The sequence below is a fragment of the Malus sylvestris genome, chromosome 9 (assembly GCF_916048215.2).
Source record: "Malus sylvestris chromosome 9, drMalSylv7.2, whole genome shotgun sequence".
Classification (NCBI taxonomy): Eukaryota; Viridiplantae; Streptophyta; class Magnoliopsida; order Rosales; family Rosaceae; genus Malus; species Malus sylvestris.
Genome location: NC_062268.1, coordinates 24,852,480 through 24,924,568, shown reverse-complemented (window position 1 = coordinate 24,924,568; position 72,089 = coordinate 24,852,480). Strand labels below are relative to the sequence as shown.

Sequence of the window (72,089 nt, the reverse complement as noted above, 5' to 3'; positions counted from 1 at the left end):
TTGGGGAATGTCAAATCTGTGGAGAAATGTGGTGAAAACGCCCTAGCCTCGATGATTGGTTCGGATGGTTGAGATAGTCTTAGGCCGAGTTGGGCAGCTTGGGAAGCCGTGAAAGCAAGCTGGGCTGCAGAAGCATGCTGGATCACTGGAGCAGGCTACTCAGTGCGTAGTGCATGCGAATGCGAGGCTTGGGCTTGGGTCCATGCAAACTTGGATGGCACGGGGCCATGGTGGAACCTCTTGGTGGTGGTGCCACTCTTTTTACGATCGTATTTTGCCTTGTGGACCTCTGCAATCCCATTTCTTGAGTATTCGAATTTTCACTTGTAGTATTTTCTAAATTTCTAGCCATTATATTTTTCTTATACGTTTTATCAAAGAACCTTTGCAAGTAAAAAATTCTAATAATAAGAACGTATGAAAAATATTCAAATGGACTAGAAAATAGAGAAAAAAAAAAACCTTTTTGCGCGAGAGTCTTCTACAAGTATGGATTTCAACTCTCAATGAAAGCACCAATTTGTGGATGCAAATTTTCTCCTCCTTGATCTTGGACGATTTTGCACCTACAAAACAACTAGCACCTTAGGTTAAGGCCAAAAGCCTCACGCGCCCATGATGAATGGGGGGCTTTGGCCGGAAAACCTCTGATGCCAAAGTTAGAATTTTTAGAGAGAAATAGTGTTTAGAGTATTTGGGATTTTTTGTAAGAGAATTGGAATTAGTGTTTGGTGAAAATGGAACCAATATATAGGAGAGGAAGGGTGTGGCCGGCCATTAGGCCAAGGATGATTTATTTTGGGGGGTTATGGAGATAATGGGCTAGTTATTTTTGGGAGTTATGGAAATAATGGGCTAGTTAATTAGCAAATAATAATAACCTAATTAACTAGCTATTTGAATGTCATCAAAAGGGGAAGAAAATGGTAGCAAAAAGCAAAAAATAAAAGGCATGGCCGGCCCTAGTGGGTAACCGGCCTTTGGTATGTTTTTTTGTTATAATTTGGTGGTTTAATTGATGATTAAGGGATTGATTAGGTAATTAATCCCTTAATTAATCAATTTTAGGAAATATGAAAGGAATATATTATTTAGCTAATTTATTAGCTAAATAATGGAATATAAAACATATAGAATAAATTAGATTTTGGGAATTACCTTATAGAAAGGATTTGATAAAATAGGCTTTAAATTGTTACCTATTTTGGGCACTTTTGACTTGGTTGAAAGATGATTGCCAGCTGCTCGCGCGTAGGATTCCCGGTATGCCTCAAGGGTATTTTTGTCCTCTTTTGTCCAAAAGTCCACGTGTCGCCTAGTGAATATTTTTGGCTCCACAGTGATGGCCTAAGAATGGGACTACACTTGGCCAGCCTGATGCCCCTTTGGCTAAATGATAGTTTGTTGGGCTCCATAGAATTATAAGTTAGCCATTGGTTGGAGTCTTGGAGATGATTTTTAGGTAAATTAGGCAATTTTTTGGTTTTTGGACCTTTAGCCCTCTCCAAGAGGGCCAAAGGGCTCGTTTTAGCCTTATGGCCCTCCAAGAAATTAATATTTTAATGAACAGTGCCAAACCATATTTTTTACCATCTCCAATCGAGGGGCCAAAGAGCCATAGGCCAAACATAGCCCTATGACAAAAATCATCTCCAACCAAGGGGGCCAAAAGACAATAGGCCAAACATAATTTATTATTTAAATTTAAAGACTACAACAACTTAAATTTAAAAACTACAACTTAAATTTAAACTCTACAACAACTTAAATTTAAAGTCTATAATGTCACATCCCAGCCTCGACTCCGCCGTAGCACGATATTGTCCACTTTGGGCCCCGACTATGCCCTCATGGTTTTGTTTCCGAGAACTCACACGAGAACTTCCCAGTGGGTCACCCATCCTGGGATTGCTCTCGAGTGAACTCGCTTAACTTCGGAGTTTCGATGGAACCCGAAGCCAATGAGCTCCCAAAAGGCCTCGTGCTATAGGAGGTGAGCATGTACATATAAGGCACATCACCCCCTCTCCATTGGTCGATGTGGGATGTTACATATAATCTTCATCATCCTCATCATCATCTGCCATTGTAAGATTATAGTCGGATGTAAACAACTCCCGTTGGGCCATAATTTCCCTCTTTTTCCTATCAAAATAGGCCTTATTCATTGGAGTGTAATCCAAAGTGTTCCTTTGCATGTTCCTATCATCCATCTTTTCTTGAATTTGTTTTGCCCGTTCTTTGTGCCTACGGTTCCTTTCTTCCACAGCAAAGGCATTTGGCTCTGCCATTAATCATAACGAGGATACCATTTCATGTTGAAAGGCATAATCATCCTTTGCCTTCCCCTGTTCCTTCAATTTTCGGGCCTTGTTTCATCCTATAGCCCTAGGTATGGAACTTTTACCCGAAGACGGATTTTCTAACCTTGTTTCTTGAATGGTAGGAGATCCGTGTTCATCCCCAACAACTGGCGTAGGAGCAACTATTTCTTGAGGTGGATTTTCAAATAACACACACCCTTTACAAATTTCCCAACAACCGTGATGATTAAGGGGTTTCGAGTTGTCCTCCATATACAATTCCTTCGCTTGAAGTACCTGGAAAATATAATTACAAAATTAAAGGAAATTAATTTATGAAATTAAATATTTAAAATAACTTGTGAAAACACTTACTTCGTCATAGTAATTGGCTCCGCTTTCATGTCTGCTTTTGGTCTTTGACACTACTTGATGCCATTTGTTCAAACTTGGATGAAGATGTTTTTTCCATCTTGAAGAACAACTCTCATGGTTTCAAGAATTCAATAGAGTGGTGCATTCGTAGAACTTATAGTACTTCTTGGACGTACGAGTCCAAACACCTTCACTTGTTTGAGAACTCCCCCTCACACTATCTTCGGAGACCCATCTATAAGCATTGCAAAGAGCTTCATCTTCTTTTCGAGTCCAACCCTTACCTTTCAATTCAGATCTGGCCATTTGAAAATTGTTGAAAAAATTGAAGCAAAGATTATTGGAAGAGGTAAGAAATGATGTAGGAGAGAAATGGTGTAAGATAGTATGGAATGATGAAAATAATGTGAGAAATTGTGTAAGAATGACTTAGCTATTTATAGGGAAACAAAAAAGGAATTTTTTAAATATTTTTTTCAAAAAATTTTGTCCCAAAAAAATATTATTCAAATCCAACGGTCACCTAATGTCAACTAGCCGTTGCTAGATGGCGTCACACTGACACCAGGTAGCCATTGGTTTTAAATTGTTGGGTCGGCCCAAGGCTAGTTGGCTGGCTCATTTGGGCCAGCCAGTTAGCCTGATTTGGTATTTTTGGCCCAGTGTGACCCAGAGCCCTTTGGCTTAGTCCTCGGTTGGAGATAGTTTTCATGTCATTTCGAGCTATTTTCAACCCTATGACCCTCTGGCCGGATCTGTTACAGATGGCCTAAATGTCCTTATTGCAGATAATGCTTTATTACAACGGTGAAAATCAATGATGGCTTGGCCCCATGGTGAGGGTTCAATCCCCACCAATTCACCTTCTCTCTAGCAATAAGTATTTAATCTAGTAACTCTATAGTTGTACTAAAAAGAAGCAAAGTCACAAGCCCAAGTGGGAAAGTGAAATTGGACTAGGCGCATGGGTCAAGCCCATAGCATCAAAAACCCAAGGATGTGCAGCATAGGGGTGGGCAAAGAGTCTATAAATACTTTGTGTTTCACTCATACACACAATGCAAAAGTTATTCAGTTTTGTCCCTTAGAGAAAAAATAGAGAAAAACTCTAAGACAAAATGTTACATCCCACGTCGCCCAAGAGAGTGGATTATGTAAGCCTTATATGTATATTCTCATCTCTTCCTAGCACGAGACCTTTTGGGAGCTCACTGGCTTCGGGTTCTATCGGAACTCTGAAGTTAAGCGAGGTCGCACGAGAGCAATCCCAGGATGGATGACCCACTAGGAAGTTCTGCTCGCGTGAGTTCCCAATAACAAAACCGTGAGGACGTGGTCGGGGCCCAAAACGTACAATATCGTGCTACGGCAGAGTCGAGCCTGGGATGTGGTGGGGGCTCGAGCCGGGATGTGACACAAAACACATTGTGTGTTGTCCATTCTATATTGATCTAAGTGAGAGACATTGCTAATGCATCAAATCAATCCCCCCCCCGTCATCCGTCGCTAGATATATTAGTGCGGATACCCTTGGGCTCAACACTTAGGGAGCTTTGTGTGATCAATCGTGAAAATGAAGATTGCACGCATAGGGATGATCCAATCAAGCGGCATGCATGTAGCTAGAGATTCGATGTGTATTTAATTATTTGAATTAAATTTATCCTAATTATGCCTAGAAAACCAACACACAAGCTATACTTTAGCTTTTAATTATTTTGAATCGTGACAAAGTTCTTAAATCATTTCAAGAAAAGACGAATTTTATACATGCACAAGATGTCGTCATGGGAATTTTCCCCATTGGTGTGTAAGTGACCAAAGGGTTCTCAGCACGTCTGATGGCGAGAAGCCTAAGCTTTCATTCCAATTTCGTTCTGTCTTTGTTCGATTTCATTCCGATTTCTTTATCTTTTCTTCTTTTGATTCGACGATCTGGGTTTATGTTTAATTGCACAATGAGGGTCATGATGGTCGCGGGTCTTAAGCGTGAAAATACGAGTTGTGGTCGTGAGTGTCTGAAGCTGACATGGGCTGAAATTTTTGGAGATTTGAGCTTTGAATCTTAGGTAACTGTGGGTTTGAGGCTGCTATTTCTGATGTGCAAATTGCCGAGGCTACGCCATGTTGTTTGCATACTTGAAATGGGCTGACGAAAGGCTGACAATGCGGGTTGTGGCGACGAGCTTGAGGCAAGGTGCGTATGACCTTGGATTTTTAAAGTTTCAGTGGGCTGGAGCTTAGTTTTTGCGAGTTGCAGAAGGAGAACAAGTTTTGGATTATTGAAAGCCATTGCAATTTTTGTTTCAAAGACATGTCGTGGATGCGAGTTACGAACTAAAAGTGGTGGCAACCTTGTGTTGGCTAAAGCTCGATGGTGATTGAGTCGCAAGCTGCATCTCGAGTTTGATGACTGGTATTGGGGATTCTGGCGGCCTGGATCTTGCGAGTTTGTAGGTTGAAAACTGATTCTGTTAAAAACAATACAAATTATTTTACTAAAAAATTTTGTAATTCTACATATAGTTGAAATTGTGAACCGTACTTTAGTCCATTGATTGTATCATACATACTTTAGTACCTCTAATTCTCATCTTATAACGAGAACCGAACTTTAGTCCATTGATCAATTTTCATCTCATGATGATAGGAGGGCATGCAACCTCATATAACATGAATTTAAATATTCAAGCAATTGGGAGCATACTGTTCATTGCAACCAAAGCCAAATGGGTATATGTAAGACTCAGTGGTCCCATCACACGTTGAGTATTTTTTTTTTCTTGACTCTGATAAGATAAATTTGTTTGTGACTAGGAATGAAATTACACATCCTAGATTACAAATTATTGAAATGAACTGAAACCTAAAGTTCATTGATTCTGAATAATTGAGGGCCTACGGTTCCTCGAGTTTTAATTGCATTACTAAACCATACAATATTTTTTTTTTTTATAGTACTTATAATATTGAAATTAGGCATTAAGCACGACTCTGCCACACATCAAAAGTTTGGTGTATTTTTACCAAGTCTTGATTAAAACAGTAAAAAATGGTTAAGACAATTTTTCAATCTCCCATAAGTTTGAACTCAGTGGATATATCCCACTGTGAGGTATAAAACTTCTCCCTACATATGGAAAAATCATTTTATTTCATTTTTAGTGGTTGAGTTTTATCTCCCACCTTGAAACCCGGTAGCTTTTGGCTCTTCATTTAATTTTATTATGTTGATTGATTTTGTTTATTTTAATTTTCTTATGTTGTTATGAATTCGTTAGTTGAATTTATTTCTATCTTGAATTGTATTTCAATTCTATTCAGTTCAATTTTCCCAAAAGAAGCTTCTACCTTCTTTTATGAGTTGTATCGTACAATCATATAAGTAGTGTATGCTTGTCATGAACCAGGATTTCGCTGACCAAATCATATCATGATTATCTTGGTAATTTAACATCAAAATAACGTGTAGGATTTTTTACAAATTTGTATGGACATATTCTGAGGCCCCAAGATAATGCATTGTGTACATCCTTACAATGATTGCTCCCATGAAACAATATTCCCGATGTTAGGGGGAGAAGTGGCAATTTTCAAAGAGCGTCGAAAATTAGTGTTGATACATCCGCATTTGTCTTATCCAAACCGTATATAAGTCACAAGTGACAATGATAGTTCTGTTGCATGTCTAAAGCATGACAAATATGTAGGTTTTAAACTTTGAACTCCCTATGAGTGGAGATTAATAAAGTTCATGCCCTAAGTGAAAATAACACTCCATAGGAGGTTATGATCCAATTCTCTAAGTAATTCATCTTAAGATTTTTGTCCTAGATGTTACAATGGAAGCCCCGGAGAGGCATTGTATCCAAGCAATGAATACTTATGAATTAAGCATATGCATGCGGATGAGAATTGTTGGATCACAAATTGAAGAGGCAAATTCTATTTTTGAGAGTCATTGAAAAACGTGAAATAAGTGAACCTATAGTTTGAACTCCTAAAGTTATTCATGAAGTGAAATAAAATCACTATGACAAGCTTCTTAATAGAGATATAGTCTACTATTTTAATCGTAAACACATCTATAAATACAGTGTCATTTTAAACATGAGGCTCATAGCATGTGCAAATTGCATACTACTTGAGATTATCATTTTTATATCTTTTTTGAAGCAATTTTATAAAGAATAGAGAATTCCATGAAATTCTTATTCAAAGATTTCACTTTAAGAGCCTAGAGCTGCCACTTAGTACTACAGTCTAGTAGTATTCCTCTTCACTTGTAAGTCAGATGTCTTAGGTTTGATTCTCGCCAAAGGCGAATTTGAACAATATTATTATTAGCCCATTATAAGGCTTACCCTCTCCCCCACTCCCTTAGTGTAGTTAATATTGTTTGTTCAAAAAAAAAATTTAGAGCCTAGAGCTCAAAATATGTACTCAATACCTATTCTAGATGAATTTGGTATATATTGCCCCAGTGAGTACTTTTGTTAGTTCAACCTAAATTATGTTGTTGCAACATAGCCTTAAAAGAATTACGAGTTATGATAAAACTCTGGAAGAGCCTACAAGACTATTTGCATATACAGTTTATATTTACATGGAGTTTTATACTTCTCCTAGTGTATCTTATATCCTAGATTTTGTATTTATTTATTCTTTTACAGAAACACAAACGGTTGTTGTCAACTCTCTATAAAGTTCCGCACTTCCCCAAGTCAAGTTCTCTTCAAGCTTAATTTCTTGGAGACGAAATTACATTATAATGTTATAAACAGAAATTGACGTTAAAATGTGAAGTGATAGAGATAGTCTCACTTTAAAAGAGTCCATGTAGCATTCCACTTCCCCTTTTTGGTTACTTAAGAAATTTAATGTTTGTTATTCACATGGGTAAAATGAGCAGTACAAAAAGTCAAAATATCCACCTTAGCAAGGCAGCTAACCAATTTACCAAAATGAGGAAAGTTTGTTGAGATGGAAAAATGGTCAATATGTTTAAATTAAAAATTAAAAAAAAAATTGAGTTTTTTCTTAAATATGCTTACGTAAGTGGGTGTAAATTAAGTTCTTTTATTTTTTTTTATTTAATCTTTATTTTTATAGGATTGGTTACTATATTTACATCTATTTAATATAATTATCATATGACAATAATTAATACAATCATCATCTCATCGTTAAAATAATAATTGCATTAAATATATATATGTTGTAGGCTTATTTGATTGAACGATCTATGGTTTAGAGAGAGAGGGGGCCGGCAATATTGAGGGAGAAGAGAGAGTGATTTAATTGTGAGGTGTTTTTTATTCATCCTATTGTATCTTTATTTATAGTAATAGGATAGATAAAAACCTTACCCTTTAGGATTACAACATTTAATAGGTAATCTGCTCCTAATAAGAATCTAAGATACATTCTCATATCTACTAGGATTTACACAATCATATTCTGTCACAGCCCGTCCGGAGATGTGCATTATTTTATTCTCGAGGACATGAAAGGACGGTTTTATCTTTAGACGTTGAGACTGTAGTGTATGTGTGTGTCATATTGAGACTTAGAGGTTATTTGTGGTTTTGGATTGGTGACCCACGTGGACCACACACACACCACACTCACTCCCTCTCTTCTCTCCCGTACCCTCTCATCTCTCTCAGACTCTCTCTCTCTTTCCTTTTTGAGTACGGACAAGCTTCCAACTCCCCATTTCAGGCACAGATCGAAGCTTTAAAGGTAAGGTTCTTGCTCATTGTAACCTTCTGAGTCTATTGGTACCCATGTTTGGACGTGAATGCTTCGAAAACCCGAGAAACCCTAACCTCGATTTTGTGCACTGTTTATGCACACGTAAAACCTTGTGTTTCAGGGAATTCTAAGGAATAGGAAGCTTAAAAAGGTCCTCACGAGTCTCAGGGTACTTCGTTGGAAGGATTTGGACGTAAAAAGACTAAGATCGACGTGTTTCTAGGTAAGCCAAGCTATCGACCTTTCTCGGGGAAAATCTAGTAGAATTTAAGCCTTGAAACTTGTATAACGTGATTCTACATGTTATTTGATTCATTTTGGTACCAATTTCATGAAAAATGGTGAAGAATCAAAGGAGAGTAGTGGTTTTAAAGTTTTACCTAGAAACCGACGAAGTCGCCGACGACCAGCGACTCATCTGAGAAGAAAGGGGAATATTCCGTCAGTTTTGACGAAATATGCTAACAACGTCAGTTAGGGTTAACGGTTACCGTTGGGTTTTAACAAAATATTCCGGGGAATATTCCTAACGGCAGTTAGGGAATCCGCGCGTGACGGCACGTCTTGCCGTGCACTTGCCGGTGCGTGAGGGGTCCAAAAATTAATCTAAAAATATGGGGATGTTCGTGGAGTTGTGTAGGTCACTGTGGTATATTCATATACCCATTTTGAGCTATGTATGAGAAGTTATTAGCTAATTTTGCCTATGTGCTTTAAAATAACGTTTTTATAGTTAATTCGCATATAGGTGAGACTTATCTCGAGGACGAGCATATCCAAGGGCGACTCGGGGGTTACGACCCGTCGACATACCAGTGAGTGGGCTTTTGGTTTTTAGTATATATTTATATACTTGATATTTTCCCAGAAATATGCATTTAAATGAATGTATGCCTTAAATGCCATGCATATGAATTTATATTTCGTATATGATTTGGTATGTGATGCATTATATATAAATGTGGTGTTGTGGATGCTCAGATAAGCTCAGGTAAGTTATGTTTGGTTATGTGAATTATTAATGATGTGATATGTGATTGAATAACGTTGAGCTCATAAAACTGCACTTAGGGTGATTGTGATTTAGCCATAGATATGGCACAGGCCTGTTTATTATGTCACCTCCCGCACTATATGCTCATATTGTATCCAATTTAGGTACACAGTCTTGTCGTACAGACCTTATTTATGGTTACGACTCGTAGGTGACTAGCGATTTATCGCCCAGCTATTATGTGAGAGTAGTATTAAGCATGATTGTATTACACCCATTATTGTCGTATAGACCTTTTTGTTTGGTTCCAACTCTTGTGCAGTATGCTGCCGTATAGGTCATTGTAGTGACTCTGGCTAGATTGATTTTGAGCTATGAATTCAACTGTACAAATTACTACAGGGATTCCGGCTAACATATTACATTTATATGAAAGTATTCTTACCTGAATTGCTTACTCTATTATATCTTGGCATGGCATACATATGAATATGATTATGTGAAGCATGAATTAAATTGATATAATTTCATATATATATATATATATATATATATATATGTATGTATATGCATATATCTTGATTCTGGGAAAAATTATACATGTTTTACAATGAAGGGTTAGATATGTTGATAAATGAAATGGTTTTGTAAAACATTTGTTTTTGCCCACTCACGTTTTCTGTTTTGCGCCTCTCCAGGTTTTAAGTAAGCTTGCTGTTGGTGGCTTGAGGACATTGGCAGTTCTGACCTATCTAAATAATAGTAGGACATTCCTAGTACTGTATAACTAGTACTTGTCCTACTGGACTGCACCTAGACTTATTATGCTCTGATTATGAGTGTTTACTTTTGTAACTAACTCATATCACTTCCTATTTAGTAGTGCACTCTAGTAATTTGGTTTTTAATATTTCGTATATCTTTATTATCATTATTGTTTCCGCACTATGCACATGGCTACGTCACTCCCACGTGACGACCAGCATGCCTTGATCTCAATCGGGGTGTGTCACATTCCTAGTCTAAATATGAATGCAACACTCCCCCTTGAGTGTGTAAATACTCAACAAACCATCGCATCAGATCTTTAACAGATAAGGTAGAATAATTTATGAAGTCATCGGCACAACGGGTGATCACGAGTGTCAAATTTATTTGAATTATGCATAATGTCTTAAACAAACATCAAACAGGACGAAAGTAGTGAACTCAACAGAATATGATCATCCCAGGACAGGTGCCTCATTAAAACCTCGTTAGGTAGCAAAATCCCAGTGGGAAAAATGCTCCTAATCATAGGAAAAAAAGTACATTAAAATAATGTGAGTATGCTTCTAGATACTCCCCCTAAGCTAGACATAACTTCTAAATGAGAGAACTATAAGCGATTCAAGTCAGATAATTTAAGCATACAAATTCCTTGGATGAGATTCTGAAAAGTAGACTTGGGTAATGACTTGGTGAAAAGATCGGCCAGGTTGTCCTGGGAACGGATTTGTTTGACTTCAATGTTCTGATGCTACTGTTGCTGGTGTGAGTAAAAGAACTTCAGCGCTATGTGCTTGGTGTTGTCTCCCTTGATGTATCCCTTCTTCAACTGCTCGATACATGCTGCATTGTCTTCAAAGATCGTCGTAGGAAGGTCAACGACTGATGTAAGACCACTAGTGTTTCGAATGTGTCTCATAACTTATCTCAACCAAAAGCACTCAAGCAATTCTTCATGCAGGAGAGAATCTCATCATGGCTCAACGAAGTCACAACTAACGTTTGCTTAGTAGACCTCTAAGGTATAGCGATGTCTCCAAAGGTGAAGACATAGCCCGTTTAAGAATATGACATATGTGGGTCAGACAGATATCCAGCATCTGCGTAACCAACAAGGCGAGAATTAATCCGAGGACCATAGGAGGCGGCACCGATCGAATATTCGTGGGTATAGAACAAGCCTAAATCCGTAATACCCTTACGGTAGCAAAAATTTTCTTTAACACCAATCAAGTGCCTGCGTGTGGGCGTATTGTTGTTTCTTGCCAAAAGATTCACAGTGAAGGAGATGTCAGGTCTAGTGCACTGAGCCAAGTATAATAAAGCCCCAATTGCACTTAGGTAAGGAACTTCGGGTTCTAAAATCTCCTCCTCATCTTTATTTGGACGGAAGGGATCTCGTTTAGCATTTAGAGTCCGAATGACCATAGGTGTAATCGAAGGCTTCACTTTATCCTCATTAAAATGACGTAACACCTTTTGGGTGTAGTTCGATTAATGTACTAGGATTCCATATGAACAATGCTCGATCTCCAGGCTGAGACAGTATCGAGTTTTTCCAAGATCCTTCATCTTAAATTCCGATTTCAAGTGTGCAGCAATTTCCTCAAGCTTTACGGGAGTCCCGATGAGGATAAACTGCAACGGTTGCAAATTCAGAATGTGACTTCTTTATGAACACGCATGGGCATAATTCATTGTTCACATAACCCTGACTTGTCAAATATTCACTCATACGATTATACCACATCCGCCCGGATTGTTTTAATCTGTAGAGTGACCTCCTCAACCTGATTGAGAAAGTGTTCTGTGGTATAGAAATATTTAAACCAACCAATGGTAGTCCTTCTGGAACTTTCATGTAAATTTCTGTATCAAAATCCCCATAGAGATACAAAGTTACCACGTCCATAAGTTGCATATTCAGTTTTTCGGAAACTACCAAATTGATTAGATAGCGAAACGTTATAACGTCCATTACGGGGGAATACGTCTCCACATAATCAATCCTAGGATGCTGAGAGAAGCCTTGCACTATGAGGCGTGTTTTGTATCACACTATTTCATTCTTCTCATTACGCTTCCTCACGAAAACCTACTTGTAGTCAACGGGCTTCACGCATGGTGGTGTAGGAACGATAGGTCCAAACACTTTACGTTTCGTGAGTGAATCGAGTTCGACTTGGATTGTTTGTTTCCAGTTTGACCAATTGGTTCTATGTCGGCATTCATCGACAAAACGTGGTTTAATGTCATCGCTAAGCATGATGTCAATAACTACTGAGTACACAAATGCATCGTCAACAATCATCTCATTCCCATTCCAAATCTCATCCAATACTACATAGTAGACTGAAATCTCATAATTCTTGGGAGGCCGACTTGTTTCGTCTGAAGCATCACCGTAATCTAGAATAACCTCATGCGTTGGATTTGATGAGTGAGATGGTCGGTTCAAAAACTAGGGTCACTAGTTGGTGCCATCTTCCTCTTCGGGGGTTGTGAATCCTTTGAACTAAGGGGTCTACCACGCTTCAGGGTCGGAGCAGATGATTGGCTAGCCGCTAATGTACCTTGCCATGTGGAAGGTACGGCTTCCCACCTTCGGGGATGGTTCGGCCTTCCCAGACGAGTTGTGGACATACGTGAGGTACATTTAACCTTGCAGGTGGGTTTGCAGTTGGTATATGTGATCTTGTCACCTTTGCTAGATCATTAAAAGCATCCAGCATGCTTTGAGCAATGCTATGAAGATCTATAATTCGTCGCACGTCAATTTCAGACTGAGCAGTGCAGGGATCTAAATGAGACATAGTGGGAGCATACCACTACAATTCGCGACGTTTTACGGGAATGTTAGCATGCTTATCTCCTATAACAACGAGATGACTGTCTCATCAAAGTGACAATCTGCAAAATGTACTATAAATAGATTTCTTGTCCAGGGTTCTAAGTAGAGAACAATTAATGGCGAATCATAACCAACATAGATTCTCATTTTTCTCTAATGACCCATTTTGGTACGTAGCAGTGGCGCTATTGGCACATAAATGGCGCACCCAAACACTAGTAAATACGAAACATGAGGCTCGTACCCAGTGACCAATTGTAACGATGAATATGGTTAAGTAGCGATGGGCCTCAGGCGAATCAACATAGCTGCATGCAATATTGGATAGCCCTAGGCAAATACCGGTAGTTTGGTTCTCATAACCAAAGTCCGAGCTATCAATTGAAGGAGCTTTATAAAAGCTTCTGCCAGGCCGTTTTGGGTGTGAACATGGGGTACAGGATGTTCCACATCAATCCTTACTGACATGCAATAATCATAAAAAATCTGTGACGTAAACTCTCTAGCGTTATCCAGTCGAATCGACTTTATTGGATAATCAGGGTGGTGAGCCTTAAGCTTAATGATTTGAGCTAGGAGTTTAGCAAACTCGGCGTTGCGTGTGGACAATAGGCAGACATGTGACCATCTTGTCAATGCATCAACCAACACCATAAAGTATCTAAATGGTCTGCAAGTTGGTTGGATAGGTCCACAAATGTCCCCTTGAATCCTCTGAAGAAACTTAGGGGGGTCGTGAATAATCTTTTTATATGATGGTTGAGTATTCAACTTCCCTAAAGAACACGCTTTGCATGGTAGGAGTTTAACATATGGATGTAACTTATGCCCGTGTGAAGATTTGAGGATATGGCACATCATGTCACGTCCAAGAGTATGTCTTAAATGGTCATGCCAAAGCAACAAAGTGTCCTGGAACTCATGCATAGGGCCGGCCACACTGTGGGCTTCTATTATGCGAATAGTTGTGATGTACAACCCACTCGGCAAACGTTCCAACTTCTCGTGAATACGCTTCTGGCCATATTCGTATGAAGTGATACAAAGAAATTCAGAACCATTATCTTCAATGGTTTCAATATGATATTAATTATCTCGAATATCTCTAAAACGCAGCAATGTTCTTCCGGAATGTGGAGAATAAAGTGCTTCCTTAATGGTCAAGATTGTATCATTGGACAACATGATACGTGCCTTTACGTATCCTTCAATCAGGTTGGATGAGCCTAAGAGAGTTGTCAAAGGAGATTTCTTGGGTATTAAGTTAGTAAAATAGTGTCATTTACGCAAGATGGTGTGCGTGGTTGCACTATCTGCCAGACAACTAACTTCCCCACTAGACATACCTAGAAATAAATTGATTGAATTGGTCACATATATAAATATAAGTCCATTCATTCAATTAAGCAATTCAAGAAAATAATATCCATTCAAATAACAATCCATAATTCAAAACAAACCAAAACCAAATAAATTATTCCAAATACCTAGAAAAATTGTTCAAAATTAAACCATAAACCTAGAAAAATAAGGGGGTAGGGCTGACCACTCCTAGTGGGTTCGACACCCACTAGGGGTAAACACCCTAAAAAATGTCTAATTTATTCATCCATAGGAGATGACGCCTCCTGAAAATCTGATATCTCCATTGATGTAGTTGCATCTTCCGGATGATCCACATGTGCAAAGTTAAACTCACAACGAGAATGATACTTGGCAATAGCCTTAGGGGAAACTTGGCATACACATGACTAATGATCCCTTGATCCACATCGATAGCACATGTCCAGTTCAGTAGAAGCAGGTTGTGAAGGAAAAATTTTGTCCTAGCTAAGAACAAGTATGAACATTTGAATACATATGCATACTATTAACTCATTAATATAGGCAAGCATCCAAAAACAATTCAATAAAACCCATGACTTTCAAAGCCTAGTATATGGTGAACCAAAATGAACTCTTTAACAACATTAAAGAAAAAGAAGAATTTAGTGATTCTTTACCCTTGAAGCTCATCCTTGTTTACACAAGGGATTCACCCAAGTGGAGGGCCTTCAAGTCACCTCCAAGCTCCTTGAATCCTTCTTGTGTTTTCTTCCCTTTAGTGCTCCTTTGATGATTTGAGGAAAAAGGATTTGTTCTCCAAAACACCAAAAGCTTGATGTCTCTAAGTCTCTTCACCAAGGTTGTATCTTGTGAAGATGATATGGATGATTAAAAGAAGAAGAGATTGCTAGATGTTTCTTCCTTTAATGGCCGGCCTCTTAGAAGAAATAGAGAGAAAAATGTCTTATCAAATTTCAACTTACCAAACCCTAAAGCTATAAAGTTGAATTTATACTTCATTTCTTTGGTGAGTGGCAAACTTGCAATTAAGCAAACTTTGCCCATCCAACCCTAATGGCCGGCCTCCTTGGTGTTATTGGGCTATTTGCCCATTTTGTTTTAGTTGTCATACAACTTAAACATAATGGGCCTTTTGGACCAAAACGCTTTTGGGCCCCGAAACCCAAAACCAACATATAAGCCCAATACGAACCTTTCGTATAATTAATTAACTAATTAATTAATCTTGACCATTCTTCAATTAAACCATTTAATTGCTTATCCATTTCATTTGATTTCTTCACATACATCCTTACTCGGTGTACGATCCATTAGGTTCTAATTAGCGAGGCAATGGGCGATGTTACTTTTAACTATCGATTATGAATTGAAACCACATTTCAATTCTCCCTTTCATTGATTAGTGTTTGCTAACCATTAGGGCTTCCACAAACCATGGTTGACGCCTAGCAGCATGTCATGGTTACCCAAGCTAAGTAGAATTGGTTGGAGAACCTATCTAGTTACAACTACAATGCAATACGGTCCTTCTCTAATACAATACTCTTAATCACATTGTTTAAGTGATAGTTTGTTTCATGTCTACTATCCAATGTGATTCTTTCTTATATGATTCCCTTGAATATGATTTGGAACAACCTTCCTTTAGTCATATTCATTTGCTTTGCCCAAAGACTTTAGAATCATATCTTAGAGTATTCTCCCTCCACCATGGAAGGTTAGAGATCCCTTGTTGTACATTCATATGCCTACATGACTAGATAGCTTGACCCCAACAATTCCGTGGACACTCCGAGGGAATGTCGTTGACAGGATCAAAGATCAAGGACCTAACCATTAGACATCTATGATGCCTCAGGTCAAAGGACTACTTTGCATATTGCAACCTTAGAGTTCTTACATGACATGTATGTTCAAACTCTGATTTGATCGTAGTTCAGTGTACTCGATTACTATTTCGAGCACCTATGTGTCTGTCTTAGTGTCCAACACCAAATCACTTGAGACTAGTCATACTCACACTTGAGTCAACATAACACATACTAACCTTAGCGGATTGTCAATGCCCAATTGGCAATCCTATGGCTAGGAACGTTTTAGGAATGAACATAAGAGAAAGGTCTCGATAATCTAACTCACTTAGATCACTTATCTCTTAGAACAAATACATTCCTTGGATTCACTTATTGCTTAAACACATGATATAATAAACAGTGATTAACAATAAGATTTGCCCTCCATTAAACATATAAAAGTTTAACATAATAAGTATTCCAAAAAGCTATTACATCAAATGAGTGGCTTTGTGGGCATACTTCCAACAATCTCCCACTTGCACTCAAAGCCACCTTCCCATGTATCTTATACCCATCTTTTCCATATGACGGTCAAGCTGGATTTGAGACATTGGCTTTGTCAGTGGATCTGCTACGTTATCGGCTGAAGCAACTTTGAGGATGTTTATTTTCCCCTCGGCAGCATATCTTCTAATGATATTAAAGCGTCTGTCAATATGCTTGTTCTTTTGATGTGCCCTGGGTTCCTTGGCTTGAGCTATCGCCCCATTATTATCACAGTACAAAGTTACTGGTGATGTAATGGTTGGAACCACTCCAAGTTCAGTAATGAACTTCATCATCCAGAACGCTTCTTTGCCGGCTTCAGCTGCAGCGACATATTCAGCCTCTGTCGTGGAATCAGCAATTACACTTTGCTTCTTGCTTTTCCAACTGACAGCCCCACCATTCAGAGTGAATACATATCCGGAGTTGGAACTTCTATCATCGACGTCAGATTGGAAATCTGCGTCTGTATAGCCTTCCACTCGCAACTCTGATGCTCCTCCATATACGAGGAACATGTCCTTTGTTCTTCTTAAGTACTTAAGGACCGTCTTGACAGCTATCCAGTGTTCTGATCCTGGGTTAGATTGATATCGACTAGTAATGCTCACAGCATATGCGATATCAGGCCTCGTGCATATCATGGCATACATGAGACTCCCTATGGCAGAAGCATAAGGAATATAACTCATTTGCCGTATCTCTTCAGGAGTTTTAGGTTCCATGGATTTAGAAAGGTGAATTCCATGTCCAACAGGAAGAAAACCTTTCTTAGATTGTTCCATTTGGAACCTACTTAGCACCTTATCAATGTACATAGATTGGGATAATCCAATTAATTTTCTGGATCTATCATGATAGAGCTTTATCCCAAGTACATAAGATGCATCTCCCAAATCTTTCATGTGGAAGGTTTTGGACAACCACACTTTTACAGAAGAAAGTACTGCAGTGTCATTCCCGAATAGTAATATGTCATCTACATATAACACTAGGAATACAACTGCATCCCCAACGACCTTTTGATAAACACAATTGTCGTCTTCGTTTTGAGTAAAACCAAACGTTTTGATCTCATTGTCGAAACGAATGTTCCAGCTCCTGGAGGCTTGCTTAAGTCCATAAATGGACCTTTGAAGCTTGCATACCTTAGTCTTTTCAGACTTGGACACGAAACCCTCGGGTTGAGTCATATAGAGCTCTTCCTCTAGGTAGCCGTTCAGAAAGGCTGTCTTCACGTCCATTTGCCATATCTCATAATCATGGTACGCAGCTATCGCAAGCAAAATCCGAATGGACTTAATCATGGCTACAGGAGAGAAAGTTTCTTCATAGTCAATCCCTTCTCTTTGCCTGTAACCCTTGGCTACTAGTCTAGCCTTATAAGTCACCACGTTCCCATCAACGCCTATCTTCCTCTTGAAGACCCATTTGTTTCCAACAGGTACAATACCTTCTGGAGGGTCTACAAGAGTCCAGACCTGATTTTGATACATGGAATCCATCTCGGATTTCATGGCCTCTTGCCATCTCTTTGAATCAATGTCGGACATTGCTTCAGTGTAGTCTCTAGGGTCCTCCTTTGTTTCATTGTCACCTAGAAGGTACAATTCATCAAAGTCATTGTCTAAGCCATACCTCTTAGGTGGCTTACTAACCCGTTCAGATCTACGTGGAGCTTGGGGTTCAGGAACAGGGTTGTCAATATGTCTAGTGCTTGTTTGTGGTTCATTATTAATCTCATTAATTTCCATCTGTTTGCTTATAGTCCCTTTGAGAACGAATTCGTCCTCTAGAAACTTAGCAGTTCTGGCGACAAAGACTTTCTGGTCGTCAGGATGGTAGAACTCATATCCCATAGTTTCTTTAGGATATCCCACAAAATAGCATCTTACTGATCTCGCTTCAAGCTTAGTAGCTTCAAGCTTCTTGACATATGCTTCACAACCCCAAATCTTAATGTGTTTAAGACTTGGCTTTCTTCCATGCCATATCTCATAAGGCGTTTGTGGAACTGACTTGGAACGTACTCTATTAAGCAAGTAAGCTGCTGTATATAGAGCGTATCCCTAGAATGTTACTGGTAGATCAGCAGAACTCATCATAGAACGAACCATGTTCATCAAGGTTCGATTTCTCCTTTCAGAAACTCCATTGAGTTGTGGAGTTCCCGGTGGAGTCCACTGTGATATTATTCCACACTCTTTGAGGTAATCTAGGAACTCGTTATTCAGATATTCACCCCCTCGATCCGATCTTAGGATCTTTATCTGTTTCCCAGTTTGCTTCTTAACTTCATTCTTGAATTCTTTGAACCTTTCAAAGGATTCTGACTTGTACTTCATAAGATACATATAGCCAAACCGAGAGTGATCGTCGGTGAATGTGATATAGTAGGAGAAGCCTCCTCTCGACGTAGTAGACATAGGTCCACATACGTCAGTGTGGATTAACCCTAGAATTTCAGTGGCACGCTCTCCTTTTCCAGTAAATGGAGATTTGGTCATTTTCCCTTTCAAGCAACATTCACAAGTACCCATCCGGTCATTACCTAATGGGTGGATGTATCCGTCTTTCGACATCTTGTGAATCTTTTCAAGGTTCACATGTCCAAGTTTAAGATGCCACATCTTTTCTTGGTTAACTTCTTCTCTAGCCCTTTTGGGTTTTGAGGTATTCCTGCTCGCAATACAGTGCATCCCACTATTCGTCTCTAGGTGAAAAAGTCCCTCTATCATATTACCATGAGAGATAATACGACCGTTCAAGTATAAAGTGCAACTCATTTTGTCAAACAATACTGAGTGCCCATCTCGTAAAAGCTTAGAGATGGAAATCAAATTCTTTATACATGAAGGAAAATATAAACAATTTTTAAGTTCCAGGACTTCCCCAGAGGGTAGGTTAAGCATGTAGGTGCCTATTGCTTTTGCAGAGATTTTAGTGCCGTTCCCAACTCGCACAACCATCTCATTATTGCGCAGTGATTTGCTCCCCACTAGTCCCTGCATCGTATTACAGATATGTTGACTAGCGCCTGAATCAAATATCCAGGAACTGGAGCTCACTGTAAAAGCACTCTCTATGACAGAAATAGTATCTTCAAAAGTTCGTGTCATAAGGCTCGCAATGCGCACCCTGTATTTCTTCTTCCAACGTTCATCCTTTCCACAATGAAAGCATGTTCCTTTGGATTTCTTTGCCTTCTTCTTATGCAACCTTTTCCTTATGTTTGCATTCTCACTCCCACTGTCTATTTTGAAACCTTTTTCAAATTTACAGCACATGTCAATCATCTCTTTCAAAGAATGATCGAATCTATTCACTTTATAGTTTACAATAAACTTAGTGAAATCATCCGAGAGAGATGCAAGGAAAAAATCTTGGGCCATTTTCCCATCGATGGAAGTTCCTAAACTTTTAAGATTTTTAAATATCTTTTCCATCTTTTGTCCATGTTTATGGACCGATGTCCCCATTGCCATTTTGGCATTCATTAGACTACAAACATTTGAGAATCGTACATTACTAGTCTCAATGTCATGCATCTTATGCAAACTTTCAACCATGGCACAAGAAGTGTCCATGTGCTTATGTAGCTTCATAAGCTCCTTACTAAGTGAAGTGAGGATTAAGCATTTGGCTTGTAAGTCATCCTCATAGTGTCTAACATAGTTTTGACACTCCTCCTTTGAAGCTAATTTCGTAGGAGGTACATGAGGAGGGGATTGCTTAAGCACATACAATATGTCTTTCACCTTTGAGACATTCTCAATGTGGCGATACCAAGCAAGGAAACGTTGGCCCTTAAGGCCCCTTTTGTCAAGTATAATGGTGGGTATAATTTTAGGCATGTCGTTCACTACATAACATAACAGAAATCGTATTAGATTGTTTGTTTAAAACTATTTGATTGGGTCTTTGAATCAAATAGTACCACCCACTATTTTTGGCAAATTCCACATCCCTCAATAGAATTTGAGAGTTATATTGAACTCTTAGCGGGTTATAGGAGACTCATCATTACCAAGCCCACCTCACGATGATACGATGTTGGCTAGCAAAAATAATGATGAGAGAATAACGCATTATTCATTTACAACTTTTGTAATTACCCATCCGTTTGGCCTCTAGAGAATGTTGCCTCACGATGATACGATGTCGGCTTCATTGCACTTAGTTAAGTTATTCCCACCATGCTTAGTTTGTATAGGGGTTCAGGAATAGCCTCACGATGATACGATGTCGGCTATCCTCGTTGCCTACATTCACCTCATCATATGTATATGAATTCCTCCTGGATGTAAGCACATGCTTTGTACTTCCCCATGATAGGGTGAAGCCGGTGCATGAGTTACAAACGCTTGGAACCCACCACGGTGGAAGGCCTACGAAGAGATGTTCAAAACATCTCTCGCTTATCAACTTAATATTTGATTTGAGGGAGTAGTTTTGGGCTACATCAAAACATTTTAATCACATTAAAAGAACTTGGGCCTATCACAACTATTGGTCCAAGTCAATATGATTTAGTAGCATATAATACTCCCACTGTTTCGTTGAAACAAGCGAGACTATATGGAACTACTAACGAATGCATTGCATCCTCATATGGACTATATAGTCATATTAGGTTTTAGGATGATTATGAACCGTTTGATTTGATCCAACACGAGCCTTGTGTTGGACCTTGGGTTTAAGGTAGATAGTTGTTGATGTTTAATCCAATTAAACCGTTATTTCCTATTGGGCGTTGGACCCAACTATTCCATTTTGCATACATATAAACAAAAAGGAATACATGAAATAATAATAAGGGCTTATGCCCTTTTACAACACAAATCAAATGATGGACTTATGTCCATTTACAACAAATGAATTAATCAAATTACATTCAAACCTATACTACTAAAACCCAAACATTCATAATGTATATCGGCCAATCACATAGCTCAATTATAGTGGCCTTTGGTTCATAATCACCCTTTTCTTAATCAATCAAATTAACTAAGAAAACAACTTTAAACAATTGGTTTTTGGATCCATAGAATTGATTTAAATGGAACTAAATGAAATGAAAATCCAATTCTCATTTAAAGAGACAAAACAATTTTGTTCTCATCCTTTTGGGCCAAAAGGAAACTATGACCACAACATTTGGGCCACAACGTAAAAACGTAAACTTTTTGGGCTAAAATACAAATACACAAAAGTATCTAAAACTTTATGTAATTGCACAAAGGGCCCCAAAAATAACCCCACTTGGGGTGGCCGGCCATTTGGGAAAAATTTGAAAAAAAATCTAAAAAATTTTGCTAGTGGTTTTTGGTGGGTGAGGAAAAGGATGAAAGTGATGATTTGTTTGAAAAATAAAGTCTATGACTAATTATGACAAATATTAAAATCATTTCATCACATCTCACCAATAACCTCAATCATCAAAATTTAAACCAAAACTTTATGAAAAACATAAAACTTTTGAATCAAAACTTTATGTTCTTGGCAAGAACTTCAAGAACATTGAAGAACACTCATGAAAACTCATAATAGCTCCATGAATGTTTTCACTTACCAAAACTCAAATTTTCACCATTCAAAAGAGGGCTAACATCCTAGGGTACTTAGGGGTTCCAAAAGTCACTTTAAAACCATTTTAACAAGACAAACATGAACCCAAAAAATCACCCTTTGGATTTGGCCGAATTTCCCAAAACACATGGCACCAAATTTTAGTTCCAATATTCATGCTTAAATGAAATACATCTACAACATTTGAGATGCTAAATTTTCTAGCAAAATTTATAAATTCAAAAGCAAGAACAAAGCTTGTAACATTTACAACATTTAAATCACAAAATATGAAAGTCACAAAACCCCAAAAGGATTCACCATAAACTAGGCCTAGGCTCTGATACCACTTGAAGGAAAAATTTTGTCCTAGCTAAGAACAAGTATGAACATTTGAATACATATGCATACTATTAACTCATTAATATAGGCATGCATCCAAAAACAATTCAATAAAACCCATGACTTTCAAAGCCTAGTATATGGTGAACCAAAATGAACTCTTTAACAACATTAAAGAAAAAGAAGAATTTAGTGATTCTTTACCCTTGAAGCTCATCCTTGTTTACACAAGGGATTCACCCAAGTGGAGGGCCTTCAAGTCACCTCCAAGCTCCTTGAATCCTTCTTGTGTTTTCTTCCCTTTAGTGCTCCTTTGATGATTTGAGGAAAAAGGATTTGTTCTCCAAAACACCAAAAGCTTGATGTCTCTAAGTCTCTTCACCAAGGTTGTATCTTGTGAAGATGATATGGATGATTAAAAGAAGAAGAGATTGCTAGATGTTTCTTCCTTTAATGGCCGGCCTCTTAGAAGAAATAGAGAGAAAAATGTCTTATCAAATTTCAACTTACCAAACCCTAAAGCTATAAAGTTGAATTTATACTTCATTTCTTTGGTGAGTGGCAAACTTGCAATTAAGCAAACTTTGCCCATCAAACCCTAATGGCCGGCCTCCTTGGTGTTATTGGGCTATTTGCCCATTTTGTTTTAGTTGTCATACAACTTAAACATAATGGGCCTTTTGGACCAAAACGCTTTTGGGCCTCGAAACCCAAAACCAACATATAAGCCCAATACGAACCTTTCGTATAATTAATTAACTAATTAATTAATCTTGACCATTCTTCAATTAAACCATTTAATTGCTTATCCATTTCATTTGATTTCTTCACATACATCCTTACTCGGTGTACGATCCATTAGGTTCTAATTAGCGAGGCAGTGGGCGATGTTACTTTTAACTATCGATTATGAATTGAAACCACATTTCAATTCTCCCTTTCATTGATTAGTGTTTGCTAACCATTAGGGCTTCCACAAACCATGGTTGACGCCTAGCAGCATGTCATGGTTACCCAAGCTAAGTAGAATTGGTTGGAGAACCTATCTAGTTACAACTACAATGCAATACGGTCATTCTCTAATACAATACTCTTAATCACATTGTTTAAGTGATAGTTTGTTTCATGTCTACTATCCAATGTGATTCTTTCTTATATGATTCCCTTGAATATGATTTGGAACAACCTTCCTTTAGTCATATTCATTTGCTTTGCCCAAAGACTTTAGAATCATATCTTAGAGTATTCTCCCTCCACCATGGAAGGTTAGAGATCCCTTGTTGTACATTCATATGCCTACATGACTAGATAGCTTGACCCCAACAATGCCGTGGACACTCCGAGGGAATGCCGTTGACAGGATCAAAGATCAAGGACCTAACCATTAGACATCTATGATGCCTCAGGTCAAAGGACTACTTTGCATATTGCAACCTTAGAGTTCTTACATGACATGTATGTTCAAACTCTGATTTGATCGTAGTTCAGTGTACTCGATTACTATTTCGAGCACCTATGTGTCTGTCTTAGTGTCCAACACCAAATCACTTGAGACTAGTCATACTCACACTTGAGTCAACATAACACATACTAACCTTAGCGGATTGTCAATGCCCAATTGGCAATCCTATGGCTAGGAACGTTTTAGGAATGAACATAAGAGAAAGGTCTCGATAATCTAACTCACTTAGATCACTTATCTCTTAGAACAAATACATTCCTTGGATTCACTTATTGCTTAAACACATGATATAATAAACAGTGATTAACAATAAGATTTGCCCTCCATTAAACATATAAAAGTTTAACATAATAAGTATTCCAAAAAGCTATTACATCAAATGAGTGGCTTTGTGGGCATACTTCCAACAGGTTGAACAAGAGCTTTGCCATTATTCTTGAAGTTTGGCGCCTTAGGGGCGAGTAGTGGACGCTGTTAGGTCAAATTTCTTCCCTTAGGTGCGGCACTCTGTTGACGTTGGGCCCGTGGTGAGGCTTGCCACCCATTTCCACGGCTACGACAATTTTTTCGTCATTTATGGCTGCTAGAATTAATCGTATGTGCTTTAGGCGTGGCGTTCGAGCCAATTGGTCAAGCTTAATGATTCTTCATCAAAAACTGGTTTTGCTTTTCAGTGAGGAGTAAATCAGAGATCAAATCTGAAAACTTGGTGAATTTCTATGCCCTATATTATTGTTGTAGGACAATATTGGTAGCATGAAAAGTCGAATAGGTCTTCTTCAGGATATATGATTTGGTTAGTTCCACTTTGTAGAATTTCAACAGTGAACGGATTCTACAAACTTCAGAGTTGTATTCATTCACAAACTTAAAGTCCAGGAAACGAAGATGCTGCCAGTCGTGTCTTGCTTCAGGCAAGTATGTCTTTTTGATGATCGAAACGGTTAACCAAAGCAAGCCAGAGGGTGCGTGGGTCCTCCTCAGAGAGATACTCAGTCTGCAATGCATCATGGATGTGTCTTCGAATGAAGATCATTGCAGTAGCCTTCTGAGCTTCGTCAACAGGTTTGTCGGCGATAAGTGTCTCGATGGTGGCTCTAATACCCTTTACAGTCAGATGAAACTTCACGTCTTAAACCCACTTCAGATAGTTTCTTACAGAGACTTCTAGAGCAGAGAAATCAAGCTTGTTCAAGTTCGACATGTCCCTAAAATAGAGGGGAAAAAGTGATTAGTCATATGGAAGCCATAGACATATATCGTATAACATACAGGTTCTATAAACATGTATTGGTTTAATTTATACATGAAAACTACAAGTTTCACGTGGTATATTTTGAATGAAAACTTCAAGTTTCAAAGGTACTAAATTTGAAACTACAAATTCAATTTAGTTTTTATGAACAATTAGTTCATAATGAGAAGTTCTTGCAAGAAACATAGAATGCAATATACTAATTTAAATATAGTGGATTTGAGGTTCTTTGGGAACTCAAGTGTGAGAGCTTCGTTACTACGAAAGTATGTTACGGTTCAAAGTATAAAGAATAAATTATTGAATCGTTAATGTCCAAAAATGATCTTCAAGTCAATAATTTTGGATTCATTATCAAATTAATGGATTGCAAGTCATTTTTAATTAATTCAATAATACGGGGTCAATTGTAGAAGTAAAATAATATTAAATAATATTATTGGATAAAAAATATAGCCCCAAAAATATTTGGGCTCGGGTTAGGTGCCTTGAGTAAAAGGCAATGCCCAAAATGGCCTCGGGAGTGGGCTGCAGGCCATCAGAGGGGGGGAAAGAGAGAAACCCCATCATCATCTAGGTTTCAATTTTTGGCCTAGGGGAGGGCACGGCACAAAGCCCAGCAAAAGTTGGCCTGTGGGTTTGGCGCAGGAAGCTCAAACGCATAGGCTAGTTGTAGGTGATGTGCGGAGTGAGCCGCAGGGACCAAGCCCAGCCTTGTGGGCTGGCGTGGAGGATACAGGTCGTGACGCGAGCCAAGGTGGAAGCTACGGGCGTGGGCAACACAAAACCCAACAACCATAAAGGTTGTTACGTGCTGGGGGAATAACCTAGTCAATCTAGGCTGGTTGAATGACGCGGGCCATGGTGCAAACGGGCGAAGGGCTTCAGGCCCATCAGATTGACCTTAGGTCGAGGCCTGGTTTCTGTGTGCATAGTGATGGTGCGGTGGGTGTGCCATACCATGTCTAATTTCTTTTTTCTTTTCGAAATCCCTTAGGGTTGAGGAAACCCTAAATATGCTTCTAATTTAATTTTATACATTGACTCACATATTCCACATAACAATTTAATTATGTGATGCATGAAACAAATATATGAATATATACAATATTTATATCAAAAGGAAAATATAAACATAGAGGGGTTCATGCATCATGGGGAATGTTTTCATGCTTCGTGGACGTTTCAAATATCTTCTTTTATTTTAAACATACCTGATTAGCATAAAACAAAAATAAACCTTTGAATTTGGTGGAAGATAGCCTCTTCCTACGATACGTCAATTCCTCAGCTTCTGGTAAGAGCGTGCTGATAACATGTTGTAGGCCTATTTGATTGAAGGATCTAGGGTTTAGAGAGAAATAGGGAGCCGACAATATTGAGGGAGAAAAGAGAGTGATTTAATTGTGAGGTGTGTTTAAGTCACTCCATTGTGCCTTTATTTATAGTAGTAGGATAGGTAAAAACATTTCGCTTTAGGATTACAACATTTATAAGATACATTCTCATATCTACTAGGATTTACACAATCACATTCCTATTCTAAATATGACTGCAACAATATAAGTATTGTGGTCAAATCATATTTTAATTTTTACTGACTTCGTTCACATGAAATAATTTAGTATAAACAAAGAAGTGGGGCCTAATTTGCGTACTTATGTTGAATGTAAGCAATAGTTCCTAATTTGGGGATGTATGCAAAATTTGCCAACTCAATTGTTTATATTATTGGAGCTAATTTTTAGCTATGTGACACTTCTAAACAAATTTGCTTATTCAATTGTTTATACCATTTGAGATGCTCTGAAATGTGTCATTACTATTCTAATATGAGAATTATCTCTTAAAAAAAATTAAGAGTTTGTTTGGTACTCTAGTTGAATCCAACTTTTTAAACTCAAAAGCAATTTTCAAGTTTTAGGCCTTAAAAACTTGTTTGGTATGACTATTTTAAAAACTGAACTCAAGACTAACTAAAAAATATAGTCTATTATCTAAAAACACAAAAACTTAAACTCACTCATTTTTTTTCTCTCCATCCTTCCTTCACACTCCAAATCTCTCTCTTTTCTTCTTTATCTCTCCCATTTCTCTTTTTTTTTTACATTTTTCGTCTCTCCTCCAATCCGTTTTTTTCATTCTCTCAGTTATTTCTCTCACTCGTCTTACTCTTTATCTCTTCCGATCCTCACACTTATTTATCTGTCCTCCAATCATCTTTTACTTTCTTTCCTCATCTCGACCTCTTCTTTTTGGATCTCTTTGTCCAATTTAAGTTGTAAGATTTAAAATTTTTAAATCGCATACCAAACAAGTTTTTAAGTTTTAAAGAAAAATTCTTAAGAAAAATTTTGAGAAATTATAAAAATTTCAAATAGAATATAAGATCTAAGGATCGAGAAAGAGACAACAACATTGCTTATATTGACATTTTCCCTGTTCTAAATAGTAGGCTGTTTAGTTTCATCAGTGGCCTACGTGCTTCCGAGATTGATGAGATGGACAAACCCCCACGTCACGACTCCAAAACCACTCCTTTAATTACATATATATATATATATATCCAATATTACGATATCTCGCGATTGTTTCGATTTTAAAATATCATATCGCAATCATGCCTCTCTCACAGTATCACGTGATATATGAATTTGTACAGTGGCCCAATGGTATCTCTCGTAATATTTCACAAAATCTGGGGTCAAATGTTTGTGTGGACCGTCCCAGAGAGCTTGCCGTTTCTTAGGGGGATCTGATAGTAATGAGCGCTTTCCAAGTTCGCTTCACCCCCCTTTTCAGGTTAGCATTATCTTAATACCAGCCGTCGTTATACTCAGAAGACTCAAAAGTCAAACTTCTTTGATAAATCTAACGGCAAGAGGTGCGGGTTCATATCTGACTGCGTTGTATGGGATTTCACTCTTAGCTGAAGGACAGTTGTCACCTATAGATTCCGCGCCGATGAACTGGCCAGACGCGGCCGGCTAAGTGCAACCCAGCTCCTTTCGCAACTACGCATAAGTACTTGGGCAGATCATGCAACCTATCACAAGCTAACGCAACCTATTGCTTGATAAGTCGAGTAGGATTGATAAGCTCGGTGGCTTATCATCCTCTTTACCTGTCGCCTCCTATAAAAATCACCCATTTCTGCCAGTTTTAACGTCTCATCTCTCTCGATATATATAAATACAAAAAAAATTTGGAGAGACAAAGAAAGAGAGTTTACTATAAGTTTCTAGAGAGAGGGAGCTTTCTCCGAGCTGTCTCTCCCTCCTTTTCTTCTGGATGTGTGGTTGTTTGTTCTGATTTGGTTCTCAAGGTGCGAGCTTCTCTCTCTTTCCTGGAATATCTAACTATTAATTTTTCTCCTTAAGTTTTTATTTTTATTTATTTTTTCTTTTGGGTTCATTTTTTTTGGGATTTTTCTAATTTTCTTAACCTTTTTCTTTTGCATCTTCGATTCCCACATGGGTCTTGAAAAAGCTGCTTTCTTTGCCTCTTTGATCCCCCAAAAAGTTCAAAAATTGTCTCTTTTTTTTTCTTCTTAAACCTGAATTTGATGAGTGAAAATATCTCAAATTATTGGGAAAAATGGTGTTTTAGCTTTGTGATCTAGTTCTGGGTGTGTTCCTGGTGAATTTATTTTTATGATTTTGTAATTTTATTTTGATTTTTGAGCTTTTTAAGTTACCCCTGTTCATATTTATTTGTAATTTATATTTATTATATTTTATTTTTGCAGATCTAGTTATATTTTCAGTGATATTTCTGGTTCTGGAATCAAGGAGGGGGCGGTCAAGATGTCTTCTCTGAGTAGAGAGCTTGTGTTCTTGATCTTGCAATTTCTCGATGAGGAAAAATTCAAAGAGACTGTTCACAAGTAGGGCTGACTTCTATATTTTTAAATTAATTTTGTAATTAATACGTATTTATTGGCATAATTGCTGATTATGTACTGATATACTGCGTCAGTAATTGCCTTTATGATGTAAATTTTAAATAGGCTAGAGCAGGAATCTGGGTTTTTCTTTAATGTGAAATACTTTGAGGATGAGGTGCATAATGGCAATTGGGATGAAGTTGAGAAGTACCTCTCCGGGTTCACTAAAGTGGACGATAACCGCTATTCCATGAAAATCTTTTTCGAGATAAGGAAGCAGAAGTATCTCGAGGCATTGGACAAGTAAGCTTACAACGTTTCGATTTCAGTTCATTGAGGAATTATATGGTTGAATTGCATGTAAAGTGACTGTGTGAACTTTATAGGCATGATCGGTCCAAAGCCGTGGATATTCTAGTAAAGGATTTAAAGGTTTTTGCCACATTCAATGAAGAACTTTTCAAGGAAATCACTCAGCTCTTGACATTGGAGAACTTTAGGTATGAGAATTCCGTTATATGAAGAAAGTCTCAATAGAAAACAGTTGTAGCAAATGTACTAAAACACGGCCTCTTGCATTATAGGGAGAATGAACAACTATCCAAGTATGGAGATACAAAGTCTGCCAGGGCAATCATGTTGGTTGAACTTAAGAAACTGATTGAAGCAAATCCCTTATTCCGTGATAAATTGCAGTTCCCAAGCCTTAAGAATTCGAGGCTACGGACACTCATTAACCAAAGGTAATTACTCTGAAACCATGACATCAGTTATATAAGATTAGCTGTGCACTTCATTGTGACTTATGGATATTGTTTCAAACAGTGGTCTTGCTATAATATTTTCACATACGGAATGAGTGCTTTTGTCTTCTGTTGCCTTCAGAATGAGACTTTCATCAAGTTGATCGTACTAGCTAATGAGTTTATCGTTTAAGTACATTGTCTATGTGGCTAATCAAAAAGTTGGTTATGGCTTGAATTATGTGGAAACAAAAAGAAGTCATTAATATTATTCCAATGCTAAAACATGTGCTTGAATCTTAATTTAGTATATGGCTCATTACTACATAGCACGGGCCTGGTGACAGTTGTACATCACTGCTTGATTCCACCTTCTGGTGTCAGGATTCTATTTTTTTGTTGGTGAACGTTGTTAGAAGTTTCCACTGCAGACACCATTAACTATCATTTGTGCAAATTATGACCTTTCTGGTTCTGCTGAGAGAACTAATTCTCCTTCTGTAAATTCAAGCTTAAATTGGCAGCATCAGCTTTGTAAGAACCCAAGACCAAATCCAGATATAAAAACACTTTTTGTGGATCACTCATGTGGACAACCTAATGGTGCGCGGGCACCATCACCTGCAAACAACCCACTGCTTGGATCCTTACCAAAAGCTGGAGGGTTTCCTCCACTAGGTGCACATGGGGTAAGTAATCTAGTGAACTGTTGATACACTAATTATGTAGAAACTTTGTTGTTATTAACTTTTTGTTGATGCGCTTGGCATTTGCATTTTCAGCCTTTTCAACCTACACCAGCCCCGGTTCCCATACCCCTTGCAGGTTGGATGTCTAATCCTTCCACTGTTACTCATCCAGCAGTTTCTGAAGGAGGAGGTATTGGTCTTGGTGGTCCATCAATAACAGGTAAAACATCATTTTGTTAAGGGAAATTTTATTTAAACCCATGTAACCTCTTTCTACACTCAACTTAAATTTTAAATGTTAATTGTCTATTTTACCCTATTGCATAATTACTATAAGTACAAAATGAAATTAACAATAAAACTCAAATTTCTCAATAAACCCAGACACTATAATTAAACCCTAGCATCACCCTTTGTTTATCCTACGTCCATTCCGGCTAAAATCCTAATAGTTCTGATAGAGAAAAACAAGCTTTTTTTATTGATGGATAGTGATTTTGAAGTTTTGAATCCTTCAACTAAGGTATGACTCGATTTATGGATATTTTGTTTGTTTGCTTCTTTGGATTAAATTTCATACTTATTATATTGTATTGTATTTGTTTTTTTCGGCCGTCTGTTTGCCCCCAAAACACCATTGCAAGGACTTTTGATTAGTAGTTCAAAGACATATAACTTGATTCTTGGTGCAAATAACGATTGCCCAACCTCATAAACCTTGACCACTCACTAGTGGGTGGCATGTCTCCATCCAAATCCAAAGCATCAAGGTCAAATGTTTTTCTGGCAAGGTGATGGACTAAACTGGAGCTTGCATCGCATTCTCTGGAAAATTCAAATCTATGGAAGGATCTCTTGGATCCCAAGTCTATGGATGGGTTTGGTAGCAGAAAAAAAAAAAAAAAAAAGCCATGGAAATGCTAGTCACATGCAATTAATTATACAGGGGCAAAGGACGCCTCTTTGAAGAAAAAAACATTCAGTTAGAGATGTTATTTTATAAAAGAAATGGGTGTAAAGATAACTTTACATTCTGAATTGGATTTGAGAGGGTAGTTTAGGTAATAAATTTGGTTTTAAAGAGATATTAATTCTTTAATTAAAAAAAATATGGGTGGAGAGCAAGTTGGGTGTAGAAAGAGGTTAGATGGGTTCAAATAAAATTTCCCTTTTGTTAATACTCAAGCTCATAATTTTCATTTATCATGATCCCGATTAGATGGTTCTTGATTGTGGTGTTTCATGATCCAATAAAATGGTTTTTGATTTTGGTGTCTCATTACCTTGTATAGCTGCCTTGAAACATCCAAGGACTCCTCCAACTAATCCTTCTGTGGAGTATCCGTCTGGGGATTCTGATCATGTTTCTAAAAGAACAAGGCCGATGGGGCTGTCTACCGAGGTATGTACATACTTGCAAAGATTAGATTTTGAATGGTGATCTCTATTTTCGTCCTCGTTTACCTTTTTATTTGTATCTGATAGTTTGTTCTTTTGTGCAGGTTAATCTCCCTGTTAACATGTTGCCAGTAACATTTCCAGGGCACGGTCATGGTCAACCTTTGAATGCACCTGATGACTTGCCCAAGAATGTCACACAGACTTTGAATCAGGGTTCATCTCCCATGAGCATGGATTTTCATCCTTCACAGCAGACCTTGCTTCTTGGTTTGTATAAGTACTCCTTATATTTATTTGTATACCTTCGGGCTCTACAGTTGTGTTCGTTAATTGGGGTTTTCCCTTAGATGCTTGGTACTCATACTTGTCTGTTGATTGTTCTCTATGTGATGCTTCAGTTGGTACCAATGTGGGGGACATAGGGCTGTGGGAAGTTGGATCTAAGGAGCGACTAGTTTTAAGGAACTTCAAAGTATGGGATCTTAGTTCGTGCTCAATGCCCCTGCAGGTCTTTCCATTTCTATCCTTGTTCATATATGACATAAAAACTCTGCACATTCTATTCTTTCTGGATGTATGAGTTGGTTGACTGTCTTTGTGAAATTCAGGCTGCTCTAGTTAAGGACCCTGTTGTGTCTGTTAACCGTGTGATTTGGAGCCCTGATGGTGCTTTGTTTGGTAAGCTGAGCATACTGTGATATGGCTTTATAATTATGTAAGGATTGAATTAGATCTTGATTATTGTATCATATACAATCCAATTATAGGTGTTGCTTACTCAAGGCACATTGTTCAAATATATTCATATCATGGGGGTGATGACGTACGACAGCACCTAGAGGTATATACTGTTTCAATTTTTTCCACTTTTGTTTTGTTATCTTTGAGTTTTCTGTATTCATGGTGACTCTGAAAATACTGTCGTAGATTGATGCACATGTTGGTGGAGTAAATGATATAGCATTCTCCCATCCCAATAAGCAGCTTTGTGTGATTACCTGTGGGGATGACAAGACCATCAAGGTTCGTTAGTTGTCTAATATGTTTGCTTGCCTAATATTTTCTGTTCGTTGCTGATTTCCTTCATAAATTTAGGTGTGGGATGCTACAACTGGTGCAAAACAATATACTTTTGAAGGTCATGAGGCTCCAGTTTATTCTGTCTGCCCACATTATAAGGAAAACATTCAGGTGTTGTGGTATTTTATTTTGGTTTTTCATTCTTACTAATTACACATTCTGTTTCAGTCTTTTGATGCTCATTCTTTGTTGTTATGCTTCAGTTTATCTTTTCAACAGCACTGGATGGAAAGATAAAGGCTTGGTTGTATGACAATTTGGGATCTCGAGTTGATTATGATGCTCCTGGTCGCTGGTGCACAACCATGGCTTATAGTGCTGATGGTACAAGGTTAGTAGTGTACTTAGCTCAGATTTCCTTTTTCCTATTGCTGGATGGGCAAACTATATGGTTATTTATTTCGTTTCCTCGTTTTATTTGGCGGTGGGTTGCAGGCTATTTTCATGTGGGACAAGTAAAGATGGTGAGTCATATATTGTTGAATGGAATGAAAGTGAAGGGGCTGTGAAAAGGACCTATCAAGGCTTTCGCAAGCGTTCTTTTGGCGTTGTGCAATTTGATACTACTAAAAACCGGTTTTTGGCTGCTGGTGATGATTTTTCTATTAAATTTTGGGACATGGACAATATTCAACTTCTGACAACTGTTGATGCTGATGGAGGCCTCCCAGTAGGTTCATTTCCTTCAAGTAAATTGAAATAATAGAATCTAAAATACCAGCTGCTCATCTTCTTTGCCTTTCCTAATTCCTAGGCAAGCCCTCGTATCCGCTTTAACAAGGATGGCACTCTCTTGGCTGTTTCTGCCAATGAGAATGGGATTAAAGTTTTGGCAAATGCAGATGGAATGCGGTTGTTGCGAACATTTGAGAATCATCTCTCTTATGATGCGTCAAGGCCCTCTGAAGTTGTGACAAAGGTATTTTAAATAATTTTGCCCGCCTGACATTTAATTAAGCTTATCCTTTATTAACTTAAGCACGCCTAACACTCAACCTCTTTCAGCCTGCAATAACCCCAATTCAAGTTGCAGCAGCAGCAGCAGCAGCTGCTGCTAGTGGTGCTGGACTGGCTGAAAGAAGTGCATCTGCAGCTGCTGTTTCTGGAATGGTTCGTTGTGCATGCTTATTCTTTTGTGTTGATTGACTGTCATTATTTTGCTTGTTTCTAACAGCATTGTGATCTGCAATTACTCTCATGGTCATTTGTTGCTCTTAAGTCAGACTTCTTTTATTTTATGTAAATTAGAGTTTAAGAATACCTACACTTATGATTCTATAATTAATCAAGCATTATTTATACCAGAATGGGGATGCTCGGAACTTAGGGGATGTGAAACCTAGAATAGCGGAAGAATCCAATGACAAATCAAAGATTTGGAAACTCACTGAAATCAGCGAACCATCACAATGCCGTTCCTTGAGGCTACCTGAAAACATGAGAGTAACCAAGGTATGATATTGCTAATTGCCTGTATTCTTGAAACATTTCATGTCTATTGATGGATTTGTTTGTTCCTGGTCTGGTTAATCCTTCTCATGGAACTTTATATATACCTCATTGTGTTCTAGTGCTTACTGTATAAATATTTGTATGTTGTGGTCTTGGAGCATTTACTACATGTACAACTTAATGTGTTTGTTCATCAATGAAGATATTATGACCTTTTATTGGCCATGGCCTTGCTTCTCAAAATGAATGATTATTTCTTTTCATAGTGGTTTATATACGAAACAAATAATATTTTATTTTCAGAATGGTGCTTCACATGATTTCATTCTTCAAAAAATATGGAAGTTAAATTAAGACAACTTATGCAGCAGCAACAACATAGGTATAACTAAATATAACCTTTTGTTAATATCTCCTTATCATTCAATATGACAAGCATCCTTCCCATTTCCTATGTTAAGTACAGGTTGTTCCCAATAGTTTGATTTGTTGCATTTTGACGTGGTATATTTTGAGTTAACTGAGAGATGCTCAATTTTTTTTTGGTGCTGTATCAATGTGATGAATGGGACAGGTACCTGCTCACTGCAATATATTCTAATTAACCCCTTGGTTTTTACAGATTTCGAGGTTAATCTATACTAATTCGGGAAGTGCAATTTTGGCTTTAGCATCAAATGCCATCCATTTGTTATGGAAATGGCAGAGGAGTGAGCGTAACTCTAGCAAGGTGTGTAGATGCATAGTAGTAGTTTCCATCAATCATTTGTAGTTTTTTCTTCATAAATTTGAGAGGCGAGTGTCATAATGCCAAAACAATTTTTATACCCTGCAGGCAACTGCTAGTGTTTCACCTCAACTGTGGCAACCCTCAAGTGGCATTTTAATGACCAATGATATTACTGACACAAGTCCTGAAGAAGCTGTTCCTTGCTTTGCTTTGTCCAAGAATGATTCTTATGTAATGTCAGCATCTGGTGGAAAGATTTCCCTGTTCAATATGATGACATTTAAGGTAACACATCTTAAAAATTGATAGCCTGCTTTTTTCCCTTTTCCATTTTTCATTTGACTAATCACAACTTCTTGTTGGTGAGTGCAGACAATGACAACTTTCATGCCTCCACCACCTGCTGCAACATTTCTTGCTTTCCATCCTCAAGATAACAATATTATAGCTATTGGGATGGATGATTCTACAATTCAGATATATAATGTCCGCGTAGATGAGGTATGAGACATTTGTATGCAATTTGTCTTAGAACTTGCTGTTTGAGATGGTTCTTATTTGGTTTTAATTTTCTCGATGCAGGTTAAGAGCAAGCTTAAAGGCCACTCTAAAAGAATAACTGGCCTAGCATTTTCTCATGTACTGAATGCGCTAGTTTCGTCAGGAGCAGATGCTCAGGTATTAAAACTTATCAGCTTTGGTACCATGAATTAGTACTCCCTATTTAGTTGTCCTCCTGTGGTCGACTGAAATAGAATCTAACTCCAAAATACCTTTCCACGACAAGTGTGCTGTAACTGAAGTAAGATAATTTTCTTTGAGGCACTAAAGAAACAACTGTTCGCATAGGTTCCTTGCAAATTATGGCCTCTTATTACTAATATCTTGGATAACAGTGTTTTCTAGTTTCTTATTCAACTTGCATTCATTTTATCTTTTCAAACTTGTTCAGTTTCCAACAACTCCAATTTTTCTTTTTGAAACAATTTTTTTTTTTTTTTTTGAAAAATTAATTCCAATTGTTAAATTTGGAATTGCCCTGACATAAGCATTTCTCAGTAAATGTAATCAAGTCCTTGTGAGAAAAATACTGAATTCACTAATGTTTGTTTGGTTATTATTTATTTTCTCCTTTCTTCAGCTCTGCGTATGGAACTCTGATGGATGGGAAAAGCTGAAGTCCAGATTCTTGCAGCTTCCAGCTGGGAGAACAACAGCTTCACTGTCAGACACACGTGTACAGTTTCATCACAACCAGCAACAGTTCTTGGTTGTGCACGAGACTCAACTTGCCATATATGAAACAACAAAACTAGAATGTGTAAAGCAGGTAGATTTGTCTCTTGGAGCATTGATGTGAGGATTTAACCTCCCTTACAATTGTTTTTTAAATTAAAATTCTTTTTTCCCTTGATTTTTAGTGGGTTCCACGTGATTCTGCTGCACCAATCTCTCATGCAACATTCTCATGCGATAGCCAGCTTGTATATGCCAGCTTTTTAGATGCAACCGTGTGTGTGTTCAGCGCTGCAAATCTCAGACTGCGGTGTCGTATTAATCCTTCTGCTTATCTTCCTGCTAATGTTAGGTAATTCCCTCTTTCCATTTCAATGATGCATTTTAAGTTTTACTTTGGATTGTACTTGTTCATTATCACTTTCCAGTCCGGAATATGTTTGATTTTTCTTTTGAGTAACAGTTTAAACAAGATCTTACTGTGGTTTAAGATAACATTTTGAATTCATGTTATGTTCCCAACCTTAGAAAATCACAGGAGACCAAGCAAGCTTAGTATACTTGCATAGGATGGACACAGGATCATCCTTTTCATTGCTGTCCACAGACAGGAAGTGGTTGTCATCCTTTACCATCACTTGTATGAGCTGAACCTTAAGTGCACACGTTTTATGCACTATAATTTTAGAGATGGACCTAAACTAAACAATTTAACATGATTCTTAATGCACTGTGGGTGTGTTTGTTTAGCATCCTTCAGTTTCAGTAGACTAGACTGGATTGAGATTTAGTGAAGACCCGTGTTTGTTCCGTACATGGACTAGCTTTAATGAGCATAGCCTTCACTCACTTCGACTAAGGGGCTTGCTAGATAGTCTTAGCGAGTCCCCCAGACAACCATGGGATTGCTAGTCCATCGCCTTCTCCTCCTCATCGCCTCTCAACGCCCACAATCTCGTCTCTCTTCCTATCCCTCCCAACCATCGAAGAATCCAGAGCCTCCCTCGTCGTCCACCTCAGCAAGCTCTTCTCCGGATCCCCAACATCATACAGTTCTTCCTATTTGAATCGCCGAAGTCCTCAATTCCCGAGACTTGGAGCTCGCTTGATTTGACCAAAGAGGAGGCTCTTGTGTTTGTTGCACCTGAGCTTGCTCTGATTCTGATTTGCCAATTGATGTTCAGCTTGGAAGCTCAGGTGCAGGAGAATTGGAGCAACATTAAGAATTTGGAATCTGGTTTGAGATCGAGAAGGCAAAGCTGGACAGGGGAGAAAAAGAGGGAGAGGGACGGAAAAAATAAGGAAAGAAAAAAATAGGGATTTGAAGTAAGGGACCAGAAGCATCTAGCGGGGATAGAAGGCAAGGAAAGATTTGAGATTGAGAAGGAAGAGAAAAAGAAAAGACCAGAAGCCTCTGGAAAGGAGGAAAAGAAGAGAGAAAAGAAAAGAAGGAAAGGTGGAGAGAGTGCAGAGAAAGAATTCTAAAAAATGACAAAATATTTTATTCCAAAAATAATTTAGTTTGTAATTTAGTTCGACATTGCACCAAACGTTCCATTATTATTATCCTACTTAGTTCATGCCAAGGCAATCTAGCTTAGTTTCTAAAGTTAGTCCTATAATTCCTGGTATTAGACACCTGTTTGGTTTACTTTATAACGTTAACTAGTGTTATAGCTAGAACTTTTACATATTACTTAATTTGCAACGTTTTTTTTTTAAATTACCAATTTTAGCTACTTCCTTAAAAACCCAAAATTTGGTGCTTAGATTGCCTAATAGGATAGGAATTTAGTACTTTCTATTATGGTGATAAAAATAATAGTAAACCGCTGATAACTAGTCGTTCTAATTGTAGCGCCTTTTTTATTACTACTTATTGGAACTCTGAATATCGCAATCATACGCTCCTTTGTAAAAGCATGAAGGGACAATATTACTTTGAGGAGTGCATCATGACTGTTTTGGCGTGCAATTAACAGCTCCTAATTTACTAGTTTGGTAAAGCTAAACTAGGTTTGTGATAGCTGTTGCTAATTCCAGCCCTCCGCTTCCCCTTTGCAACAGTTCTAACGTACAGCCCCTTGTTATTGCGGCACATCCACAAGAAGCAAATCAGTTTGCATTAGGACTATCGGATGGTGCTGTTAACGTCTTTGAGCCCCTTGAATCTGAAGGCAAATGGGGTGTGGCTCCACCTGTTGAAAATGGTTCAGCAAGCAGTGCGCCGGCTACTCAAGTTGGAACTTCAGGTTCAGATCAAGCTCAGAGATGATCAAGAGGCTGGCAGAGCACAAGTTCTTTTACATGCTTTGCTTGCTGGCCTATTCCAAATACAGGTATGCCTGCATTTGCCTAATTTCTATTTACGCTACGAGCAATACTTTTATTTGCTGCTCAATCCAATCAGTTAATGCAACCCGTCATTTCTAGGGAAATCGTTTGATATATTTTTGCCCTTTTTTCGTATTTTCTCTTTAACACGTTTTCATTTTGCGTTGTTGCAGTTTGTGTTCTTCATGCAGTGTAATTTAATCAAGGAAGGATGTGCAGATATGTAGATTTAACAAGTTGGTTCAGAATCTCAAGTAAGGTAAATGCAGTAGGAGTATTGTCAGTGAAACGTATTCAAATTGTGTCAGAAATGAAGAGTTTTATTTTCTCCGGTATGCTTTTCTTTCAATTGATGATCATGAATATCATTCTAGTTTTTTATTTTTATTTTTTATGTCAAGTTGCGTTGGTGTCTTGTTTTTCATTTGTCTTCGTCGTTGGATGTTACACCAGTGATAATTTTCATCCATGTTCTGTGTGCACCGAGAAAAAAGACGACATAGAAAGTGCATAAGCTTGTAAATGTACCACGAATCGATGTCATAGAAAATGCAGAGTGGTACAAGCGCAGCATACCAGTGTAAAAGATGTTTTTACAATGTGAATGTAGAGATGGTTTTACAGTGTAAAACCGCCGGAAATTCAAGTTTTTACAGGCACACTTGCTGCTGATTTACCATTTTCTTGTTTTCAAGTACAATTCAAGGGGTGGTGAGAGTGAATTTGATGTCCAGTCGGCATCTTTCTACTACATTCCAACGAACCCGGTCTCTGATTCGAACGGAAGAAAAGCTTGTAGAACAAGTTCCGCAAACACAAGTATGAAAGAGTAAAGCATAAGCAGGTGGGAGCCGAGAGACATTGCAGCGCCAACTAACTTGGTGGGTGCAGGGAACAGGAAGCGGTGTAGCCGAAGGAAATACGGCACCAACGGGACAGCAGCGATGAGATTGTCGCCAATGACATTCATCTCCTATATCTCTACATTTAGGCTGACCCCTTCCAACAGCACTCAAAGCCAGAGCTTCAACGAGTGTTTCCAAATCATGGGCTTGTGCAACGGATTACTTCTCTCCGACGGCTAACTTCCAGACACCAACATTTCGATTACCTTACGACGCCAATATTTTGATTGCCTCATGTGCCAAACTCACCCTATTATTCTGTTTATGGTTCGGTTTTGATTCGAAACCAAAACGGTTACAGAGTAGTCTCCAGTGATGTAGTCTCTACTTCCCAGTACGCCATTTGACTACATCCCCAAAGCAAACTCCGCCAAAATAAACCATAGCACCACCAAAGTTGGCCTGCAAAAGATTGGAGTTAGCCAAGGAAAGTACTTGGATCGCAAGAAAGCCCCGACTAGCGAATACCGAGGGCCGTCCTTGAAACGTGACTTGAAACAATGAGAAGTGTAGCGGGGAATACCCCAATGAGTTTAAGAATAGGCTACTACGCAAGTAGTACGATGGCTGAATACCGAGGATTCTGGTTCTTTCTACCCGCTTTTGCACGACGAGAGTAAGACGAGGAACGTAATTCGATGACTTTATGTGCAGTTCCATCATCACCTATCCAGTTTGGCTTCCGGTACTCGCAATGTCGTTTCAGCTAAAACAGAATCATGGTTACAATTCAAGGGATTTATACAACAAATGTAAGCCTCAATTCGACCAAATTCACACCTTGTAACCGCAATTTAGTCTAACTATTCCGAATTAGCATCGTCTTTGGGTGACTCATTAGCATTTTACAAAGAAAAGAGGACAAAAGCGGTTTGACAGTAGTATCACGGTGAAACCATCGAGAAGTTTTCAGTACACAGGTGACAGTCCTGGACACATTAAGGTCTTGTTTAGCAGTTCGGACTATACTGACTATTTCTGTCGGATATGATATATAGCCACCGGATAGTATTGACAAAATTAGTCGGGCGTTTGGTGCACTATCAGACTAATAACTGTATTATTTATATTGTGTTTGGTACTGAACCAGATAGGACAAGGGCAAAATTTTTTATGACAAATCTTTGTTTGTTTGTTGAACTTTTCTCATATTTATACCTATTGAAAACCACATAAGTTTTCAAATAACAAAGAAAAATAGTATCAAATTTCACAAGCAAGATATGCATTCCTCATTCTTCAAGTTCCATTAAAAATTAACACGAAATACTATCAAATTTCATACCTCTAAGCTACTAAGAAAGAACAAATAGGCACAGGAAGTACTTCACTTAAAAGCACTTAAATCGTAAGAAAGTTGGAGAACAAACAGATTAACCGCACAACTCAGCTAAACCCAGCAGAAATCAAAAAACGCATGCAGCCACACAAGTCCAACTATTGAAATATCAAGACATCACTGACAACCCATTTTTCAAAAAGCATCAGAAACTCGATGCCCAATTCACAAAACCCACAAAAATTTGATCCCAGTGGGTGCAAAATCTTAAACATACACAACAAAAATAAGAACCCATATGAATAAAAATTGAAACTTTATACCCAAAATCAAAGAGGCGTACCGGGGGAGAACTGTGGTTTTTGGGTAGCCGGAAAAAAGCAGCAACCTAACGATAAAGACGAGGAGAAAGTTGGGGGCGAGTGGTGAGGAGAGAGAGAGTGGGGGGGGGAGAGAGAGAGAGATTGTGAGCTTCTGGAGAGGAAGATAGAGCGTTTGGAGAGGAAGGAGAGAGCGAGAGAAGCTCGGGAAGAAGAAGAAGAAAAATGAAAAGACGAACTGTGATGCAAACGAAGAAGAAGAATTTGAGAAGACGAACCTGGGATTCAGACGAGAGAGGAGTGCGTCTGGAGAGGAAGAGAGAGCATCTGGAGAGGAAGAGAGAGCATCTGGAGACCGCCGTCTGGAGAGGAAGGAGAGAGCGAGAGAAGCCCAACTAAATTATACCGTGCTTTTGGACGGTATAAGGAAGAGGGTGAAGACCGTATAAAAAAGGTGAGCCCGGATTATTTAATCCGGTGCCTATTTAATCTAAACAGATACTAAACATCGTATTTCGTATTATTAGTACTATCCGATGCCTTATACGGTATGTCAAACAGGCCTAAGAAACAAAACTGAAACTATCAACAAAAATCTCCTAACTACTCAATAGGATGCCATTTTTGTAGATACCGTACAAGGAAGCACCGCGCGTAGGAATCTTATCCACATTTTCTTCCATGACAATTCGATGTCGGAAGAAAGCTTCCTATGAAGCACGGAGCAAACTACAAAACCTACAATTCTGAAAACATTTGGAAACCCAAGTCCGCGGTCCGAGCATATACACAATTTATCAGATGTTTTCCTTCCAAAGTGTTTTCATATACACAGTTGTCTGTCCATGCTGCCAGAAGCTTAATGTTACAGACTTCGATTGCCTCCAGAACTATTCAGGCCGGGAGTTTACCAGATTTGGAAGGTCATTTGACTGGAGCTTCCTTGTTTCGTTTTCTGTTACCTTGCAGGACTCCAATGTCAGAGATTTCAAATTCTTCAGCGTTTTCATATGCTCAAGTCCAGAATTTGTGATACGATAATCTGAAACGTGAAATTTCAAGTTCTTCAGAGATCAATCCTGTCAACCCTGCTTTCCCATACAAGAATGTGAAGAGTAAAGATAACAATGACAGTAACCATTATAATTAAAATTTCGAGTGTCCCGTTGCTTTGCAGAGTCGATATCCAACAAAGCACTTAATCATCTAACATGTGTTCTTTTAAAATAATTTTGGTTAATATTTTTTCACAATTAAAAAAGTAACATTTAATGTGAAACTTAACTAAAGTTAGGTGAAATGACACATAACAAAATATTTAGATGCATGATGAACATACACCATAATTATGGTGATGAGCATAAATGCTCCCGCAAAACAAAGGCATTCTCAATATCTAGGAAGATTATAAAAAGTTGGCACCAATCATAAGACTAGATACCTCAAATAAGTTGGCACTAATGCCCTTACCTTTGCCTTGCCCTTGTCCCCCTCAAAAAGTGGCTCAAAAATTGGACTTATATCAAATTTTCTCAAAAAAACATAAACTGGTCAAAATGCCACATAGTACTATAGTCTAGTGATATATTTCTCTTTACTTGTAAGTGATAGGTTTTAGATTCGATTCTCAGCAAAGGCAAATTTGAATTGTATTTGTGACAGCCAGTCCCGAAATATTTATTTTTCGACAGCGAAATAACTTATATACCCTTGGACCCAATTAGAAGTAAGATTTTGTTGGTTTTGGTACGTGACCCACGTGGACACACACCCACTCTCCCTCTTTCTCTCTCCCGTTGACTCTCTCTCTCTCTCTCTCCTCCCTATCAGGTTTCTTTCCATTTTCCGTACAACGTACGGACCAGTTTCAAAACCCCTTGATCATTCACGGATTGAGACTAACGTTGGTGTCTTTGAGTTCTTGACAAGCTAAGGATCACAATCATACCCTTCTTTGGATGTGAAACCCTCGATTTCCCGAGAACTCGAGAACCCAGATTCGAGGTACTGTTCATGCACACTTAAATGTGAAGTTTTTATAAGATTTTAAGCCTCTAGGAAGCTTTAGAACGTCCTTAAGAAGCTCGGAGAAGAAAAACGAAGTGTTTTGGACATTGGGAAGTCGAGTTTGGTGAGTTTGAAATTTGGCCGGAATCATCATGCTTTCTCCGGCGAGATCTCGTGATTTTTGGAGCTTGAAATTGGTAAGATTGTGTTCTTCTAGTCCTAAGCTTCATTTTGGTTAAGATTTCATAAAATTTGGTTGAGAAATGGAAGAGAAATGAAGGTTTAAACATTTTCTAGTTTTCCGGCGACAGTAGCGACCAGCGAGGTTCACCGGAGAATAAAGAAGAATATTCTGTCAAAGTTGACGGAATATTCCTAACAAAGGGTAGGTAATTTGGACGGAATATTCCTTTATTTTGACGAAATATTCCTAATGGCAGTTAGGGATTCCGTTAGGATTCCCTGCGCATGGTCGCGCATGTTGCCGTGCCTCCGCCGGTGCATGGCTGCGCGTGGGTGGTCGGAAATTTTTTCTAAAAATATGGGGATGTTCATGAGGTTGTGTAGATCACGTTGATATATTCAAACATCCCATTTGAGCAATGTAAGAGAAGTTATTAACTAGTTTTGTCTATGTGCTTTAATTAACGTTTATTTAGTAGTTTCGCATATAGGGGAGTCCTATCCCGAGGACGAGCGTAGACAAGAACGGCTCGGGGGCTACGACCCTTCGACATACCAATGAGTGGGCTTTTGGTTTTCAGCATACATTTATATATTTGATATTTTCCTAGAAAATGTGTTTAAATGAAAGTATGCTTTGAAATGTCATGCATATAAATTTATATTCAGCATATGAATTAGTATATGATGCATAATATGAATTGGTGTTGTGGACGCTCAGGTAAGTACCAGGTGAGTTATGTTTTGTTATATGAGATATTGATAATGTGAGACGTGATTGAGAGCTCATAAACCTGCACCTTGGGTGATTGTGATTTAGTCAGAGATATGGTACATGCCTGTTTATGATGTCACCTCCCGCACCATATGCTCACATTGGATCCAATTTAGGTGCATAGTCTTGTCGTACAGACCATTATAAGTGGTTCTGACTCGTAGGTGACTAGCGATTTATTGCACATCTATCATGAGAACGTAGCATTGAGCATAACTATATCACACCCAGTCTTGTCGTACGGACCTTTACAGTGGTTCTGACTCATGTGCAGTGTAGTGCCGTATAGGTCACTTGCGGTGACTCCGGCTAGATTGACTAATGAGCTATGAATTCAGCCATACAGATCGCTGGAGGGGTTCCGGCTAATATGTTATTTTCCATGAATTTAATTTCACCTTAGTTACTTATTCTGTTTTATATTTTGGAATGGCAACTTATGAATATGGATATATGAATCATGAATTGATATATATATTTATTTATTTATATTCCATTTATGGGAAAGTTATACATGTTTTACGACAAGGGTTAGAGTATTTGATAAATGAAATGGTTTGAAAAGCTTTATTTTTTCCCACTCACACTTTCTGTTTTGTGCCCCTCTAGGTTTTAGATAAGCTTGTTCGTTGATGGCTCACAAGGATTGATTGGAGGTTCTGACAGACTATCACAAATGTAGGGCATCTTTGGGTGTCGTTTAATTATTACTTGTTTTCTGGACTGAACTTAGGCTATTTATGCTTTGATTGTGTATTCACACATATTATAGAACTTGTCTTATCTAGTACTCTTATGAATTGGTTTTCATTTATTCGTATTCTCTATTATCATTATTGCTTCTGCACTGTGCATATGGTTATGTCACCTTCACGTGACGACCAACATGCCCTGATTCGGGTTGGGGTGTGTCAGTATTATTACTAACCAATTGTGAAGCTAAGGCCACCGTCTTTTCTTAGTGTAATAATATATATTTTTTTAATATATCGATATTTTTACATTAGCATAAATCATATTGTTTGTTATAAAATAAAATAAAATAAAAAACCGCCCAAAAGAGAAACAAAAGAAAATGTAGCGCGTGGGGCTCTGATTGGCAGATAATTGCGGAACATAGAACAATCCAAAACTACCATTTTGGCCGTGCTAGTCTGTCTATCACCTCTTCACTCTTCAAACCTCACATAAACCCTTCACCTCCTCCTCTCTTTGAACCCCACTACCAGAGCGACGCTGTTCCACTCCCATGGCTTCCATCTCGGCGGACCTCACCACGACCCTTATCGGCCTAACTTCTCGCCGCTCGACCCAACTCCCCTGGGTTGGAGCCGAAGCGGCCCTATTCCCCCTGACGTGGAGACCGAGGACTTTCCCACATTCCCAAACCCTACGCTACTCGACGTCGTCGTTTTGCCGAGCTCTCGTCGCCAAACCCAACCGAGGCTATAGAAGGTTCACTGCGGCTGCGAGCAGTACAACGACGTCGCAAAGCGAAAGCTCCGATGTTTTGACCCAGATTGAGCCTGATAATCGTATCCCCGCCACCATAATCACCGGATTTCTGGGCTCCGGAAAGGTTCGATGTTCTTTTGGTAATTTATGGCCGGTTTTGATTGGAGTTTCATTGTTTGAATGCCGCATTAATCTTCATTGTTTACTGAAATGCACTTGTGAAATGGAATTGCAGACGACATTGCTTAACCATATATTGACTGCGGAGCACGGGAAGCGAATTGCGGTGATTGAGAACGAGGTATGAGGCTCGGATTTTGCAGCTTATTGTTGTTATTGTTGCCTTTTTTGTTGTGTATGTTGAGGTAACTTGGAGTTCTTAAGAAGTGATTATTAAATGTCTCTTTTTCTGCCTTGGGTAGAAATTTTAACTGCAAAGAGCAAAATGACATAAGTGCCTCCAAATTGCACCAGCATCCCTAAATCTGTGAGTGTTGCGGTTTCAGTCCTTGTGGAAATGGCACTAAGAAAGGTTTAAGGAACTAAACATAGTTGAGTTCTTGTCCAAATAGCACAACTTTTCTGTCTACTTTGCCCCATTTAGATATCTTAAGTTTTCTCTTTCTCCCTGTCAATTTATTTACCATTTTTTCCCTGTTTTATTCCTGTAAGAAAGGTAGCAAGTACTGAGGATAGATTTTACTATACTGCCTTAACTGCTCAGCAGCTCACCCTTTTCCCTCCTACTCCAGTTATCCTATATTTTCTCTCATGCATTTTGCATTTCTTGGTTCAAATAGATAATAGTTTATTTTATTTGCTTTTTGACATGGTTACTCATATTGTTGCTTTAGTTTGGTTTCCAGTTGGATAATATTTTTTTTTGCTTTACGAGTTCCGATAGTACCCAAGGACTAGATGGTGGAATCTAAAAGGAGAAAAACAAGCCATTTTCAAAGAGAAAGTAATCACCCAGTGTGGGTGGGATAGAGAGGGGGAAGCTAGCCAAAGGTGGGATTCCATGGCTAGTTGTATCCGAAAAGTAGCAAAAGAGGTATTAGGAGAGTCCAAGGGCTTTGCTCCACACCAAAAGGAATCTTGGTGGTGGAATGAGGAGGTACAAACAAAGGTGAAGGCTAAGAAGGAATGTTGTAAAGCCTTATACAAGGACATGACCGATGAAAATGGTGAAAGGTAGAGAAGAGTGAAGCAAGAGGCGAAGAAAGCTGTGAGAGAAGCTAAGTTAGCGGCTTATGACAATATGTATAAGCGACTAGATACCAAAGAAGGAGAGTTGGATATCTATAAACTAGCTAGAGCAAGGGAAAAGAAGACAAGGGACCTAAACCAAGTGAGGTGCATAAAGGATGAGGATGGAAAGGTTCTTGCTACAGAGAACGCGGTCAAAGACAAATGGAGAGGTTATTTTCATAATGTTTTCAATGAAGGACATGAAAGGAGTACTTCTTTAGGGGAGTTGAGTAACTCAGAAGAGTGTAAAAACTACTCATTTTATCGTCGAATCAGGAAGGAAGAAAGTGGTTGTAGCTTTGAAGAAGATGAAGCATAGAAAAGCAGTGGGCCCAGATGATATACGGATCGAAGTGTGGAAAGTCTTGGGAGAGACAGGTATAGCATGGCTCACTGACCTTTTCAATAGGATTCTGAAAATGAAGAAGATGCCAAATGAGTGGCGAAAGAGCACTTTGGTGCCTATCTACAAGAATAAGGGCGACGTACAAAATTGCATGAACTATAGGGGTATTAAGCTAATGAGTCATACAATGAAGCTCTGGGAGAGAGTCATTGAGCATAGATTGAGGCAAGAGACACGGGTTTCGGACAACCAATTCGGGTTCATACCAGGGCGCTCAACCATGGAGACAATCTATCTCTTATGAAGATTGATGGAAAGATATAGAGATGGGAAAAAGGATTTACACATGGTCTTTATAGATTTGGAAAAATCGTATGATAGGGTCCCAAGAGACATTCTTTGGAGGATTTTAAAGAAGAAAGGAGTACGGGTATCATATATCCAAGCTATAAAGGATATGTATGAAGGAGTAAAGACTGCCGTAAGAACTCATGAAGGACAAACGGAAAGCTTCCCCATAACTGTAGGATTACATTAAGGCTCATCCTTAAGTCCTTACCTTTTTGCGTTGGTAATGGATGAGTTAACAGGACATATTCAAGATGATATTCCTTGGTGTATGCTTTTCGCAGACGATATAGTGTTGATAGATGAAACTCAGGAAGGGGTAAATGCGAAGCTTAACCTTTGGAGAGAAGTGTTGGAATCTAAAGGTCTTCGCCTAAGTCGATCAAAGATAGAATATATGGAGTGCAAGTTCACTGCAAATGGAGGCCAAAATGAGTTAGGGGTGAGGATCGGAGATCAGGAAATACCAAAGAGCGATCGTTTTCGCTACTTAGGATCTATCTTGCAAAAGAATGGAGAATTAGATGGAGATCTCAACCATAGAATACAAGCTGGATGGATGAAGTGGAAGAGTGCATCTGGCGTGTTGTGTGACCGTCGTATGCCACTGAAGCTCAAGGAAAAATTTTATAGGACGGCAATAAGGCCAGATATGTTGTATGGCACAGAATGTTGGGCGGTGAAGCATCAACACGTACATAAAATGGGTGTAGCGGAGATGAGGATGCTTCGTTGGATGTGTGGGCACACGAGAAAGGATAAGATTAGGAATGAGGATATCCGAGGTAAAGTAGGAGTAGCCGAAATTGTAGGAAAGCTGAGAGAATCGGTTATGGTGGTTTGGACATGTGCAAAGAAGGCCTACTGATGATTCGGTTAGAATATGCGACTACGGGACAGAGGTTCATGGCCGAAGGGGTAGAGGAAGACCTAGGAAAACTTTGGAAGAGACTCTAAGAAAAGACTTAGAGTATTTGGATCTAACAGAGGACATGACACAGGACCGAGCACAATGGCGTTCTAAGATTCATATAGCCGACCCTACTCAGTGAAGAAGGCTTTGGTGTATTTAACACAATACGTTGAAATGAAGCAAAACTTATTTATTGATATCTTCAATAAGTTACAAATATGTACATATACATGAGTCAAAATAAACAAACAAGGGGAAGCCTTCACAAAGGTTGCTTAGGAGAAGTCTCAGCAGTCGGTAGAGCCCCAGTGCAAGAAGGGAGCTTCTACTGGTGAAGATTCAAGTGTGCTTTGGAACTTAATGCCAGCCTCTATAAAAATCTGCACTCAACGGAGCCTCAGTACTGGACAGAACCTTAGAAGGAGGAGGCATCGGAGGTTGATCATTTGGAACTTCATTACGCGGTACAGCCCCAGAAGACGAAGACAATAATGCCTTTGGAACAAATCCACAAACCGCTGATAATCAAGTAAAACCTGACCATTAGATTCCTTCATCTGGTCAAGCTTCCTCTTCATGTTCGTAGCATAGTCATGTGCGAGCCGGTGCAACTGTTTATTCTTATGCTTGAGCCCTCTAATCTCCTGTTTGAGACTCATCACTTCAGCCGCCAATGATTCAACTTAGCGGGTTCGAGCAAATAGGCGCTGGGCTATATTAGACACAGAACCTGCACACTGAACACTCAGAGCCAGAGAATCTTTAACAGCCAACTCATCAGACCGTTTGGAAAGTAGTCTGTTATCTTTGGGAGTGAGAAGGTTCCTGGCCACCACCGCAGCGGTCATATCATTCTTCATCACAGAATCCCCAACGGTAAGAGGACCGGTAGGGGATAAGAAGGATGGGCGCCATATGTTGTCTGGAGAAAGCGTGGCTGCCTCTTCAACAAGGTTCAAGTCAAAACGACGGTCGGAGGGGCCAGACATTTTCAAAGGTGTTGAAGAGAGAAGAGGTCGGACAAATCAAGATCTTAGAAGTGCAAGAAGGGAGCTTCTACTGGTGAAGATTCAAGTGTGCTTTGGAACTTAATGCCAGCCTTTATAAAATTCTGCACTCAACGGAGCTTCAGAAATCGAAGAGGCGTTTGCTTTCTCAAAAGCTGGGCTACTCAGAGACCACGAAGGTCGATCTCAGAAATCGAAGAGGCGTTTGCTTTCTCAAAAGCTGGGCTGCTCAAAGACCACGAAGGATGATCTCAGAAATCGAAGAGGCGCTTGCTTTCTCAAAAGCTGGGCTGCTCAGAAACCACGAGGGCTGATCTCAGAAATCGAAGAGGCACCTGCTTTTTTCAGCCTTGTCAACACCTGTCACATGCACACTCAGCTTTGCTGAAATTACGGGCATTCTGTTGAAGGTTTCTGGTGAAGTAGAAAGCACGTGAATTTTACTGTTCATTCATCCACTTTCCACACGCACTATCAGCTCATGGGTACCACAGATAACTTTGCCAAAGATCTTTGACAAAGTTTAGACACGTGAAGCTTGCAGCTCTCACTACATCGCTATAACCAAGAAGGGTAAAAGAATAGCAAAGAAACAGCACTAACAAAGTTTAGACACATAAATTTTGAAGGTCTAGCTACCATATGATTGCCCACAAGGGTAAAGGAACAGCACCACTGCTGGATAATTGGAAAGTCCTTGTGTGTCAACCTCTGTGCTCCGTGGCAAGGTAGACTAGCAAACATGCCCAACCTTTACTCACATTCGAGAAAACACTCCCAACAAGATTGCTTGCTCCAAAATTGAAGAGGCACCGTCCTCCGAATCTTGAGAGCCAGACTCCCAACATGATTACTTTCTCAAAAATCGAAGAGACACCGCTCTTCGAATCTCGAGAGCCAGACTCCCAGCAGGATTGCTCTCTCAAAAATCGAAGAGGCACCGTTCTCCGAATCTCGAGAGCCAGATCCTCGACAGGATTGCTTGTTCGAAAATCGAAGAGGCACCGCTTCTGAACTTCGAGAGCCAAATTTCCTTGGATAAAGCTTGTCTGTAATCTTCACACGCAACATCAGCTTTCCAGATACCACAAACCACTTTTTCAAAGTGCTCTGACACACGTGAAGCTGGCAGCTCCCACTACCGTGCTATGACCAAGCAGGGTAAAGGAATAACATTACTACTTGTTGTTAGGGAGACTCCTATATATGTCGACCTTCATCCTCAACGGACAGGCAGACGTGCAAAAATGCTCAATCCTTCCTCATATCTGAGAGGGCACTCCCAACCAAGCCTCTCGAAATACTCAGCTTTCTTTCCCCCCGATAATACCTCTGCGAACAAGCTACACCAGAGTAAGAATATCTTATATCATCAGGTAGGCCTGGCATTTTGGACCCAACCCGTTAACCCGACCCGACCCAACCCGTTAATATTTGTATTTGGGTGGATGCTTAACGGGTCGGGTCGTTAACGGGTGAACCCGTTAACAACCCGTTAAATAACGGGTCACTTTGGGTCAACCCGTTAGGACCCGTTAACACCCGTTAGCACCCGTTAGTTGAGGATATTTTAGTAATTTTAGTAAAATCTTAATGACAAAAAATAAACTTTATGCAAAAAATAAAAATAAAAATAATTGTTAACGGGTGAAACGGATGACCCGTTAGCTTAATGGGTCGGGTTCGGGTGACCCGTTAGCTTAACCGGTCGGGTTCGGGTGACCCGTTAACTTAACAGGTCGGGTTCAACCCGACCCAAACCCAATAAATCTGACCCGTTTACAGGTCTATCATCAGGGTTAAAAGCAAGAGTATCCCATATCATGCTTTTTCCCTGTCTTTTCCTTTGGCCTTGTTCTTACCTCCAAGACAAGGAGAAAGAGAGCAATTAGTCAGCACTTGGAATCAAGCTTCCAGTCAGGAACTGACTGCCTGGAACCCCTTACCTGATTACTTACCTAGCATTGCTCTCGAGTACTCATCTTCAACATCTTATGCTTCCAGAGAAGATACAACATCTGCTTGAGGAACAAATAGGGAAAGTGAGAAGGATACAAGGAAGCATGTGGAGACAAGCGTAACAGAACACGTGCCGATACATCCACTACTTTGTCAACAGCAAAAGTATCCCATATCAGCAGGGTCGAACGTACTTTAGATTTGATGGACTTGTTTTGACCCTCAAATTCTTCAGTCGGCCTTATACTCTGGAGGAAACCAGAAAACCCTCCAGCCCAGTTCAAGAATAAGCTTGTGGAAAGTTACTTCTTCAAAAGCAAAAGTATCTCATATCATCTATTCTCCTTTTCTTCTCTTTATCCTTTATGCTGCCCGTAAGATAGGGAGAATGAGAACAATCAGCCGGAACTCGAAATCAAACTTCTGATCTAGGACTGATTGCTTGGAGCTCTGATTGCTTACCTTGTCTGTCACCTCTTTCAGCAGATCTCCTAGCTCGGCGACTTGGGAGACTCCTACTACATGGTTTGTATCGTGCTTGACCAAACCTGAAACTACAAGTAAGCTTCAAGTGAAATTGATACATTACCTTGTGCATCTCCACTAGTTAAACATACCACCCCTAGATGGAGGAAGAGTACTTTCAGAGAAGATGCCACATCTACCTATGAGACAGATAAGGCAAGTGAAGACGATACCACATTTCGGTACTTAGAAGTTTCGTGATTACGAGATCATTCTCCCACAATATTTCCTAATGTCATTTGTACTAAATCATTCACTTGTACTCACTAAAGGAGAGCTTGAACCTATGTACTTGTGTAAACCCTTCACAATTAATGAGAACTCCTCTACTCCGTGGACGTAGCCAACCTGGGTGAACCACGTACATCTTGTGTTTGCTTTCCTGTCTCTATCCATTTACATACTTATCCACACTAATGACCAGAGCAATCTAGCGAAGATCACAAACTTAATACTTTCTGTTGTATCAAAGTCCTCACTGATTTTGTGCATCAACAATCCTTAAGTCATTACCTTTTTGCGTTGGTAATGGATGAGTTAACAGGACATATTCAAGATGATATTCCTTGGTGTATGCTTTTCGCAAACGATATAGTGTTGATAGATGAAACTCAGGAGGGGTAAATGCGAAGCTTAACCTTTGAAGAGAAGTGTTGGAATCTAAAGGTCTTCGCCTAAGTTGATCAAAGACAAAATATATGGAGTGCAAGTTCAGTGCAAATGGAGGCCAAAATGAGTTAGGGGTGAGGATCGGAGATCAAGAAATACCAAAGAGCGGCCGTTTTCGCTACCTAGGATCTATCTTGCAAAAGAACGGATAATTAGATGGAGATCTCAACCATAGAATACAAGCTGGATGGATGAAGTGGAAGAGTGCATCCGGCGTGTTGTGTGACCGTCGTAGGCCACTGAAGCTCAAGGGAAAATTTTATAGGACGACAATAAGGCCGGCGATGCTGTATGGCACAGAATGTTGGGCGGTGAAGCATCAACATGTACACAAAATGGGTTTGGACAGGTGCAAAGAAGGCCTACTGACGTTCCGGTTCGAAGATGTGACTACGGGATAGAGGTTCAAGGCCGAAGGGGTAGAGGAAGACCTAGGAAAACTTTGGAAGAGACCCTAAGAAAAGACTTAGAGTACTTGGATCTAACGGAGGACTTGACACAAAACCGAGCGCAATGGCGTTCTAGGATTCATATAGCTGACCCCACTTAGTGGGAAAAGGCTTTGTTGTTGTTGTTGTTGTTGTTGTACGAGTTCCGATCTTGCACAAAAATTGTAATTTGACATTACTACTACTTTTATATGGATTTATGGAATAATATCCACACGTTTGACATGGATATGCAGATCCCATGATCATGTTCATGATCCTGGTGTTTCTTCTATCAGCATGGTTTGTGAAGGGAGCCTAGATCTTGAAAAGTTTGGATTTGTGTTTCGTCTGATTTTGCAATATATATGATAATTGCCTACTTTGTCTTTTGGTTTACCTGTTGCCTTTGATGACACAAGTACACATTTAATGGCCAGTTGCATTTAGTGTCTTTTTCTGGAATGTATGAAAGAAAACCTGGCAAAGACTACTGATTTCATCGTAATTTAATTCAGCCTAACATATGGCTTGGTACGCTGTTGTTGGAACGAAGCGAGGACATATATCGCATGAAAGGTCTACTATCTGTTCAAGGAATGAATGAGAGATTGTCTTCCAGGTGAGTAGTCCGTCGAGTGTTATAATCATTTACTTATATATTTGAAATTGAGATAATTGGTAGGAGAATCTCATCGAAATAAGCATCGCGTTTTCTTTATCCCGAGCATTGCCTGTGAGGACAATTTAAAGTTTGAATTTCTGAAACCTTGGTCCCCGGTAAGCATTGTTTTTGTCTTATGTTATACTTTAACCTGAATGCTTTATTAGTAATGGTCAATTGTCACTTGTAAATAAATTACCAAGTAGAATGGGAGTGGGAGTTTGTCGTGGAAGGGTTCAATTTAGGTTGGGGAAGAGAAGCTGCTAATGTTGACGTTTTTTTTAACGCATTTGTTGAATCATGCCATTATTGTTTACTCATGATACTCTTCTTGCATGCCAAAGTTCTTAGTTGGTGATGATTCTGATAAAGAAGCTAGATATGCAGTTCTGAACAAATTTGGTCAATGTTTATCTTTGTTTGTGTATATTTTTGTAATAATGTTTTTCCATTGGGTAACAGGGAGTCCATGATATATTCCAAGGCTCACCTGATCGGCTGTGGGGCCCCAACGAGCCAAAGAACAAACAGGATCGTTTTCATAGGGAAGAACTTGGATGCACAAGAGTTGGAAAAGGGTTTTAAAGGCTGTTTACCGTGACTTCAAACAAGGTGCCTTCATTCCTCTCTCTTTTGTCCCCTATTAAAAGATTGAACAAGGGATGATTGAACATTATGATGTACATGTGGTGTCGACGGAAACAGTGAATGAGTCACGATAGAGAGAATCAATCGACGGTTTTATATGATAGTAAATGCTAGTTTCCACTTTGTTAACCCGAAAATTGATTTCGGCGGGTGGTTCTAGCTTTCGTAACCATGTTCATACCTCTCTTTCCACATAACTGTTTTCAAGGTTCTTGTAGATGATCTGCAGTATATTTGAACTGTTCAAATTCACTTTGTCTTTTCTTAGTTAGTTCCTTATATTTTCGAGCTATTTACTTTGTTCATGTCCTGTTTTTGTTGGATTTAATTAAAATAGAAATTAACTCCAAAAATATTGAAAATTTGTGTGAGTGTGCCTCAAGTGTCTGGTGTCTGTGTATAAAATTAAGTTGAATTTAGATAAGTGCAAGTCTACTAATTAGTTTTCGGTGGCTAGTCAGTTGAAACAGAAGCCTAGTTTTTGTGATACTTTTTAAGTAGTTAGGTAAGACAATCGTCTAGAAAAACCCTTTAGAGTCTATTACCAAATAATTGCTCAAAAACAGCTTTCATGGAAAACTGTACCCAACATGCATGATCTGCACTAATCAGAGTTTCATGACTAATTATGAGCGTTAGATTACATATATGAACGATTAAGACGTACAAAGCTAGATTAAGAATTTAAGAGTAACAACACCACCAAGGCCTCTCATTTTCACAGTTTCACGACGACGATGCTAACACCGCCAACTTGTGTTATCTAAGATTTTGTGCTCCACCACCTGCTAACTTGGCATCAATCCCCCGGGGAATTGGAAATCCTTGGCCCAAACTTAGCCTAAAGACATTGTTTATGAACTTGACAACAAAGTTGCTGAGACAGTAGAACAACAATCAACTACTCAAGAGTAGAAAATAGATTTGACAACCTGGATCGTATCGTTAAATTACGTACTCCCTAGCCTTCAGCTTCACTCCAAACCGATTTCTTCATCTTACGTCCTTTTTAATCTCGCAACAGTGGGCCTCCTCTACATCCCAGTGCTGCAGATGAGGAAAAGACCCCTTCAACTTTTGCCAATCTTTGTCCCATTTCTTCAAGTACTTGAGACGCAAGATTTCTACCTTCCACACAGCACCAGTCACCCCATGATCTAAGCTGGAAAGTTCTCCACCCCTTATGTACAGCTTCTTTAAATTTCCGAGTTGTCCCGGGTTCAGCCATCTTGGTACGTGCTCTAGGGGGATACCTTGGAGGTCCAATTTTTCCAAATTCGGCGGCGGAAATGAGAATTCATTGGCAATTTGGTCTTTTAACTCGGAAGAAACCAAACCCCAAGATATTTTAAGGCGGCAAAGAGATGAAATGTCCTTCAACTTGTTGAGTTCCCCCTTTTGAACTTCAGACTCATTCCCCATGTGTATACTGAGCCGCTTTAAATTCTTCAACTTGGCGAGATCACCAAGTTTACAGGGACTATTTTTCGAAGGCCCTAGGAGAAAACCTTTCAGAACTTGGAGCGAAGAGAGTTTGTCAAGCCCTTTTGGCATGCGTTCAAGCAAGTAGCACTCCGACATATCCAAATGGGTGAGCTTCCTTAATGCGGAGATATCTGAAGGCATCGTCTCTAAGTTGTGACATGCTCGAAGATCCAGAATCTCAAGGCTTATAAGATTAAGGATAGAAGAAGGGAGTTGGGTAATTCTTGATATTCCTCTGAGGCTAAGATACTTCAAGTGCTTATTCTGAGTCCCCAAACCTTTTAGAAATCCCACATCTTCTTGGTTCACAAAGTCTTCATCATCCACCTCAATATGATGCGTAGCCGAGTCCTGCCAGCGCCCAAGCTGAAGAACCGCAACCTTCTTCAACTTATTAAGCCATTCTCTTTTCAAACCAAGATATTGCACATTGACATTGAATACAGTCAACAGATCGTCCACCCTTGGGCCATCATCACCCTGACGAATTTGATTATTATAAACTAAGCATGCACGCCTACAGGTTAAGGTATCATAAGATGGCATTCTTCGCCATTCTGAATCAAAGTGAAACAGCCTAGCTTTGCTGGCCAAGGAGACCAACATACGACGTATCCAAGGGTTCAATGCACAACTCTTTACAAACGGACAGGAGGATGCCTTTGAGCCAGTTTTATTAATCAAGCCCTTTCTCATAAGTTTTTCAAATATATCTTCTCCTACCTCTTCTGCTGTCTTATGTTGGGTGGACGTGATGAAGCCCTCGCCAATCCACCAGTAAATCAGAGGCCTCTTCTTCATCACGGAACCATCCGGGAATATTGAGAAAGAGAGGAAGCACAGCTTCAAATCCATGCTTTCAAGATCTTCGTAAGTCCTCCTTGTTTTAGCCATGGCAGGAGTCTCATAAATTTTATCCGCCAGGCCCAGTTGTGACCACTCTTGTGACATCTTCTGATCTAGTCCTGACTGATCGACCTTAGACCGATGCACCTGTGGCTCTGAAATGGGTCCTGGGGCGGTCATTCTCTCCACTAGAGGGATTGTGTCTTTAAATATCTGATCGACACTTTCTTTCATGAGATCTAGGGTGTTCTTCATATCCTTTTCGCTCATGGAAGTGATTTCAGCTCCCAAGATAATCTTTCCAAGTCCGCGTTCTAGGGCAGTGAATTGCTTCGACAAAGTTTGATCAAAGAGCTTCACTTTGGGTAGCAACTCTTTATTTTCCATTTGGAGAAGCTTCTCTTCAAGTCCCAAGAGTCCAACTGCCTCAGGGTCCTTGACCACAGCCTTGGCTCTTTTCAAAAGATCGAGCAACTTGGGCATGGATTTCTTCGAATCCATTGAGGTTGACTATTGCTATTGTCTGAAAGGTGTAGCAGCTGCAGATGAAGGCGTGGAACTGACAGATACAACCAATGTTTTCCCCTAGACCATCACTTTTCTGCCAATAAACCAAAATTATCAGCTCCCCTTGGTTGTAATTACAAAACCGAATTATACAAAATAACATATTACCAAACGATAAGAGTCCATATGGTGCTGGGGTGTTAAATGGGGCACTACCACCAGTTTTAACACTCTCAGTCACCGCTCATGCTCTAAATTGTGATGGTGACGGTAATAAAGAGCGGGTACATAATAAAAACAGCATCTCCGGTGCCGGAGTTGCTAAAACATTGCGTAGATTTACACATTGCCGTCACAACTAAAATTTTCTCCATGGGAGCTACAATCCGCTTTAGCTCCTCGAATTCCGCTTGTCTAATGAATCAAGGACAACAAAACAAGATGGGATGCACCAATCCATGTACACAGAGCAAGTGGTAGTTTTGTTGCTCCATTTTATCTTTCTTTTTATTTAATTTCTTAATGCAAATTTAGATCATTCAATGCTTAGAAGAAGAAATTAAATAATTCAATGCTTAAGAACAAAAAGAAATTGACTGTATACCAAACCAACCAAATTCTGAAAAAGCTGATTCTTCACTTACCAGCAGAGCCCAAGTAAAAACTCCGCTTCAAGTTCCTCTTTTGCTGCTTGATCTACAAACTCAGCTGCCATTTTCCTCCCGTCATGGAGCGCCCCTCCCCCTCGGAACACCACCGCAGGTTCCGTTGTGGAAAACCCAGTTGAATTGCCGAAAGCACCAGCAAGGAATTTATTTCTTTTCTGCGTTGCTGAAAGCACAATTGGATGGCTATACCAACAAGGAATGCTAGTTGACTTGAATGTCAAGATGTTGCTTTTAATTAGCGTTAGTTGCACTTTGCCCCCTGAAATTAAGTGAAATTTTATATTGGACTGCAACTTTGAAATTATCTGCTGTGTTTGCCCTGCATAGGCGTACGGGTGTTTGGGGAATTAAAAAAGAAAATATGTTGACATAGGGGTGTATAATAATTTCCTATTTGTTTTTTCTTTTTTTGGTCAATGTCAATGATAATCAGGTTCAGTTTCCATCTCTTACTACAAATCGATTCCAAAAAAAAAAAAAAAAAAAAAAAAAAAAAATCCTCATCTCTTCCTTCAAATCGATCAAAAATCTCGCTAGAGGTGGATATAATGCCTTTAATAGAAATCTCATCACCACACATGTTACTGTTAGACCTCGCATTTCACAACTTCTTTTAGAAGAAGTACGATATTAATTAATAATGAGGGAATACGTACAATGCTAAGATTGGGGTGCATGTTAAGGGCCTCGATAAAAATCTTGCCGGGGATTTAACCGGGTCTAAGGGAATTACTATCCTCAAATAGAGAATCTAAAATGAAATCCAATGGTTCCTTAAACCACATTAAACAATTGGTTATAGTCAATTTATACCTAGCCCAGCGATGTGCAACATTATTGGCCTCCCGATTGCAAAATGAAACCTTCCCATGAGGAATATTATCCATCAGCTGACGGGTATCATCAAGGACATGACCAAGCTGACCCATGTTTGCTGCTGAATCCCGTTGAAGTCCTGCAACCACCAGTAGAGCATCCCCTTCTAATTCCACTTGCGCCCTAACCCACTGCTGCGCAAAGGCCGCAACCTCTCGAGCAGCCATACACTTTGCCAGCATTGGGGATTTGATTCCTCCAGGGTGCTGCGCCATTGCAGCCACAAAGTTTCCATTCGCATCACGGACCACCACTCCAATACCGCCGTGATCATGCCTCTTGTCCCATGCCCCATCAAAGTTGGCCTACATCCATCTCGCTCCAGGTTTCCTCCACTTTTGGGGTGTACTGACTTTTTTGCAGCTATGTTTCCCATGCCATTTCTTAAACTCATAAACCCAAGCTTGGGCTTTGCATTGAATATCAATTGAATTCATTGCCACACCCTTTCCATAAATATGCATTTCTGTCCGTCCATATGCTCCACAGAAGAACCAACACCAAGTCAAACCTATTATTTGCTAAAGAAGACGCCAACCTCGATAGCCATTTTCTCAGTCCATCATGTCGGTCACGGCCTGTTCTAAGTCCCAGCACACATGTTAACCATATGGATCTTGAGTGAGGACAATCCAGCAAGGCATGTTCTACCGTATCTGGTTCTTTGTCACAAAACAAACATTTTGCCTCTGTTAAGACCCTACGCTGCATCAAATTCACTCGTGTCGGTCCAAACGCCAATCTTAACTTTGCCAGGCACTTCGGCAAAGAGTTTTCCATAAAAACTTAATATCAGGATTCAAGTGAGAACCACTAGGAAAATCACCACACACTTCGCTACACGATCTTGCCACATGATAGGCACTTTTGGTCGTGAATTCTCCATTCTTTTTTGCAATCCATATCAAGGAATTAGGTGGTTGGAATAGGCTCAATGGGATGCTTAAAATTAATTCGACTTCCTCCTCCAAGAAAAAATTCCGAATTAACCCCTCATTCCAAGTAGGCCTCTCTAAGTCTGCCACCTAACTCTGTATTGTTAAGTAGGCCTCTCCAAGTCTGCCATCTAACTCTGTATTGTTAAATCATGTTTCCACCCTTGCGGAATGGGGCTTAAAACCTTAAAAAAAAAATATTCTCTCAGTATCCAGCTATCACCCCATATTTTGACCTTGAGCCCATTTCCCACCTGCCATTTAAACCCTTTACGAATGATTAGTCGGGCTTCAACAATGCTTCTCCAAATGTAAGATGCATTTTCTTCACCAGTGCTTGTAAGAAGTCAGTAGAAGGGAAGTATTGTGCTTTAATAACCTAGCAGCAAGTGAGGAGGGATTTTGTATGAACCTCCACCGCTGCTTGACAAGTAATGCCAAGTTGAAAGCATATAAATCTTTAAACCCCAACCCTTCTTCACCTTTGGGTTTACACATTTCCTCTAACTTACCCAATGTATTTTCAGCTTTCCTGCTTCATGCCCCACCAAAACTGGGCAACAATTATATTTAACTCTTCACAGAGGGTTTTGGGGAGAAGAAATGTGTGCATTGTGTAGATTGGTACCGCTTGGGCCACCGTTTTTATCAAAATCTCATTGCTAACATTGCTCAGCAAATTTCCTCGCCACCTATTTAGCGTCTTCCATAGTTTATCATTCAAATACGCAAGCGTAGCTTTCTTGACTTACCTACAAACACCGGAAGACCTAAATACCGATCACGGTATTCAACCCGCGCCATTCCAAAGAAATATGCTAGTAGTTGGCCTTTGTATTCATTTACATTCCCACTATCGAACAAGTTATGGAAATTTTAAATGACACATTTCCATTTGCACTGACACAAACCAATCAGGAAGGTGAAGATGACGTGCCTACACCAATGGAGATTGGAGAATTCGAACAATCTGAATAACTACTAAAATGTGCCAAAGAATTGTACCCGAGGTGCGAAGGCTTTCGATTCTCATAGCCATTGTGGAACTGATGCACAGCAAAATAAAGTATCATATGTCGAGTTGGTGTTTTGATTACTTTTTGAGGGTTTTCAAGAGAATGCTTCCAAAGGACAGTAGTTTGCTGAAAGACCATAGAAATGCGCAAAAGATGTTGAATGGTCTTGGATTGGGTTATGAAAAAAATTCATGCTTGCAAAAATAATTGTATATTGTTATCTAAGGAGAATAAAGCGTTGGATAAATGCACTGTATGCAATGAGTCAAGGTTCAAAATGACATCTCAAAATAGAACAACGAAGATTCCATAGAAAGTTATCCATTATTTGCCTTTGAAGCTTCGGTTGCAGTGATTGTCTATGTCAATGCATATTGCCACTGACAAGAAATGGCATAAGGAAAAATGAGTAGATGACGATGTGATGAGGCATCCTACAGATGGGGAGGTATGGAAATAGTTTGATCGAAGGGTCTTCGATTTTGCTACTGATCCTTGGAAAATTAGATTGGGACTTGCCACTAACGAATTCAATCCGTTCGAGATTCTAAACCAACACCATAGCATGTAACCAATATTTTTAGTTTTGTATAATTTGCCGCCTTGGAAGTGCATGAAGAAAGAATACATGATGATGGTTTTATCGATAATCGGGGATTTTGGTAACTCTATTGATGTTTATTTAAGGTCGTTGGTTGATAAGCTAAAAGATTTATGCGAAAACGGTGTATGCACATACGATAAGTGTATTGTCAAGATGTTCACCTTGCGGGCAGTAGTGATGTGGACTGTGAAGGATTTTCCTGCATATGCAATGGTTTTTGGGTGGAGCACTAAGGATCATATGGCATGCCCAGTATGAAAAGAGAACGTAACTTCTTCTTGGCACGCTGAGAAAGTTTGTTATCTTGATCATCAGAGATCGTTGCCATGGGACCATGAGTGGCCTGAGGCGGATAAAGAGTTTGATGGCACAAAAGAGCCTCTCCTAAAACCAAGAGAATGGTCCAGAGATGAGATTTTGGAACAAGTTAACTGTTTGGATTTTGTTCTGTTCAGCAAAATGATAAATAGGACTAGACCTTCTGCACATATGAACTGAACGCACAAGTCCATGTTTTTTGAGCTATTGTACTGGTCAAAACTAAAATTGAGACACAACCTCAATGTTATGCATGTTGAGAAAAATGTATTTGACACATTGGTCGGCACAATTCTAGATATTGAGAGAAAGACAAAGGACATGATCAAAGCTCGTCTTGATTTGGATTGAAAGGGAATACGGAGTGCCTAATGGATGAATAGGGATAGTGACAAAGCCAGAAGGGATCTTGCGTATTTTCAATGAAACCAAATGACAAAAAAGAGTTTTTAAAATTTTATCCTCTGTACAGTTTCCCGATATGTATGCTTATATTATTGCACGTTGTGTGAACGTTGACGGGGGTAAATTCGTTGGACTAAAGACTTATGACTACCATGTGGTTCTGCAACACCTACTTCTTGTTGGTATTTGAAACCTTTTGCCAGAAGATGTAGTGAAGTCTATTATGTTGTTGTCCAGATTTTTTTCGCAACTGACTTCAAGATCGTTGCTAAAGACAGACCTTAATCAGTTGTGCCATGACATTGTCCAAGTCCTATGCAAGTTTGAGATGATATTTCCTCTAGCTTTCTTCACAAGTATGATCTAAGTGATGATTCACTTGCCAAAAGACTCATTGCTTGTTGGACCAGTCAACTATCAATAGATGTATCCATTAGAAAGGTATACAATCCTTGTCATGTGTTTATTAATAATTAATTGTAATTTTACTCATTTGTATCGTATCCTTATATTTTGGTAGGCTTCTCATGGAGTTGAAAAAAGTGTATGAAATAGGGCAAAGCTCGAAGGATCAATTATAGAGGCTTAGGTGGCATATGAAGCGCTTACACTTTGTGGAATGTATTTAAAAGATGTGGATGTGACTTTCAATCATCCTCAACATAATAACGACGAGGGTGTGAGAAAGGAGAAACTTTCTGTGTTTGCCTAAATCGCATGACCCTTTGGAGATCCAGTACGAGGCAAGTTGTTTTTCAAAAAGCACATGGAGGTAGCGCAGTGATTCGTACTCAACAATTGTGACGAGACAAAGGCATACCTAGATGAGCATGAAGTGATGATGAAGCGGGAACATCCTTCACATTTATATGCCAAGAAACACCGTGAATTATTTTCAAAGTGGTTTCTGGAATATGTAAGTTTTAAGTGTTTTGTATTAGACATATATATTGTACTAATTCATTGCTCAAACTAACAAGGAATGTTTTTGTATAATGTTAAGTAAATCAATTGAAAGCATCAAATTCCCTCGCTTGTAGTGAAGAGTTATATAACTTAGCGTTCAGACTGATTCATGCTGAAATGTTCTCGGGTAGCCATGTTAACGGTGTCAAGTTCCTGGGGGCTGCACGAGATGACAAGTTGTGTACGCAATACAACACTATCCATATCCTGGGTGGAGTGATAGGAGCATATTTATACGACTTTGTTATCTTATTTCTTTGCATTTACTTAGTTAATTTCCATTTATTTTGGTAATTTAAGTTATTTTCGGATTATTGTAGGTCCAGTTGGCAAAGATGACAATAAATAGCCAAATGGAGCAATTTGGAGTAGTTTTGGATTTGGATTGGATAGCATATGGGTTGGACATTTTTGGTGTTTAGATATGTGCGAAAATATGGAGAAATTAAAGTTGAGGCTTGGAAGACAAGGAATTAAACAAGAAAGAGGAATCCTAGTTGGAGAGGAGCATTATCTTATCCTATCTTATCTTATCTCCAGCTGCAATGAGGAATACTAATCACTTTCCAACACTCTCTACTTGATTTTTAGAGTCCTAAAATAATTCAAAATGCCAAAACCTTTTCCTCCTTGGATTCAGCTGTTTCCCCTATATATATGAAATTCTTGCAACGATTTAGGGGGGGCTGCGCCTACCCTTCATCCATTGTAATTGCTGGAATTTTCAGAGTTCTTTCTATCTTTGTTTTAATTTTCAATGTTTATTTTAGATTGCTTTTCAGTTATGATGAACATGTGTAACTAGGCTTCTTTTTAGCTAGAGGTGAATTCGAAGACATGATCATATGTTTTATATAAAAGGATTACATCCAGTTATTGTTTCATAAAACATGAATGCAATTTACTTATCTGTTTTATAGAGAACTTATTCTTGTATGTTTATTAAGGATGCACACTTACTTTGCATGCAGGGATTTGATGCTAGAATATAAGGGAATTTCACCTAATCATTATGAACTTATATTTGCTAGTAGTAAAAGTCACTAGTCATGATTGAGTTAAGTGAATTATTGGCAGGAGTATCATGCTTTTCATAGTTATGAATGTTGTGTCAGTGCTTATGATTTTCACTGAATTTAATGATCTTTGAGATGTATCTCTATCATGCTTTTCATAGTTCGGGAACTTGAGAAGAATAATTTGGTTATGTCGTTGAGTCCAATTCAATGAACTTAGGAAAATCTGAGAGTTAACTAGTGCTGTTCACAGTTAATTTAGGGCCTTGTCATTCATGATTTATAGGAAGAATAATTGGAAATTGATTTGTATGCATATGTTTCATGTGTGGAGAAGAATCCTTTATCTATCGTTTCATTTTCATTCACAACTTAATTTACTTGCTGCCCTTTGTTGGAAGTATGCCCACAAAGCCACTCATTTGATGTAATAGCTTTTGGAATACTTATTGTATTAAACTTTTATATGTTTAATGAAGGGCAAAGCTTATTGTTAATCACTATTTATTGTATCATGTGTTTAAGCAATAAGGGAATCCAAGGGATGTATTTGATCTAAGAGACAAGTGATCTAAGTGAGTTAGATTATCGAGACCATTCTCTTATGTTCATTCCTAAAACGTTCCTAGCCATAGGATTGCCAATTGGGCATTGACAATCCGCTAAGGTTAGTATGTGTTATGTTGACTCAAACGTGAGTATGAACTAGTCTCAAGTCATTTGGTGTTGGACACTAAGACAAACACATAGGTGCTCGAAAAAGGTAATCGAGTACACTGAACGACGATCAAAAGAGAGTTCGAACATACATGTCATGTATGAACTCTAAAGTTGCAATATGCAAAGTAGTCCTTTGACCTGAGGCATCATAGATGTCTAATGGTTAGGTCCTTGATCTTTGATCATGTCAACGGCATTCCTTCGGATTGTCCACGGCATTGTTGGGGTCAAGCTATCTAGTCATGTAGGCATATGAATGCACAACAAGGGATCTCTAACCTTCCATGGTGGAAGGAGAATACTCTAAGATATGATTCTAAAGTCTTTGGCCAAAGCATATGAATATGACTTAGGAAGTTTGTTCCAAATCATATTCAAAGGAATCATATAGGAAAATATCACATTGGATAGTAGACATGAAACAAACTATCACTTAAACAATGTGATTAAGAGTATTGTATTAGAGAAGGACCGTATTGCATTGTAGTTGTAACTGGATAGGTTCTCCAACCAATTCTACTTAGCTTGGGTAACCATGATATGCTGCTAGGTGTCACTCATGGTTTGTGGAAGCCCTGAAGATTAGCAAACACTAATCTTAAGGGAGAATTGAAATGTGGTTTCAATTCACAATCGATCGTTAAGAGTAACATCGCCCACTGCCTCGCTAATTGGAACCTAATGGATCGCACACCACATAAGGATGTTAGTGAAGAAATTATATGAAATGGATAAGCAATTAAATGGTTTAATTGAAGAATGGTCAAAGTTAATTAATTAGTTAATTAATTATACGAAAGGTTTGTATTGGGCTTTTAAGTTAGTTTGGGCTTCGGGGTCCAAAATTGTTTTGGTCCACTAGGCCCATTATGTTTAAGTTGTATGACAACTAAAACAAATATGGGTGTTTAGCCAAATAACAAAAGGAGGCCGGCCATAGCAAGGGTAGTGGGAATTTTTGCTTAATTGCAAGTTTGCCACTAACCTAAGAGATGAAGTATAAAGTCATCTTTATAGCTTTGTTTCTCAAGGCGTTTTTCTAATAGAAATTGGGTGAAACATTTTCTCTTATTTTTCTACATAGAGGCCGGCCACTTAGAAGATTTTTACTAGCATCTAAAATCTCTCTAAGTCATCCATATCATCTTCACAATATACATCTTTGGTGAAGAGACTTAGAGACATCAAGCTTTTGATGTTTTTGGAGAACAAATCCTTATTTCCTCAAATCATCAAAGGAGCACTAAAGGGAGGAAAACACAAGGAGGATTCAAAGAGCTTTTGGAGGTGACTTGAAGGCCCTCCACTTGGGTGAATCCCTTGTGTAATCAAGGATGAGCTTCAAGGGTAAAGAATCACTAAATCTTTACTCCTCTTTAATGTTGTTATAGAGTTTATTTTGGTTCACCATATACTAGGCTTTGAAAGTCATGGGTTTTATGAATTGTTTTTGAATGCATGCCTACTTTAAAGTGTTAATAGCTTGCATGATTATTCAAATGTTCATACTTGTTCTTAGCAAGGACAATTTTTTTCCTTCACCCTTTACTTTTGTTTTAATTAAATTCATCCAAACCCCCCCACTCATTGTTTTGTTGTTAGTTTAACTTAGTTTTTAGTTTTATAAGTTGAATTTGTGTTGGTTAGCAGCCCTTCTAATCCCTGGAATAGAACGATCCCTACTTACTCGTACTAGGATTACATAATTTACAGGGTTTAATTTGTGTGTTAGTTTCTACCACATCAAATTTTGGCGCCGTTGCTGGGGATTAGTAAAATTGCTAATCCCTTTTTTTTTTGTTTATTTTTCTTTTGATAGTTGATGTAGTTTTATTTTTTTGATTTCAGGTACTAAAGAAGCAAGACTTGGCAATTGCTAATCTTCAAGCTCAAATGGCGAATCTTACTTCTCTTATGTCGTAGTATATTGAAAGGTCCACAATGCAAAGTGTGGCTACATTTGGTGTGTCCTTTAGGCAAGGATATCAAACTAATCAACGTCCTCAATTAATTGAGAATGAAGGTTGGGATATTGTTAATGCTTGGGGTTATCAGGGCCATAATCAATCAAGGAATGACTTGTTTTCCAACACTTACAATCCAGGTGGGAGAGATAATTCAAATTTTATGTGGAGGGAACCTTAACAAGCTCAACAAGAAGGATATTGGTAGCAATCTGAGGAGTTCTATTCAAGACCTATGTAGCCACCACAATCTCCACCACAACAATTCCAACAAAATTCAAGTATGCCAATGGATCATGTTAAAATTCAAACACTAAATACTTCTTGTGCTTCTTTGACTCAGGTTCTGGAAAAACAAGCTAAAAAGATGGTCGAATTGAAAAATCAACTTGGGCAGATCGCAGCATTCATGGGACAAATTTGAGAACAAAGTGAACTTCCTAGTTCAACCATTGTTAATCCAAAGGGAGGTTTTGAAATTGCTAAAACTATCGCTTTGAGAAGTGGTAAAGAGATTGGAACTAATTCAAAAATGTCCAAACAAAGCCGAAAAGAGGATGAACAGTTGTTGCTCGAAGAAGAGGAGGAAGACAAGGCCATGACAAGGAAGGAACAAACCTTGCCGCAACCTTCTAAAGCCCCTATGCCACCTAATTCAGGTAAGGTTGTTCCAAATTTAATTCTTTCTAACCCTATTCCACCAAATGTACCTTTTCCTCGCAAGTTTATGCAATCAAAGAAGAAGAGAGTGAAAAAGACATCTTCGAAACCTTCATAAAAGTACAAGTTAATATGTTGCTTCTTGATGCAATAAAGCAAGTTCCGAAGTACTACGTTTTTGAAGAAGCTTTGTACAACAAAGAAACGGATCTTGGAAAAGGAAGTGGTACGGGTAAGTGAAAATGTCTCTGTAGTTTTGCAAAGAAAGCTGCCACCTAAATGCAAAGATCCATGTAGTTTCACGTTCCCTTGTGTTATTGGTAATCCAAGTTTGAACATGCTATTTTAGATTTAGGAGCTTCAATTAATGTCATGCCCTACTCCATTTATGCATCTATGAATTTGGGAGAGCTTAAAAATGATGGTGTTATTATTTAATTAGCTGATCGATCTAACGCATACTCGAAAGGAGTTTTGGAAGATGTTTTGGTGCAGGTTAACCACTTGATCTTTCTAGCAGATTTTTATGTGCTTGAGATGGAGGATTCAGCCTTTTCTACACCATTGCCAATATTACTTGGAAGACCTTTCATGAAAACAACCCGAACCAAGATAGATGTGTTCAAAGGGACGTTAACAATGGAATTTGATGGCGATGTCATTGATTTTAATATTTCTGAAGCTATGAGGTATCCTATTGATAATCATTCTTGTTTTTCTATTGATGTAGTTGATTCTTTGGCACAGGAATATCTTGAATTCTTAAATAGCGATGCACTTGAGACAACCATTGCCGAAGGAATTGGACTCAAAACCCATATGGCTGAGCCTAATCTTGCAGAAATTTTTGATATTGTCGCTACCCTTGAGTCTTTGCCACAACATATTGGTAAGCGTCCTTATCCAATTCCAATTTTCATATCTACTAACAAGTTGTTACCTTCAGTGATTCAGGCACCTACTCTAGAATTTAAACCATTACCGGATCATTTCAAGTATCACCTTCCATTCAAAGATCAACTCCATGCCACTGGTCCTAGTAAGGGTTAATTGGAGTTGTCATTCGGCTAGAAGATGTTAAAGCAAGCGCTTCTTGGGAGGCAACCCATGTGTTCAAACAAGGAGACATTGGAATTTCCGACTCCTACAACCAGATTTGCTCTCTTTTACTCTTTTCTTTATTGTTTTTACTTTGATATGATTGTCTTGTTTGCTAGTTATCTTTTATTGCTTTCTTGTTTAAGTTTATTTTTGAAACATTGATGACAATGTTTGGTTTAAGTGAGGGGGGTAAACAAATTGTTTTTCATGATTGCTCTTCGAATTTCACCACCTATCACTTGTAATGTTGTTATTCACTGTTTTAAAGAGTTTTATTGTGTCTCATAAAAAAAAAATTTGAAAAAAAAAAAAACTGAGAAAAAAAAAACCAAAAAAGAATCGTTTTTGTTGCTTGTTTGTGTCTTAGGGTACCTTCCAACACAATGATGAGGATTTGGTTTTTAATTGCATGACTATTAAAGAAAGTTACAAACATGGGTGGAAGTTTGATATGCTCTTTGGTTAATACTTAATTGCAGTTGTCATTACGAATTCACATGTAATCACAAAGAGAGAAAAATCAAGTTTTGTACCATGCTTGAAGGAAGAAACTCAAACTAACGCTACAACCCTGTGAGACTTGAGCCTATTCTTTGTTTGGAGAGTTATTAATCTGTGATATTATTGTTTTCTAAAGTCATTGCATGATCTCAATATTTCTTTGCTTGGTTGCTACTTAGAATATTTTTTTATCATTTTAGTTCCAAATACTAGAACTTATGCTTGTTTCATTCAAAGGATAAAATTGATTGCATAACAAATAACAAGATGAAGTTGCTTAGTTACCACCAAAGCCAAAAAGTGTTATCCTTTGCATATGTAATGTAGGTTTAACCTAGTTGAGCCTTATTTAGCCTATTTTCTTTGCTAGCTTGCATTATCCTTACCTAGCCTAGTATAGGAATATCCATACCCTTGTTCTTAAAGAATAGTGAAGCATGACTTATTGGGATTTCCTTTTGATTTACGATTTGCAGAAAAACAAGTGTGGGGGAAGGATTTGTTCTTTTGAATCCGGTGAAGTAGTGTTTATGTTTTATGTTTCAAAAGATAAAAAAAAGTTGAGAAAAGAAAAAAAACGAGGTTGAAAAGAAGTGAGAATGAGTTCATAAGTGTTGGTTGTTGAAGAAGGGTCCAAAAATGTGAATCTGACCCTAAAGTTGTACGAATCCCCCCTTTGTGTTTAAAGTTGGGTGCTGCAATCAAAAGTTGAATATTAAGTGTTGATTTCATTACTTCGCTTACTATCACTTTAAGAACTGTTGTTTATCCTTAACCTTTCTTTGTTAGCCAATACCTTAACCCTTACACTTTTATCTTGATTGTTATGTGTTTCAACATGTGGAGTTTGAAATTGGTACGAGCATAAGGAATCTCTAGTTCTCGCTTCTATGTAGTGGCATTCCGTTCATGAGATCATATACATGTTTGTATTAGTAATTTCAAAAAGTGCCTTCTTTGTTATAACATATGTGAGTGCTAGTCTACATGTTTACATCAATCTTCTCACATATACTTAGTATAGGGAGTGTAGTCAGAAAATCTGTGTGAAAATAGAGAGTATATCCGGTGAGGAATTGAGTGAATTCTCTAAGGCATGTTTACTAATTTCAAATGTTGTTTTAATTGATTAAATACAAGCTAGTGAGTGGTTATTGCGATTAAGTAGAAACTCAAGAGTAAGGATGGCTAAAATCTATGTGAGCAGTGATTCTTAACATGTCATGTTTCAATGGAAATCTCTGAGGCAATTGTTGGAAGGTTTAGGTTTTGTTTTGTTTTCTTTGTTTTGCTCGGGGACTAGCAAAAGCTAAGTCTGAGGGAATTTGATAGGAGCATATTTACATGACTTTGTTATCTTATTTCTTTGCATTTACTTAGTTAATTTCCATTTATTTTGGTAATTTAAGTTATTTTCGTCAGTGGCGGAGCCAGAATTCTGAATGAGGAGGGGCTTTTCACAAGTAAGTTTCAATTCACAATCGATTTGAAAGAGTTAAAATTGCCCATTGCCTTGCTAAAAGGAACCTAATGGATCATACACCGTGTAAGGTAGAGATTAAAGAAACAACGGAGATGTGTAAGGATTAATTAATATGTTAATTAATCAAACGAATAAAGTTCGTTAAAGATCTCGGGTTAGTTTTGGGCCTCATGGCCCAATGGGCTTCGAACATCAAGCCCATTGACTTAAGTTGTATGACAACTTAATGACTAATAATTCACAAAGGCCCAAACAGCTCAATAAAACCCTATGGCAGGCCATATTGATAAAGGAGTGGGTTTTAGACTTACTACAAGTTTGCCACTCCAATGAAGGTAGGTATAAATATGACTTTATAGCCTTTTCTTCATTAGGGTTTCTTTTGGAGAAAAGATGAGAATATGTCTCTCCCTTTTCTCTCTAGGAGGCCGGCCCCCTTGGAGGAGATTAGCTAGCAATCTTCCCTCCTCCAAGGTCACTCATCTCTTCTTCGAGTCTCTCCTTGGTGTGGAAAAATTAGAGGTTCTCAACTTTGGGAACTTGGAGAGTCCTTTCAACCATCCTCATCCAATAAATCCATGGAGCTAAGAAGCAAGGAAATGAAGGCCCTTTCCTTGGGTGATTAGCCTTTGCTTATGCAAAGAGGAATCAACAAAGGTATAAGATTTCTCAACTCACTTTGTTCTTGAGTTAAGTCTTGGTTCACCCTTCTACTAGGCTTTGAATTTCATGGGTAATGTTTTGTTTTTGAGTGCATACAAGCATGATTCCGCCTTTAATTGTTAATTGCATGCTATAGATGTTGCTCAAATGAACATGTTTTTTCACAAAATTTCCTTCAAGTGGTATCAAAGCCTAGGTCTAGTAGTTGGTGAATCCTTTTGGGTTTTGTATTTTCATAGTTTATGATTTGAATGTTGTAATTGTTACAATCTTTATTCTTGCTTCTTTGAATGTAAATTTTGTTAGAAAATTTGCCATCTCAAATGTTGTAGATGTAGTTCATATGAGCATGAATTTTGGAGCTAAAATTTGGTGCCATGTTTTTGGGGAAATTCGGCCAAATCCAAAGGGTGGATTTTAGGGTTCATGTTTGTCTTGTTAAAAGTGTTTTAAAGTGACATTAGGAACCCCTAAGTACCCTAGTATGGTAATATGTTTTTTCCCTTAAGTTTGAGAGTTTTTGGGGTGTCTTTGGGTGAAAAATGTTCATGGAGCTCTTATGGGTTTTCATGGATGTTCTTCATTGTTCTTGTTATGTTTGTGGCAAGAACAAAAAGGTTGGGTATTTTGATTCAAATTTTTTGTTGTTTACATAAAGTTTTTGTTTGTGATGGATGGTTTGAATTTTCAATCAATACCCATATCAATCACTTACACCTTTTCCTTGTTTCAAGGAACCATGTTTTATGGAAACCTAC

The 72,089-nt window shown here is 38.7% G+C and overlaps 2 protein-coding genes across 2 annotated transcripts; one reads left to right on the top strand and one right to left on the bottom strand.

Annotated features, from left to right (window-relative positions):
* The first annotated feature begins 28,521 nt into the window (after positions 1 to 28,521).
* On the top strand, positions 28,522 to 39,556 carry LOC126583811 (topless-related protein 1). Its single transcript, XM_050248331.1, has 27 exons — positions 28,522 to 28,689; positions 29,113 to 29,250; positions 29,374 to 29,553; positions 29,637 to 29,750; positions 29,835 to 29,993; positions 30,505 to 30,682; positions 30,776 to 30,902; positions 31,975 to 32,084; positions 32,185 to 32,350; positions 32,482 to 32,591; positions 32,692 to 32,761; positions 32,851 to 32,924; positions 33,011 to 33,106; positions 33,179 to 33,274; positions 33,367 to 33,494; positions 33,599 to 33,833; positions 33,918 to 34,082; positions 34,169 to 34,273; positions 34,469 to 34,615; positions 35,238 to 35,345; positions 35,451 to 35,630; positions 35,718 to 35,846; positions 35,928 to 36,023; positions 36,487 to 36,675; positions 36,767 to 36,933; positions 38,649 to 38,920; positions 39,089 to 39,556. Exons 2-26 carry the CDS (start codon positions 29,171 to 29,173, stop codon positions 38,854 to 38,856), a joined length of 3,417 nt encoding a protein of 1,138 aa, XP_050104288.1. The 5' UTR covers positions 28,522 to 28,689; positions 29,113 to 29,170; the 3' UTR covers positions 38,857 to 38,920; positions 39,089 to 39,556.
* A 15,560-nt stretch (positions 39,557 to 55,116) lies between these two features.
* On the bottom strand, positions 55,117 to 58,312 carry LOC126583812 (disease resistance RPP13-like protein 4). Its single transcript, XM_050248332.1, has 2 exons — positions 58,080 to 58,312; positions 55,117 to 57,529 (listed from the first exon to the last, which is right to left on the bottom strand). Exon 2 carries the CDS (start codon positions 57,427 to 57,429, stop codon positions 55,591 to 55,593), a length of 1,839 nt encoding a protein of 612 aa, XP_050104289.1. The 5' UTR covers positions 57,430 to 57,529; positions 58,080 to 58,312; the 3' UTR covers positions 55,117 to 55,590.
* Between the last annotated feature and the right edge of the window lie 13,777 nt (positions 58,313 to 72,089).

Excerpts from the sequence above, each read along its gene's own strand:
- LOC126583812 (XM_050248332.1), bottom strand. The coding sequence starts at position 57,429 with ATGGATTCGAAGAAATCCATGCCCAAGTTGCTCGATCTTTTGAAAAGA.
- LOC126583811 (XM_050248331.1), top strand. The coding sequence starts at position 29,171 with ATGTCTTCTCTGAGTAGAGAGCTTGTGTTCTTGATCTTGCAATTTCTC. Across the intron at positions 32,762-32,850 it reads CCCTGATGGTGCTTTGTTTG|GTGTTGCTTACTCAAGGCAC; the intron begins GTAAGCTGAGCA and ends ATCCAATTATAG. Across the intron at positions 33,495-33,598 it reads TATAGTGCTGATGGTACAAG|GCTATTTTCATGTGGGACAA; the intron begins GTTAGTAGTGTA and ends GGTGGGTTGCAG.